At 45.4% G+C, this 72,089-nt stretch overlaps 2 long non-coding RNA genes and 1 pseudogene across 2 annotated transcripts in view; 1 reads left to right on the top strand and 2 right to left on the bottom strand.

Annotated features, from left to right (window-relative positions):
- Positions 1-28,824: 28,824 nt before the first annotated feature.
- Positions 28,825-38,521, bottom strand: LOC135969588 (uncharacterized). The gene is made up of 2 exons (XR_010584852.1): positions 35,917-38,521; positions 28,825-29,328 (listed from the first exon to the last, which is right to left on the bottom strand). It is a non-coding gene; the product is annotated as an uncharacterized lncRNA (long non-coding RNA).
- A 15,730-nt stretch (positions 38,522-54,251) lies between these two features.
- LOC123571928 (small ribosomal subunit protein eS26 pseudogene) lies at positions 54,252-54,788 on the top strand (annotated as a pseudogene).
- Positions 54,789-58,310: 3,522 nt separating this feature from the next.
- Positions 58,311-72,089, bottom strand: part of LOC107128770 (uncharacterized) — a 17,550-nt gene continuing 3,771 nt past the window's right edge. Inside the window, exons 2-3 of the long non-coding RNA XR_006696274.3 lie at positions 69,244-69,358; positions 58,311-59,153 (exon numbers count right to left, since the gene is read on the bottom strand). This is a non-coding gene — a long non-coding RNA (uncharacterized lncRNA). The remainder of the gene's footprint in view (positions 59,154-69,243; positions 69,359-72,089) is intronic.

Below are 72,089 nucleotides of genomic sequence, written 5' to 3'. Positions count from 1 at the left end.
TGGGCGTGAGGTTCACAGCGCTCAGGATTGAAGGGAATTAGAGAAACTTCAAAGTGAGATTCACGGGGTCTGGATGAGGTAAGAACTCTTCGAAGCATAGGGAAAATTAAAGCAATTGACAAGCATGAGGGAGAAGAAAAGATCAACCCTGCAGTCCACGTTCTCTCTCTGGGCCTAAGGCTTAAAGTTTAAAATAATAATAATAATAATAAGCTGGCATCTTGTTTTGATTTAAGTATGAAAAGCCGGTGTCTGCAGGCGGCTGCCGAGCTAAGCGCTTTTCCTGCTGGGGCACCCACGGAGGTGTTGTCAGAGGTGCGGGATAACTCGAAGCAGAGCCAGCCCAGCTGGGGGGCCGGACCCCCGTTTGAGTTTGCAATGCCGGCAGTTAGAAAAAGTGCCTCCAACTTGTAAACACAGCAAATTTGATCTGGAAGTCATTGAGAAAACATAAACACGGAGCCTCACGCAGTCATGTTTACACTGTCCCAGCCCTGGTGAAAGATGAGCTCGCTGTGGAAGGATTTTCTTTTTTTTTAAGGCGCTTCTCTTTTTAAAATAAAAATCCCAAGAAGTATGTATTGCCACCAAGACCAAAACCCCAACAGAGACCACGAGTGCATGAACAAGTGTTGCTTAAGCAGGTGACCGTCATAATGTCACATGTATTCGAGTTGTCTTCTGCAGTTGCAGAAACTCTGCTTTATCAAAAATCCATTGTTTTTGAGGTGGAAATTAACATGACTGGAACAGCGTCTAAAACTATATCCTTAGTTAAGAATATGGTTTCATAACTATTTCCTGTTTCCCAAGTCCATTCTAAATATGTAGTAACATGAACCAGGAATTTAGTCCAGTAGCCCTTCATCCGACCAATAAATAAATGGAAGGCACAGATGGAGGAAGGGACTTACTTAAGGTCACAGAGCTTGTTAGTGTCAAAGACAAAAATAGGACAGCGATTTCCTGGTTTCTACTAGTTCATTCAGGACATGTCTCTTCCAGGAATTGCTACTGACACTTTTGCCCAAGGGCGTTTATTAAACAGTGTGTTCTATGTGGAGCAGGTATGGGCTTTATTTCACAAACTTGGCATGAAAGAAATGCCACATGATTTTTCTTTAAAAAAATTAATTCTGCTGAGGAGTCTCCAGTTCACTGGGGGGGGGGGGGGACGGTGAAGAAATTGACTAATTCAGTCATTAGTGAATAGGGCCTGTCCTGGAAGCAGCATCACCTACCTTGTGTGGTGGAAGGGACCAAGGTGTGGAAGTGGAGCAGCTTTAAGAGAGGCCCTGGTTTTCGGTCGCCGCCGGCACACTGACCTCCTCACCACACCCCAGGGCCTCTGCGGGCCAGCAGCTGCTCTGCTCCTGGCGTGTAGCCTCTGCAGGGATGGGGTCAGCAGCCTCTCCCTCCCCAAATTCTGCCTTCGCCCCTGCAACCCTGGAAGGGAAGAGAGTAAAGCTTGGGATCCCCACACCATTCCTCTCTTAAGTCTGGAAGGACAGCTCCAGCCCACTTTTCCCTCCCTGCACCCAGTTCTCCTTCTGTGCCCCCGCCTCTCTTGCTGCCTCCTTTCCTGGTTAGCGTAATCTTCTCTAAAGTAAGGCCAGCATGTAAGAGAGAAGTGCTTTGAGGAACTCCCGCTTTCAGTCCTATCAAACAATCCTGAGACAAGGAAACCCAAATGCCTAACAATAGAATTCTAAATTAATATCTCAATCAATTATTCTGCCACTTAGCTATGCCACCTTAACCATGCAGAATTCAAATTCAAATCCTTTTACAATGAAAACAATAATGCATTTGCACGTCTGACCATCCACAGGGCACGTTCATTCAACTCACCCACTCCTTTCATCCTCAAACACTGCAAAGTAGGTCTTTGTCACCCCATTTTACAGATGAGGAGACCAAGGATTCATGAAGGGATGAGGTATTTGTAGTGACTTTTTCCTGGTCCTAAGAAGAGGATGGCAAGCCATGTGTGTTACGTATCCCCTGAACTTGGCCAACTCTCAATAAATCCACACTTGATCCCACTCCATGGTACCTTTCCTCTTTCACTGCCAAACGGCCTGATGAACTTAGCTGAAGCTACCAGATACAACTTTCAACATCCTTCTGGGTGGATCCTCCTAGATTTTGTTCACTCAGCTTCAAGGTTAAAAAAACAAGCAAAAAAAAAGACCAAAGATCATAAACAATCTCGCCACTTTTCGTGCCTCCTCAGCGTTTGTAAGTTTTGGGGAAAAATCCAGTGAATGATAAAAAGAATTGTTTACATTCTCGAAGGCAATTTGGTTGAGGTCCTTGTGCCCTGGTGCCAAGACTTCTGAGACTCTCGGTCTCTATTTGTCCCCGTGCCTGATTTCTGGCCTGATTGGCACCTACAGAAAAGGCTCTGACATTCAGTGGTGCCAACTTCCTCATCTCCCTGGAGAAACAGGCTACAAACCCACGAGAGCATCCAGTGCGTCCAGTCACTCAGCAAACATTCATGGAGAAGCTACTGTGTGCCAGGCATTGTTCTAGGCATGGAGGGATACAGTCACAAACAAAACCAAGTCCCTGCCCTACGGAACTCCTGGGGGGAGGGGATGCACACGACAGACATTAAATAACCATAATAAATAATATTTCAGATGACGATATGTGATATGAGGAAATAATATTTCAGATGATGATACGTGGTATGAATAAATACTATTTCAGATGATATGTGGTATGAATAAATAATGTTTCAGATGATGGTATGTGGTATGAATAAATAATGTTTCAGATGACGGTACGTGGTATGAAGAAGATACAGCAGGGGAAGGGGATGCTCTACGGAAAAAAAGCCTTTCCAGGAGTGCTTAGGACAATGGCTGCAAAAATTCACGCACTGCTAACGCCACTTCATCTCCCTTTACCAGTTTTGCAAGCAGGCAGGAAATATGAAATCGTCGGCATAAGCGTGCCCTGAAAGATGTCAAAGACTGGCTCCATCCTCAAAAGCACTGCAACACTGAGGTCACCTGGCCCGGGGCAGGCGAGCGTGGGGGACGCAGCTCTGGGCGGGCAGTCGGCAGCCCTGACCTTTGTTTCCCGATCTGCCACCCAGGCTCAGTATGCCCTTCCCCTCATCGCTTTACCTCGCTGGATCCTCTGTACAATGGAATACAGCAGGTTGAGAGTTTCCTCTTTCCAGCCATCATTTTCTCCTAGCGCCATATTCTCTCAGACTTTTATTCCACATAGTCACTTTATTTTGGGCTTAAGTAGGTTAATTTAGAAAAATGTCCCAAAGGGAGGGTTGATAGACTGCAGGAGTTCGAGGTGGAGATTGTTCCACCACATACCAGTCTGGACAACAGAGCAAGAGCCTCCTTCAAAAAAAAAAAAGAAGAAGAAGAGAAAAAAACAACCTAAAGAGTGGCTCGCAGACCTGGTCAAAGATCTGTCTGAGGAAGAAATGATGATTCCTTCTCCAGCAGAAAATGAGAGTGGCCATCTAGAAATCAGAGCTAAGCCTTTGCACACACTTTATCTGAGAGAGAAAATTTGAAAATATAACCAAGAGAATTTTGGAAAAGAACAATAAAGGGAATCTTGTTTACTTACTTACAGCTTACTACACAGCTATAGGAAGCTGCCTATCATTTTGAATCATATTCGTGTCTTGGTGTGGGAAGAGGCAAATAGATCAATGCATTGAAGTGCTTCCATGACAGCTGGTAAACAGCTACTGCCCCGAACTCTCACAGTGCGTTCTGCTGACCCAGCCACCTTGGTCTCTCCCTTGGGACCCCTGACTCCTCACCCTCCAGCTATTGAAGACTAACACCTGGGAGCTGGGTGCAGTGGCTCACGCCTGTAATCCCAGCACTTTGGGAAGCCGAGGCGGGTGGATCACAAGGTCAGGATATCGAGACCATCCTGGCTAACACGGTGAAACCCCGTCTCTACTAAAAATACAAAAAATTAGCCAGGCGTGGTGGCGGGCACCTGTAGTCCCAGCTACTCGGGAGGCTGAGGCAGGAGAATGGCGTGAACCCAGGAGGCGGAGCTTGCAGTGAGCTGAGATCGTGCCACTGCACTCCAGCCTGGGTGACAGAGTGAGACTCTGTCTCAAAAAAAAGAAAAAAAAGACCACCATCTGGCTCAGCAGGGACCCCCTGGACCCTACTTCAGCACCTCAGGCTGATGGCTGACTCTGCACTGACCTGCAGACACTGCTCAGTCTGTGTGTTATCTCACCGCTGAGCACCCTCAGACTCTCTTAGTGGTGGTTTGTCCTTTGAGAGTATGATTTGGCAGTTTCTATGAAAATAAAACTATGCATACCCTTCAGCCCAGCAATTCCACTTCCCATCAGTTTTTCCACAAATATTTCCATATGCAAAAAAGCTGTACAACAATTTTTATTGCAGTAGTTTAATAACAAAAAAGGAAGCAACAACAGAAACAAGCTTATAGTCCAACAATGAAGGCCCGGTCAAATAATAGTCTATCCACCGAAGGCTGCACGGCTACTTCAGTGAGGCTCCCCACACCATCCTTCAGTGACCCACCAATTCACTGGCTTAGTTAATGGAGAAGTCCAGAATAGAGAGGGTCTCGGGTTCTGTTCCGTCAGTCCTCTGCTGCGTTGGTTATTCTCTTAGCTCTCCTCTTCTCTGTGTGTCATCCTCATCCTTTGTTGGCCTCTCTCATCTATGGTGGTTCCAGGCCTGTCATCAGCACACGGCACAGCTCAGAGTGAGCCGGAGGGATCTTCTCTCCTACAGTTACATCCTGGGCTGCAGTGGGATTGGAGCTGTCCTGGGCTCATTGCTGAGGTTTCCACCTACCAGGGCCCGCCCCTAGAGCTGCTGAGGAGGTCAACCCCACTCAGATTCCAAGGCTGCTCCCCAAGGGGAAAGGGGCAGAGTGGATGGGTTGGGGACGGGGGAACCACCCAGTTTGGCTTGCCGGTTTGGTGACCATGTTCTAGAAAGCTGCCCTAAACTCACTGAGGGAAAAGGATGGATGGGGAACAAGAGTGGATGGAAACAGGAAGACAAGTTAGGAGGCGGTTGCTATGGTGCTGACCAGAAAGGGAGAAGGGCAGAGAGTCACAAGGTGCGATCGGCAGGGCTTAGGGCTGGATCACCAACTAAACTGCATTGGGAGGACTGACAGAGGTTTCAACAAAGCCAAGACCAGGGTGCAAAATTTAAGGGAATGTCGAAAAACTCAGTAATCAAGATACAGAATATTTCAATGCAATATTTTTTACAATAAAAATGAATCCAAGCATTTATGATGTATGAAATATTAAAAATTCACATAAAGACGGAATCTATGACTAGGCGTTTTCCTTTTTGGCCTCAGTCTCCAAAGTGCCTCAGCATGGCACTCACTGGAGGATGACCCCCACGTTACAAAATTGTGGTGCTTAAAAAAAGTTACTGGGATAAAGAATTGGTTTGAGGTAGAAGTTGGTGGGCTTTATTTTAGCTGTTACAGGTATGTTCAGGCCTCTTAAACTGCAGCTGAGATCCATTTAGCGTAGGAATAAAAAACAATTCCTGAGATTGTGTGATCCGAGAGGGAAAAGAGAATTTTAGCTTAACACTGAGACCACCTAATTCACTGTCTTCTCAAAATGCACTGTACCCGTCACTTAGCTTCCCCACATCAGATGGAATGTGGCAGGAGGGAATTCCAGGAAAGAGCCCACTGCATAAGCAATGTAAGTCATGGATTACACCATCCCAGATCTCCAGCCAGGTGCCTGTGACAGTCATATAATCACACTCTTGTATTCGTTAATTCACCAATTGCCCCTCCTCCTTCCACTCTTCCTTCCTCCTCCTCCCCCTGCTCTTCCTCTTCCTCCTGCTCCCCCCTTCTCTTCCTCATCCTCCTCCCATGTGTCAGGATGTGGAGTTAAGAAATGATGATGATGATATCAGTGAGAAGGTGGAGAACAACAACATGCAGGATGAGAAAAAACAAAAAAGCTGAGAAGAAGAAAGGAAAGAAAAGAAAAACAAAGAAGGGAAAAAGAGAAGGGAAGAAGAGAAGAAACAGGAAACACTACTAAGTAGGGTCATTGGTTTTTAAAATTATGAGCAAACTATTTTATGTGAATTTTAGAGTTGAAAACTGTTCTCCTCTCCCACTGCAGACAACGGTGGCAAACCTGAAGAATGATCACAGATTGAGCAACAACTGTTTTCTTTCTTTTTTGTTTGTTTGTTTGAGACAGAATCTCGCGCTGTCGCCCAGGCTGAAGTGCGGTGGCGTGACCTCAGCTCACTGCAACCTCCGCCTCCTGGGTTCAAGCGATTCTCCTGCCTCAGCCTCCCAAGTAGCTGGGATTACAGGCATGCACCTCTACGCCTGGCTAATTTTTGTATTTTTAGTAGAGGCGATGTTTCACTATGTTGGCCAGGCTGGTCTCAAACTCCTGAACTCAAGTGATCCGCCCGCCTTGGCCTCCCAAAGTGCTGAGATTACAGGTATGAGCCACTGTGCCCGGCCTGTTTTCTTTCTTTTGTAGTGAGGAAAGAGCATAAGTCTAAGGCTTATATAGCTGCCCTCAGCTGATGCTCGCAACAGGCACACTAGCTAGAGGAGCAGGAGGTGTTTCCTGTGCAGAGCTGGCATTTGCATCGAGCCCCACAACTCCACAGCTTGGCTCTATAGATGCTCATTAAGTTCCAGGGAATAAAAGTATTATAAAGACCAGTGGCTAGAGGAAATAACTGCTATCTTTTCTTTAAAAGAAAGAAGAAAAAGTCCATCAGTAATGATATCATTGCTACCTTGAATCTCAAATTTAGCTATAACAATGGGTCTTAGACAAAAGACATGGCCTGGAGGACTAAGCCAGATGGAGCAAGCTGGGCAAGGAACAGAGTTTCTTCCAAGTGAGGCTCCTGAACTGCGAATGTGGCCACCAGAAGAGGCAACTTCCCTGTAAATTCAAAGTGTGCTGGCATTTGAATGATCACCAGGGGCCACTCCTGGGCCCTGGAGTCTCAATCACCATGACCAGCAGCCCCTGAGGAGGAACTGCTTTCACCCAGCAGCTAGGAATTGTCCCAGTCCCTCAGTGGGCCAAAGAGGAGGCCTTTTCAGGGGAAAGCCAGTGCATTTGTGTCTGTGCCTTGTTTTGTAAAGAATCATTTCAAGTTGAAATTATTTTTAATTAAAACAATAAAATCCCACTGGTATACTTTTGATGGCACAAGTTTGCACTGACTAGCCTTGAATCTGGAGTCAGGAGGCCCCTTCCGCTAATTTATTGGATGACCTTGGGCAGATTATATCCTCTCTCTGGAACTCAGTTTTCACATCTATAAATTAGGGATAGTATAGATAATAGAATGTAGACCCCCTTTGGTTCCCAGATATAGATGCATCAACGTACTATAAGAGATTTTTCACCAAGCAGGAGAAGGAGGTGGGGACAGTTAAGTACATTTCCTGGGTCAACCCCCAGATTCTGATTCCATAGGTCCAGGAAACTCCGGGCCTCTGCTGACAACCAGCTGTTAAGTAATGTTCAGTAATCCCTGGACTGAAATGGCCTCTGCAGCCCCTTCTGGCCCAGGAAAGCCGGGAACAACCACTAAAAAAAGATAACTATAAATTACATCAAAGTCATTTGGGGATAGAACTTTCTTTTAAATGACGTGTAAAAGGAGGGCAGCACAGCTCACAGATTTCAGAAAGATTTCAAAAAGTACCACTCCTGATAGGAAATGCAATCTACATAAATAAACGAAAGGAAAAAGGCCTTTTTTTCCCCTTTAATTTCCCCTCAACTTTAACACCTTAAGTTTCTGCAGGAAGGGTAGCAGGGGCAGACAGTGAGGGAAGTCTATCTCCCGGACGATTCCTTAAAGTGATTGATTGTAGAGGTCACAATAGTCCCTGTTTGGGCCTGTTACAGTTTGCTAAGCTCCACTAAGCTTAGGCATTAGGAGATCCTTCATTGGAACATTTGTGTTGAAGGGAGGAGGAAGAGGAGGAGGGGAGGAAGAAGCTGCCACTGCTTTGTTTTTAGCTCTAGAGCTGCCTGAGGCCTGGTCTCAATCCTGGGACACGGTTCTGTTTGTCTTCCTTTTCTATTCAAGTTGCTGCTGTTCCAGGCGTTCTCTGCCCCATTGCTCAGTGTTTGTTTATGGCAGCGAAGTAGAAAATTGTAATGTCTGTAATTGTTATTGGTTTGCTGATTGTGTGACCACCTGGTTTGCTGGATTCCGGACAAAGGCAGTAAATCCTCCTTTAAGGCTAAAGCTGTGTACTTTAGGAGGAGGAAGAAGAGAAGGGGAAGTTTGGAGGTCTTGTGTTTGTGTTTGTGCATTGTTTTGTAAAGAATCATTTCAAGTTGAAATTATTTTAATTGAAACAATAAAACCCTGCTAGTACATTTTTGATGGCACAAGTTTGCACTAGAAGGAGGCCTTCTTTTTTTTTTTTTTTTTTGCAATGAAATGCCCTGAAACTGAGGAATTCCTCAATAAACAACTTCATACTTGATTTGCTGTGTATGAAGTTGGATGTGCAGTTTCCAGATGTTTTCCAAAAGGCCCTGTGCTCTGAGGTACACAGACTGCTTCGAGACATCCCTCTGGTCTGCAGAGATCCCACAGCTGTTTTAGTAAAAAATTATTTTCTTTTAATTTCATAAAATGCCACATTCAACACGCACCTTTCATCCAGAGAGCCCCTAAGATGTTCAAAGGATTCAGAATTACCGACCCATCCCCTACCCTCTGGAGTCACACACAGAAAATATTTAACATCTGTCCTGCTGTACCACCCAAAAGTTTTAAATTGAAGGAAGATGTGTTTCTTGCACTAAATTACCAGAGGAATTTTCAAAGTAGAGCTCAGTTACCTGGGTTGGTCAGGACGTCACTGCAGGAAAACTCTTCTTTTCCTCAAAGCACTGAGGCACAATGAATGAGCAGCCAGCCCTTCCCCTGCCTCTTGCCCCAGAGATGGTACTACAAGCAATACTGGTTTCTAGCACTCAGCTGGCTCTGATGTGGTTAATAATAATAATATTGTCCAGGCACAGTGGCTCATGCTGTAATCCCAGCACTTGGGGAGGCCGAAGCGGGCAGATCATCTGAGGTCAGGAGTTCGAGACCAGCCTGGCCAATATGGTGAAACCCCATCACTATTAATAATACAAAAATTAGCTGGGCCTGGTGGTGCATGCCTATAATCCCAGCTATTCGGGAGGCTGAGGCAGGGGAATCTCCTGAACCTGGGAGGTGGAGGTTGCAGTGAGTCAAGATTGTGCCATTGCATTCCAACCTGGTGACAATAGTGAAACTCTATCTCCAGATTAAAAATAATAATAATAATAATAATAATAATACAGTTGGCTCCACTGAGTGCTTACAATCTACCAGACCTTGAGTCCAATGCTTAATGTACATGGTTTCATTTAATCCTAATAAAATAGCAACTTTATTGGGTGAATATTGTTACTATCCTGATTTTATAGACGAAAAAAAAACTTACGAGGCTCAGAGAGTTAGTTCAGTTGTTGAGTCAAAGATCACGAAGCCAGGAAGTTAGAATTTAAACCCCGTTTTGTCTGCCATGCATCCATGCTATTTGTCACCATGCCCCACTCATCCTGATGCTACAAGGTGCTGAGGTATGTCCCCTGATATAGTGCGTCTTACCAAGAACCTGTTATGTATCGAGTTGTGGGTTAGGATCAGAAGTGGGGAGGAGGCTGGGCGCGGTGGCTCATGCCTGTAATCCCAGCACTTTGAGAGGCCGAGGCGGGCGGGTCACCTGAGGTCAGGAGTTCAAGACCAGCCTGGCCCAAATGGTGAAATCCTGTCTCTATTAAAAATACAGAAATTAGCCAGGCATGGTGGTGGGCAGCGGTGAGCCGAGATCACACCACAGCACTCTAGCCTGGGCAACAACAGCGAAACTCTGTCTCAAAAAAGAAAAAAAAAGTGTTTAAGAGAATAACCAAGAATAACCAATCCTACCCTTACAGAGCTCACTAACAAGGTGATCCGTTGCCCCAGTGTGCCTCAGACTGTCCCAGCTTTAGTATCCAGAGTCCTGTATCCCACATATGGGAGGTAGAATTCTAGGATGACTCTCCAAATTCCCTACTGCACATACATTTCTCCGGTTATTGAATCAAACCTTACATCTAGGTGTTGTTATGAAGGAGTCTGCAGATGTAACTAAGCTGACTTTAAGATAGGGAGATTAGCTCGGTGGGTCTGACTTTGTCAGATGAGTCTTTTAAACCTGAGTCTCGAGGTCAGAGACATAAGCAGAGAGATCTGAAGTCTGATTCCGCACGGCGTTGAAAATGAGGGGGTCACACAGCCTGGAATGTGGCTGACCTCATCCAGTCCTCACTGTACCCTGGTCCTATTTGCCCTTCTCAGACATGAGGAAACTGAGGCATGGAATGTTCAGCTTTGGGTCCAACGTCGTATAGCCAGCGTGGAACAGCACTGAGATTGGTGTTCAGACCTTGGAGCCACAAGTCTATGGGAGGCCCCTGCACACAGGTGGAGCTGGGAGTGACCCCCAGCTGACAGTTGGTAAGGAGATGGGGCCCTCTGCCATATAGTGCAAGAAACTGCATCCTGCCACCACCTGCGTGAGCCCGGAAACAGATTTACTCAGCCTGGCAGACACCTGAATTTCGGCTCTTTTGAGACCCCAAGCAGAAAGCCCAACCATGCCTTGCTTGGACTTCTGACTGATCTATAGAACTGTAAACCAATATGGGTGTTGATCTAAGCTGTCAAGTTTGTTATGCAGCAATAGAAATGTAATACACTAAGAAACCCTTCAGCCCCGGGCAGACTGGAACAGTTGGTCACCCCAGATGGGCACAGACCATGTGACCCCTGTGTGTCATGGGAGGCACCTCGAGGGTGGGATAAGACAGGAGGGAAAGGGCTGAAGGCACTTTAGAAGGAGGACACCAAATAAGCAAAGACAGAGAGACAAGAATATGCAGGGACGTCCACCGAGATGCCAGCAAGGTGCCAACTGAGAGGGTTAAGTGCATAGGGACAGAGGCTTTGCAACTTTAGCATTTGCAAAGGGTCTGTTCTGGGGTCATGAAGATGGCAATGACATTAGCAGCCTGTGATTGCAGTTTTTTTTGTTTCTGTCATTCTGGCACAGATCCAGTCCAGCCTCTTCCAGGAGCTCTGAACTCCCTGAAGGCAGGGTTGTGGCTCACCCAGCTGTGCAGCCCCAGCACCTAGCACAGCATCTGGGCATCGTTTCACACTCAGAAATCGCTCAATCGAGACATGGACGAATCACCTATTGTGGACAAAATAATACCACTTTGGGACAAACGTGTGGCTGTGACGTCCCAGGGAATGCTAAGAGGTTGAAGGGCTGACCTACCATGCTGCCCCCGCCCCACCTCCCTCGGGATCTGACCCTCCTCCGCCTGTGTGCAGGGGCCTCCCACGGACTTGTGGCTCCAAGGTCTGACCACCAATCTCAGTGCTGTTCCGCACTGGCTATATGACCTTGGACCCGAAGCTGAACTTTCCGTGCCTCAGTTTCCTCATGTCTAAGAAGGGCATAATAGGACCAGGGTACTGTAAGGACTGGATGAGTCAATACGACATGTCAAGTTCTTAGAATGCAGCCTGGCAAGGGGTGAATTTCAATGTTTAGTTGTTATTATTATTTTTTATTTTATGTATGTATGTATGTATGTATGTATGTATTTATTTATTTATTTATTTTTGAGACACAGTTTCACTCTTGTTGCTCAGGCTGGAGTGCAATGGTGCAATCTTGGCCCACTGCAACCTCCACCTCCTGGGTTCATGCAATTCTCCTTCCTCAACTTCCTGAGTAGCTGGGACTACAGGCATGCACCACCACACCCCACTAATTTTAGTACTTTTAGTAGAGATGGGGTTTCACCATGTCAGTCAAGCTGCTCTTGAACTCCTAACCTCAGGTGATCCACCAGCCTCAGCCTCCCAAAGTGCTGGGATTACACGCATAAGCCACCACGCCCAGCCTGATTTTTATTTTAAATAGTAATGATGGGTCTCCTTCGACCAGAACTTTTGTTGGGCACCTCTGGGTCCTCTGCTTGATTAGGTCCTACCTTGGCTTCCTTCCCTGTCCTTATGGAAGCCAGTCTGAGCAAGAATCCTGCCAAGTCAATTTAGCAAAAATCTCCCACTTTTGCTATCTCATCACCCTGGCCTGCCTTCAGCAAGAATCCTATTAAGTCAGGTCAGCCAGAAACCTCTTATCTGTGATATTGCCTCCTAGTAATTTCCCATCCACGGACCCCCACCCTGCTTCTTGGTTCGGAGTCGCCACCTGTCCTCGTTAGAGTTGGAGTTGAGTCCAACCTCTCTCGTCCACTGCAAGACCCCATTGCCGCAGTCCCCACACCCCTTGTCTCCACGGATCCCCTTGGAGAAAGTCAGCCTGAGCATCCTGAACAAATGCTTGGATACATTTCTTTCTTTAACAATAGTAATGACATATTTGCTGGCAAATTTCAGATGGAGACCCTTCCCGCACCCTGCCCCAGCCCAAGGGCATTTTCATTTTACTCAAAGATTCTGGAAACCAAAAAAAACTTTTAAGACCCAGTGGGTAGACTGCCCAGTGGAGGTGGGATCGACAGAGACCTCCCCAGGATGAGTGAGCCTGGCCCTCTAGCTGGGTGCTCCTCAAGACACACCAGCCTTGCTGCACCTGGAGTTTGTGAGAACTGCAGAATCTCAGTCCTCTTTCAGGCAGCCTGAGTCAGAATCTGTAGGTCCACAGGGCCCCGCGGGAAAGGCACCAGTCTAGACGAATTCCTATCAGCCCTGCATCTGGGCAATGCGGCATCTCTCTGACCTTTACTTACGATTTGCTTTAAAAGTTAAGTGTTTAAGCACATAGGCGAGCCAGACCAGAGAACTCTCAGTTAGCAAGATACAACCTCACTTCCAGGGACAGCTGGCTCTCTACATGTTTGAACAAACTGGCATTATCCAAGAGCTTTAATGGTCTGAAGTCAGGCTTAAAACTCAGCAAAAATAAACTTTCCAGGAAAGTTTTGGCACACCCAGTTTCCAAACCCATCATCTCAGGAATGTTATCCAAGCAGTGGCCTCTTTCCCCACATCTAACTCTATTTCCAGTTGGGACAGTTCTTTCTCTGGCCTTGAACTGACAAAACACACACAAATGAGAGAAAACAGGGAGGCCACGTTTAGTGTGGGGCTTTAGATAAGTCTCCGGGAAAGTCCATAATCTCATTTTGGCACTACTAGTGTTCGGCTTCTTAATGCAAATATTATTTTAAAAGAATGTCTTGAATCTGAGGGACATGTGCTCTTGGTCACTGGGATTCGAAGAGGTACACCTGTGAGTGCAAGAAGTAGGAACCACCGTCTGTCCTTATGCGGCTGATGACGCCGTGTTCTCTGTGGTCTCACTTCTGAAGTGAGCGGAACACCCAAATCTTCCTTGAGGATGAAAACTCAAATTGGCCACATTCATTGAACCTGTTTACAAATCCTTCTGAAAGGACTGATGTGTGATAGCCACTCTAGGAATATGAGAAGGCACCATTCCTTCATTCAGGAAACTCCCAGCCTAGAAGGGACATCTTCTGTTTGATTTATTATTATTATTTTAAGACAGTGTCTCCTTTTGTTGCCCAGGCTGGAGTACAGTGGCGCTATCTCGGCTCACTGCAACGTCTGCCTCCTGGACTCAAACGATCCTCCTGCCTCAGCCTCCTGAGTAGCTGTGATTACAGGCACGCACCACCGCACCTGGCTAATTTTTATATTTTTAGTAGAGACAGGGTTTTGCCATGTTGCCCAGGCTGGTGTCAAACTCCTGAGCTCAGGCAATCTGCCTGCCTCAGCCTCCCAAAGTGCTAGGATTACAGGCGTGAGCCACCACTCCTGGCCTCTGTTTGCCTCTTTAGATGCACATCTCCAGATGTTTGTAACATATCAGTCAGGGTCTATCCTAGAAACCTATTGCTCCATAACAAATCACTCCAATTTCAGCGGTTTAAAATAACAACAATCATGTTAGTATCTTTCATAGTATCTGTGGAAGAGGATTTTAAGAAAGGCTCAGCTGGTAATTCTGGCTCTGGTCTCTCCTGTAGTCACAGTCAGATAGAGACGCTGAAGCAGCTGAGCCTCCCAGGAATCCCTCTCTTCACGTGGTCACTCTGCAGGGGCTCACTGAGCTTTCTCAGAGTATGGCGGTCTCAAGTCCGCTGTTTACATGATAGTTCACCCTTCACTGTCTATGACTAGCTCAGAAGTCACAGTGTTCAGAGTATGGCGGTCTCAAGTCCGCTGTTTACATGATAGTTCACCCTTCACTGTCTATGACTAGCTCAGAAGTCACAGTGTTCAGAGTATGGCGGTCTCAAGTCCACTGTTTACATGATAGTTCACCCTTCACTGTCTATGACTAGCTCAGAAGTCACAGTGTTCAGAGTATGGCGGTCTCAAGTCCGCTGTTTACATGATAGTTCACCCTTCACTGTCTATGACTAGGCCAGAAGTCACAGTGTTCAGAGTATGGCGGTCTCAAGTCCACTGTTTACATGATAGTTCACCCTTCACTGTCTATGACTAGCTCAGAAGTCACAGTGTTCAGAGTATGGCGGTCTCAAGTCCGCTGTTTACATGATAGTTCACCCTTCACTGTCTATGACTAGGCCAGAAGTCACAGTGTTCAGAGTATGGCGGTCTCAAGTCCACTGTTTACATGATAGTTCACCCTTCACTGTCTATGACTAGGTCAGAAGTCACAGTGTTCAGAGTATGGCGGTCTCAAGTCCACTGTTTACATGATAGTTCACTCTTCACCGTCTATGACTAGCTCAGAAGTCACAGTGTTCAGAGTATGGCGGTCTCAAGTCCACTGTTTACATGATAGTTCACCCTTCACTGTCTATGACTAGCTCAGAAGTCACAGTGTTCAGAGTATGGCGGTCTCAAGTCCACTGTTTACATGATAGTTCACCCTTCACTGTCTATGACTAGCTCAGAAGTCACAGTGTTCAGAGTATGGCGGTCTCAAGTCCACTGTTTACATGATAGTTCACCCTTCACTGTCTATGACTAGCTCAGAAGTCACAGTGTTCAGAGTATGGCGGTCTCAAGTCCACTGTTTACATGATAGTTCACCCTTCACTGTCTATGACTAGCTCAGAAGTCACAGTGTTCAGAGTATGGCGGTCTCAAGTCCACTGTTTACATGATAGTTCACTCTTCACCGTCTATGACTAGCTCAGAAGTCAGTGTCCGAACTTTTCTTACTTTATTTATTTTTATTTATTTATTTATTGAGACAGAGTCTGTCGCCCAAGCTGGAGTGCAGTGGCACGATCTCGGCTCACTGCAGCCTCTGCCTCCTGGGTTCAAGCAATCCTCTCACCTCAGCCTCCGGAGTAGCTGGGACTACAGGTGCACGCCACCACGCCTGGCTAATTTTTGTATTTTTAGTAGAGACGGGGTTTCACCTTGTTGGCCATGGCTGATCTCAAACTCCTGAGTGCAAGTGATCCACCTGCCTCAGTCTCCCCCAAGTGTTGGGAATACAAGCGTAAGTCACCGTGCCCAGCCATCACTTCCCCTTGAGGGCGAATTGTCCCAGTCACACTGTAAGAAGAGCTATAGGATGGGGAATATTGTAACCATCATTGGCAAATATAATCTGCAATAGGTTTCCAGCAGAAAACAGAAGTCACATCCAAATTAGGCTATTTCAAGGAGGGGTTAATGAAAGCACTAATTATGAAGATATAAGCAGGGTGGAGAGAAACAAGAGATACAGTTTCTGATATGGTTTGGATTTGTGTCTCTGCCCAAATCTCATGTCAAACTGAAATCCCCCGTGTTGGAGTGGGGGCTGGTGGGAGGTGCTTGGCTCATGGGGGCAGATTTCCCCCTTGTTGTTCTCATGATAGTGAGTGAGTTCTCATGACATCTGGTTGTTTGCAAGTCTGTGGCACCTCTCTGCTCTTCTCTCTTCCTCCTGCTCCAGCCATGTAGGATGTATCTGCTTCCCCTTGGCCTTCTGCCATGATTGTAAGTTTCCTGAGGCCTCCCCAGCCGTGCTTCCTGTACAGCCTGTGGAACTGTGAGTTGATTAAACATCTTGTCTTTATAAACTACCCAATCTCAAGTAGTTCTTTATAGCAATGCAAGAATGGACTGATACAGTATCCCAAGGCTGCTGATAACATAGAAATTGTTACCACCTTTATTTGGAAGGAACAAGATAAGGTTGCAGGAACTCTGAAGGAGAGATGAGTTCGGGGACTGCTCGCTTGAGAGGAACAGTCAGAGGGGACTACCCAGCAAGGAGGCAGCCAGGGAATAAAGGCCCCGAACTCACTCCCACCCCCGTCTCCTGCCAGGGCTTCTCATCGGCTGAACCCAACAGGAGGCCCAAAGCCTAAAGCCCACACTGATAAGACTCTGGGGAAGAGAGCAGAGTGGAGAGTGGAGAGGACATTCAGAGAAGTAAACAGGAAATACACAGCATAAGAAATATCTACAATCTAATGCCAATAGATTACAAAGTGTATGTCTGCAAGAGGGAGATTTTAAACTATTTTCGTGCAAAGTCCCGGAAGTATAAACATGATGTGGGAGAGAAGTTCACATCACCAGTAGTCTTCTGGATGTCTGGTATCCGCTTTATCTTGGGGCTTGAGAGTAGACTCCACAGTAGAGTCCTTGGCTGTTGGAAAGGAAGTTGTCCACTTGAGCAATGCAGAGACGACTCAGCCTTTGGGCACTGACAGGAGTTGTTCCTGATGGCGATGGTCCAACAGGAAGGGTGGTTGCTGTGGTTCCTGGACACCAGTGATGGGGTGGTGGAATGGAGACTTGCTGGGAGGGATCCTGGGGGGCTTATGGGCACCACTCTGGCTGCCAGTGCCAGCCAGTGCCCAGCAGAGCAAAGCCTGCATGATTCCTGGAGGCTGATTCTTCTTCTGTCTGAGTAGTCCCTCCAAGCCTGGTTCTCTCATCCTGAACCCACAAGCCTCTCTCCCTCATCACATTCCCTCCAACTCTCCTTTCCTCCAGTCTGGTTAATCCTTATCTCATCTGGGCTACGAAGGCCTGGTTTTCAATCTATTCTTCCAAATCCATTATTTATTGTATAAAATGTAAACTCAGAAGTCCAGGTTCTTGTAAGTCCACATCCTTGACTTCTGCAACTCAAAAGCCAAGACCTGGTGTGTTTGTTCTCTGCATTCTGCACAGGTGTGCCTTCCTCAAGGTATGTTGTGTGGAATTTGGCCCTAGCAGTTTTGGGGGTCGGAGAAGATCACAAGGCATGTGGTGGGGTGGGTGGAAGGGTGTCCCAGAGGAAAAGTATCATCTGTCTCCACTCAAACAAAGAGGTGTAAGAACACAAAAGATCACTTACGGAGTGTCCAAGAAAGACTTCATCTGATGCTTTGAAAAATCAATAGGCTTTCAACAGAAAGAGATGAAAGAAGCATTCTGAACAGACAGAAGATAATGAACAGGAAAATTAAAGCATATTCAAGAAAAGATGTAGTTTCATTTGTAAGGTGTACGGGAGTATTTGCATGTAGAGGAAAATAATTCTAGAAGAAGTCAGGTCATGAAGGACCTAGACAGAGAGCTTTCTTTATGCATTTAAGAAGCCACAGAGGCTGGGCGCAGTGACTCACGCCTGTAATCCCGCACTTTGGGAGGCAGAGGAGGGCGGATCACGAGGTCGGGAGATGGAGACCATCCTGGCTAACATGGTGCAACCCCGTCTCTACTAAAAATACAAAAAATTAGCTGGGCGTGGTGGTGGGCGCCTGTAGTCCCAGCTACTTAGAAGGCAGGCCGGAGAATCGTTTGAACTCGGGAGGCAGAGGTTGCAGTGAGCCGAGATTGAGCCACTGTACTTCAGCCTGGGTGACAGAGCAAGACTGTCTCAAAAAAAAAAAAAATGAAGCCACAGAACGCTGAGCACTGAAGGTTGCTGGCAGGGTATTCAGGCCTGAGCATCACGTTAGAAAAATGAATGCAGTGTACAGGACACAGAGACTATGGTTAGAATGAGGGACAGTCATTGAGGCCTGAATGAGGAGTCTCCTGCTGCTGGCTTCTCTCACTGTCTGGCCTGCAAGTTCACATGTGCATTTGCAGTCCCTCCCTGACTCCAAACCTGTGTCTCCAACTCCCTGGAAGGTGTGTCCGCTCGCAGGGCCCACAAGCTCCTTAACTCAATGCACCCAAAATGAAACTCTCCAAACCCTCTCCTCCACTGCTCCTATGCTCCCCCCAGACATCTCACCTTCTTGGACTTCCCCTCACCCACTTCCTCCTTCGCAACCTCATGGCCTCCTTCCTCTCTCCACATTCATCATAGCCAGATCCTTTAGAGTCTCCCTTGCATTTTTTCTTTTTCTACTAGACTCATCTCCTTTTTAAGTCCTCTCTGGAATCCCCCAAGGTCAAGGCCTCAGCACCTTACCCTCCGACATTTGCCGCAGCCCGGTAATTGGTCTGCCTACTGCTAAACTCTCTCTGCTGCCCTCCGTTCTCCATAGTTCAACCACAATCTTTTCTAAACACAAAATCTCATCATGCTATTTCCCCCTTTAAAGACTTTTCTGCCCATTTCATGGTCTACAGCACCAAGAAGAACCTCTTTCGTTGACATTTAAAGCTTTCATAAGCTGATACCAGCCGCTTTTCCAGTTTTGTCCATTTGCTCCTCCTGGTGACATTGTGGCAGAAATAGAGGGGATCTTGGCTGCCAGCATTTGGCTGCCACCCCCTTCCAGGAAACAGCCACTGATGGGATTAGGCCCCAGCTGTTTACACTAGAGAGAAAGGGCCTTAAGATAGAAGGAAATCCTGGATGTGTGTCTGTTCAGGACAGAGGTGGGGGGAAAGGGAGAATGAGAATGTATCAGTTAATTCTTCAAAAATTCTGTCTGCCACCCAGTCAAATAAAGGCACCTATGCTACCAAAGAAATGTTTAAATTGTTATATGTTTAAAGACTGAAAAAGGGCCTTCAAAAGAAACAACAGATTTGGATAATATCTTATTCTCCAAGAGGCTGCCCTGGTGAGTGCTCAGGCTGGGGCCTTTACAGGTTCCTCTGTGACACGAAGTGGAGATTCCCGATTCTTCCTCTTGAAAGATGCAAAAAGCTTCAAGGAGAGCTTGGGAGGACAGCTGAGCAGAACCAGTGGGCCAGTGGAATTGGTGGATCATAACTAATTAAACTGTTTTCTTCTCTGACCCCTGGCTCTGTTAAACATAGATGATCTTAGTGAAATCAGTTTTGGTTGACTTGATGGTGTCCTGTCAGCAACAGCAGCACTGGAGTCAGGAGGCCTGGGTTCTAATTCCAGGTGTGTCTCTAACTAGCTCCATGACCTTGAGTAGTCCCGGCCTTTCTCTCAACCTCTGCTTCCCTATTTACCTAACGAGAGGACTGCACTCATGTGCACAGGCCCCTAAATACTCAATTCTATATTTCTTCAATTTCATACCAATACGAATACTTCCCCTCTTCTATATACCTACCTCTGAATTTTACTTTTTGAATGACTTCAGTCCTCCTCTTTATTTTTCCTCTTCGTTCTATCTGCTCAGCCAAGCAAGGCAGAGCACTTGTCCAGCCATTTTCCAGACTCTTGACTTGAGTTTACAGAGTACGTTCTGCCCACTGCATGTGTCCAGGAGTTGAGCCTCCTTGGCTAGGACTCCAGCAGCCAATAGACCTTGGCATCTGTGCTGCCTGGGACCCTTTCCAGGACCAAAAAAGATGAGACCTTCAGAGTCTGATGCATGTGATGTCATCCTGTTACCAAAACTGTAGCATCCTTCAACCATGTTACCTGTTTGGATGACCCTATGTATGAAATTAATTTTTCAAAGGGGAAAGGAAATTCAAAGATAGTGTAAAGCTGCCCTACAGAAAGCAGTGACCAAACTAAGACCATGCCAGTCATCCTGACGGGAAGGAAATCTGAGTCTTTGCAGTCTTGGCCCAGCCTCAACACTTTGTATCCACTTTCGGCATGTTCTTGGATCCCTTGAAGTCAATAAACCTCATCATAAGGGCCTTGAGATATATATACGTACATATGAAACAAAGGTCAGGATTTAACTCCTCAAAGACAAAACATCTGGATGAATGGCTGAGTTTTCCACTTAAGAAATAATGTCTTGGCCGGACGCAGTGGCTCACACCTGAAATCCCAGCACTTTGGGAGCCATAGGCGGGTGGATCACGAAGTCAAAAGTTCAAGACCAGCCTGGCCAAGATGGTGAAACCCCATCTCTACTAAAAATACAAAAATTAGCCAGGTGTGGTGGCAGGTGCCTGTAATCCCAGCTACTCGGGAGGCTGAGGCAGGAGAATTGCTTGAACTCGGAGCGCAGAGGTTGCAGCGAGCCGAGATGGCGCCACTGCACTCCAGCCTGGGTGACAGAGTGAGACTCCGTCTCAAAAAAAAAAAAAAAAAAATGATGTCTCGACTTCTCCTTAGCTCAGATGGAGTGATGAACTACCCAGTCCCAACTTCCCAGGCACCTTGAACAAGTGGCTAGGGGTACATGGCAGCCTAGTCTCTATCAACCTGTGAAGTTGCTGATGGTGTTACAATGTTGCCAGAGATCAAGGATGGCCAGACAAACACCAGTTAAATCTAAAAAGAAGTCAGAAAACTAATACAAGCTTAAAATACCAAGTTCAGCACAGATATGCTTTATATTTTAGGCTTACTTTATTTACCTACCTCATGTGACATGGGGAAGAATTCCTGAAGAACGTTTTCCCACTGATTGTTTAAAATCTTTTCCTCTCAAAAAAGTCCTTTCTAAGTACGCAAGGTTCCGTTTCATTATCTGGCCCATCCTCTTAATCACCTGCCTTCAGTGTCTCTAATTTATTTATTTGACAGTATTTATTGAGCATCTGCTATGGGTCAGGCACCAGGTTAAGATGGCAGGAAGCCAAACCAGACACGGTCCTGACCTGCGAGGGTTCGTGGTTGACTCAGGAAAAACTACACTGAAAGAATGGCAAATAGTGAGATGCGTGCCAGGAAAAGACACGTGGAAAGTAAACTCACTCCTGGAGGAAATCAAGAAAGAGAATGGTTGGGTTTTCTCAATAATCCATAGACTATCAGGGCCAGAAGAGACTTTACAGATGATCTGTTCTAACCCCCTCATTTTATAAATGGAAAACAGAGAAGGGAAGAACCACACAGTTTTAAAGCTGGGACCAACGCGTAATGAATTCTCTCTTTTCCTGGCTGATAAGTTGTTGTATGTCTCTCAAATTGTTTCTGGAGGTAGGTAAAATAGAAATCATAAATATACCACTGAAAGAAATCTATTTTCCAACTAAAAATCTACAAGATATACCTCATCAACATTTATTTGAAAAGATGATTATTCTTTGAAGATCACTATCATAGATTCACTTTCAGTGCCTTGCCTGGATATTTTTAAGTTGTTCCTTATTCCAGCATTCCTATCACTAGTCTCAACTATCACAGTCCTTTATAGAAAACGTCATCATGACTCTTGTTGTTTCTCTACATTCGCACAACACCTTGGAGTCTAAGAAGCATTTTCAGATCCATTGCTTCCATTGGGGGAGTCAAGTTGTTGGCTTGATAGCTTTAGAGGGACATGACAAGTAGAAGAAGATTTGGAAAGGAGCTAAGCACGTGGTGACAGTGCTGGGGAACAAGACCTACAAAGCCGGGTGACAGGAGTAGGATGCCTGGGACTGGGACAGGAGTAGGATTGTGGGGCTGGATCACCAGGGGAGTGCTAGGGAATGGATTTCAAGCCCATGAAGTCTAGTGAGCTGAAAGGAAACATGTCAATAAACATGTACTGAATAATGCCTGTGTGCAGGGCACCATGCTAAGTGGATTCAAAGATGAGTGATTAACATACCCCCTTCAAAGAATGTTTTGGATTTCTGTTCAATCTCCTGAAGCCACAGGGAGTGGAAGGCATGAGTGAGCAGAAGCCACTGGGCAGAGAGAAGTGGATATACCAAGCTCCTGCTTGTGGCCTCAGCTTCTCCAGGACGTTTGGACTTAACCCCCATTAGTGACTCAGGCTAAGTCTCTTACTGGAAGAATGGGTTGCCTCCCTGGGTCTTGCTGGAAGGTGACATGGGTGCATTTAGGCAAAGGCGGAGGGTAATCTGTCATGGAAATGGTAGACCCTGGCCCTTTCCCTTGAACATTTCAGGTTGAGCACTGGGGCAGTGCTTCATTATAAAGCCATTAAGTGGATTCTCATGAGTGAGTTTCTGTTGGCCTTATAGACAATGGGGTTTTAATCATGTTTGTCTAGGCTAAGAGAGGCCAAAAAGACCATTTGTGTATTTTTAAAGAATCAGGGCCCCATGGCTGAGCGCTGCTGGGGACGTAGAGGAGCAGCTAAGAGAACCCAGAGGATGATCACGGAACTGGGACAGGGAGCACCCAAAACCAGGTGAGAGTCCATCAGGAGGGTGACTGAGAAACAAGTTACTAACCACCTTGAAATACATGAAGGGTAAGAAGAAATTCCCATAGAACTCTCAAATCAAAATGTAAAGGTAACGCAGGGAGGGGAGAGGACACAGGAGCTGGAAGAGTAGAGCACTATTACAAAGCAACCATGAAGATGAAGACTTTGGAATGGAGGGACACATCGGAACTAGTCTCACACAGGTGTTAGACTAGTCGTTGGAACTTCGGACCCACTACAGTGCTTCGTCCTTCTGGACAGCAGGTCTCCTTGCTCATTTAAAATAGTCCCTGGCTTTCTCACCAGATTGGCCACAACCTCCCAGCAGACCTCTTGGCCTCCCTGTGCCGGCCCCGCCTACCCTCTCATCCTCCTTTCCCACTGCTCCCACCTCATCTTGCAGATTCCCTCCTCCATAGCCTCTTTCTGGATCTCTCCCACAGATGTCTCGTCCTTCAGGGCTCACCTAACATGCCACCTCGTCCAGGAAGCCTTTCCTAATCCATGCCACCTGATGGTACATGCTCCCTCCAAGAACCTGTGTAGCACATCATGCCTCTTAACGACACTTCCATTTCCTCCTGCATTCTAATAAATTGTGTGCTTGCCTGAGCTCTCGCCCCCACCCCTCCTTAGAAAATGTCAAGGGCAGAGACCTGATTCTTTCATTTGTGTATTCACAGTGCCAGGACAGGAACCAGTGTGCCATAGACACTCAATAAACGTTAAATTGCATTTCAGCCAACGTATACCTTGGACAAAGTTTCTGTGTTCCTTTAGAGGTTATGACCTGCATTCTGGAGTGGTGAGACTCAGGCTCGGACACTTGCCTCTGTCACTAGCCAGGTGATCTAGGGTAACTTAACTCATCTCTGCGCCTAGGTTTTCTCATCTGTAAAATGAGCACAACAGGACCTACCTCCAAGGACATTGTCGTAGTCTTCATAAAGCCCTTAGCAGATTGTCTGGACACACTGTGCACGCTCAGTAGATGTAAGACAGGATTAGCAATGTGCAGTATAAGGGACATAATTTCCTTTCGATTGCCAAGAGTGCAGTGACTCATATGCTCCATTTCTACCTGGCAGTCTTTATCTTCTGTAAAGCACATCTTTGCACGAAGCAGTTTCATTTCATTTCAATGCTGTTAGATATCTGGGAGCCATATACACAGGAATGCTAGCAGGTAGTTTGTTAAATAGGAATCAAATATACCCATCAAAGAGATTTTCCTCAAAATGATTTTCCAATTCATCCATCCATCAAGCCTGTGCCATTAGGAGCTGTGTGAGTCCTCCAAGTCCTGCGAAAATGAAAATGAACAAAACCAAACCCCTGTTCCCATGTTGATCACAGCCTCCCCGGGCAAATATAGCAAAGCCCTAGATAGAACCATGAAAAGAGGCTGCGAACGTCCAAAGAGGAAGTGCCCGCCCCTGTGCACACTGAGGAGAAGCTGGGGAAGTGGGAGCGCCAGCAGGCCTCACGGAAGAGGGGGTGTGCAGCTGGACCCTGCCAGGTGAGTAGGAAGAAGTTTGTCGGAAAGAGGAGGTAGAAGCTTCTCCAAGAACAGGAAGCAGCATGTGCAAAGAGACGGAGTCCTTGAGTCCACATTCGGCACATGCTGAGGTTGGTGGCCCTAAATGGCACTGAAAATCAATCCACATACTTCTAATACTGATGTGGATTTTATTTAAAATAGAAACACTTCCACCAAATTAGTTATGAATCCCAGAAGACGTTATCTTGTTGCTAAAATAAATGTTTTTATCTTATTTCTTCCAAAATGATTTGATGGTTATTTTTCTGAAGCGTATTTCTGATTTCTCTTGAAAACAAGTGCCTTCAGAAAGTCCGTTTCAGCCAAGGAGAAACAACTCAAAAGAAGCTCAGGATCGCAACTATTTAGCCCATCCAAGGATCACATTCTTCATATTCTCTAAACTACCCCCAGCACGTGGAGTGATTTCAGCTCTTCAAAGCCAGCAAAGAGATAAGTTCATTGAAACTCAAGATGAACAGGCACAGAACTCATTATATCTGGTTTCATTTGTTCCTGCAGTTATTCTCTGAGGACAGTGGACGGTGAATGCAGCCAAGGTCTCTTTCAGAAGAGCCCAAATGGAGGAGGAAATTTTGTTCATAACTTCGATGGGAGAATGTTTGGCCAAATGCAATGGCCTGAGGCCGGAAAATGCCAGTTTGCATCTCCAGTGCAGACAGGTAGGGAGGAGGTGCAAGAGATTTAGCAAGATAAAGACTTGGACCCAGAGGAAAAGAAAAACACACACATCCACAGGCACACACGCTCCTTGTGGAAAATTAGACTTCACTTCCACCTCTTGAGGTGGGAATTGTAATCTTACCTAAATTGCAGAGACGAGGCTACAGTCGTATTACACAAAGCTGTCTCTATCAGTGAAGGGTGGTCTCTTGGGAATGAACTATTTTGACAGCCATTGCATGTCCAGAATTCATGATGTGAGCAGTTTTCCTAAAAGAGGCAACTTGGCCTGTTGGGATCAGAACTGTTGCTTATTTGATTGTTTTCCTTTTGGTCTCAGATCCTGGAGTCTCAGTGTCAGCTGGAGACTGAAAACTGCAGCCTGCAGGGAGAGATGGGGCAGGGGTGACCCTGAGGGCCTCTGAGTCCTGGCTCCAGGTGTCCCATTGGTCAGCCCTTCCTGTGCTTGGCTCTGCAAGCCAATCCATTCTCTGTGATTGCTTGAAATTTGTAGAAAAGAAAAAGAATAAGGCTTTGTCATCACGGTGAGCTTGAATAAAATATTTCTCACTTCTGGACCTCGGGTTTCTCACTTGTTAAGAGGATGGGAGTGAGAGACTAAGCAAACCCTCAGGTTCTTAAAATTTCCTGATTTAATTGATCTGGGAAAGGGATCCTTTCCACCATTTTGGTTTAGGAATATTTTATGGGGCCCAGGGTGCAGCGGTTCCTTGAGTTCCTCAGTGAAGGACCACAGTGGCTTCGTGGTTGGGGTGGCAGTTCACCGGAGCAGCGAAGACTGCTGGGTAGAGACTATGGGCTGCTTTTCAGAACCAAAGGCTTCACCTATTTGAAACTTGTATTATGGAGGCATGTTACAGAGGAAAGAGCCCAAGACTTAGAATAATTGTCCTAGATTAGAGTCTAGCCACTAAACTAACTCTCTGAGATTGTGGCCAGGGCACACCCGAATTTGGGGGCTCAGTTTACTTGTGGGTGAAGTGAATAGGGGAGACAGACTCCCAGGAGGCTCCATGGTCCATGCTCCCTGGTGTATCCACCCTTGTGGGATCCCTTCCCTCCAGTGTGGGCAGCACCTGTGACTTGTTTCTAACCAACAGAATATGGCAATGGTGGCGAAGTCCGTGTCATTATATTAATATATTCCAGCAGACCTGAACGCCCGTCTTACCAGCTGACTATTGCTGTCAACTGTCTCCCTTGCTGGTTTTGATGGAGTAAGCTGCCATAGAGAGAGGTCCTGGAGAGGAACTGAGGGTGGCCTCTGGCTGAGGCCCCACAAGGAGCTGAGGCCCTCAGACCAACAACCCTCAAGGAACTGAATTCTGTCAACATCCACATGAATTTGGAAGCAGAGCCTTCCCCGGTCAAGCTGCAGATGAGACCCCCAGCCCTGACTGACTCCTGGATTCAAGCATTGTAAGAGAACCTAAAACAGAGGAATCAATTAAACTGTGCCTGGACTCCCGACCCACAGGAACTGGGAAATAATAAATGTGCTGTTTAAAAGTATTAAGTTTGTGGTAATTTGTTATGCAGCAATAGATAAGAGCATGACAATACTCTTCTTATGATATCAGCATTACACATGTAACAAAACCCACTCCATTATAACATACACAAACACATTGTAAACTGTTACTGTGCTGGGTTGAGAATTATTCATCTTTCTAGAACTCCTAGGGTACTTGTTCTGTATTTAAATTCTCATTTAATCAGGACTCATTTCCAGGCTTCTTCCTGCTGATTGTAAACACCACGTTCACACACACAGATCCACGTTCACACACACAGGTCCACACTCACACATACAGGTCCACGTTCACACACATACAACCACACTCACACACACAGATACACACTCACACACACACAGGCCCACATTCACACACACAGATACACACACACACATATTCACACTCACACACACAGATCCACACTCACACACACACAGGCCCACACTCACACACACAGATACACACACACACACATTCACACACATACAGATCCACACTCACACACACACAGGCCCACACTCACACACACAGATACACACACACACACATTCACACTCACACACACAGATCCACACTCACACACACACAGGCCCACACTCACACACACAGATCCACACACACAGAGCCACACTCACACACACAGATCCACACTCACACGCACCGCCCCCCCCCCCCACACACACAGAGGTCCACGTTCACACACACAGAGCCACACACACACACAGGCCCACACTCACACACAGATCCACACTCACACACACAGGTCCACACTCACAGACACAGATCCACTCTCACACACACACAGATCCACACTCACACACACAAGTCCACACTCACACATAGGTCCACGTTCACACACAGATCCGCACTCACACACACAGGTCCACGTACACAGATCCATGCTCACACACAGGCCCACACTCACACACACAAATCCACACTTACACACACAGGTCCACACTCACACACATGGATCCACACTCACAGACACAGATCCACACTCACACACACAGGTCCATGTTCACACACACAAGTCCACACTCACACAGGTCCACGTTCACACACACACAGGTCCACGCTCACACACACAAGTTGTCGTTCACACACACTGGTCCTGCATCTCGCTGAATTTAATTAAGGATCAGCCTGAAATGAAATGGCTCCAGCAGGGAAGCGGATGCCTCTGAGACAGAATATTCTGAGGACAGGAGGCAAGAGGCTTTGGTGTTATTTGGTACTGTTGGTCCTGATAGTCAGGATCAAGCAGAAGAATATGAATGAATGAAGCCTGAGGAAAAATTAGTCTAGCAAGGGGAGCCCGATTTCTGTGCTGAAACATATGGCCACCTACAACCAGCAAAGATATTGGACTTCTTTTTACATACAGAGGTGCCCAGACCAAGTATAAGGGCCTCAGTGAGCTGCATGTTAACATTTTGTTGCTTTCCAAGTCTGCTTTTCTGGAATCCTGACATCCTACAAATAAAATCAACATTGTGAACTGTCTCATTTTAGACATGAAAGGAAAGGACCTAAAGTCTGGCTAGTGTCTGAGGTGGTGGCTGTGGAAAGTTCCAGAGTGGTGCCAAGGAAATCTGGTTCAGCCGCATCTGCGTGAGGAAGAGTAAGTCCATGCTTCTGCCCACAGGGGTCTTCCGGGCTACTGGTGAGCTGTCACTTCCCCTTACCGGAGAGTTTGATGGGTGCTGGTGCAGCTGCCGATTTTGGAGCCAGAGGCGGCGAAGACACCCGGGAGATCAGAGCAGGGCTGGGGAGTGAGGAGGGCAGCGCCCAGTGCTTTTGAATGATGAATTCCTGCCCTTAGAGACCAAGCAGGTAGTGTCATTTCCCCCGGGCATCCCGTCCCCCCAACACCTGCTTTGTCATTAAAGGACCATCCCCCTCTGCAGAAGAAGAACTTAAAGGACAGGCATGTAAGACGTATTAAATGACAAAATGTCACCCGATAAACAAAGGCAAGGGGGCACACTGGGTTCATTGAGCCGGGGGGATTTGGGTCAACTTCACAGCGAGGGGCATCCCTGGTGACCAGCAAGAGGCGGAGCTGGGCAAGGGTTCACTGGCATTTCTTGATGAAGTGATTTCAGCTCTGAAAGTCCGGTGTGCGCGGCCCCAGCAGGAGGCCCCTGGAGTCCCAGGTTCGGGACACGGCCAAGTGTGGGGCGGTCTCCTGGCCTCAGGGCCGTGAGCAGCGAGGGCGGCAGCGAGGGCGGCCGCGGGGGCGGCGCTGGAGCCGAAGGCCGGGCCGGGAAAGCCCGAGACGCGGCCCGGGCCCGGGGTCTCGGAGGCTCGGGGGCTCCGGCGCGGGCGTGTCTCTGCCCCAGCCGCCCACAGCGGCCGCCCCGGCCCCGGGCGCAGACGAGCGGCTGCGCGGAGCCCCCTGGCCCGGGCCTGCCTTTGTGCCCCCGGCCCGCACGCCCCGCCGCGCGCCGCCTTCTGCAAGGATCACCCCCCGCCGCGGCGCTACCTGGCCCTTTGTCACCAGCTGCCACAGAATTCAGAAAATCAAATTTATTTCCCGATTGCAGCCGGGGCGCCCCTTTGTGCAGAGGGGTCTCTTTAACTGTTGAAATTCCAGCAGACATTGTGCAGCCCTTTATGGCGCCAAATAGAAGCCGCCCCGCTTCTTGCCCCGGCCCCCGCCGCCCCTCCCGGCTCCCCTGACTTCCAAGCCCCGGTGGGAACCTGGGAGGGACGCTCTTCTCTCAACAAAAACGCTCACGAGCCCGAAGACACTGGGGCTGGAGTGTCTTGCCAGCTAAAGGGGATAAATCAATGGGCATCTTGAGTTGGGGAGGGTGTATTTCCCTTCTTTTCTGGGAATGAATAGATGAATGGTGACTCCGTTTCTTACCAGCCCAGCACTGTCCGAAACTCGCCTGGACAAGTCCAATTTCATTCTTTGCAGCACCACTAGCTCCTGCGCGCTGCGGAAGACTCGGGCTGATCTGAAAGCGCCTCTCCTATTCTGGACTCTCAGGTTTTAAGTACGTCTTCCGCACCTGCAGATGAAAAACACGCGTTGCTATTATTTTCCTCGATTACGTTGACATTGCCAGAAAATGAATACAAAACATTGCCTTGCAAAGATTTTTTACCTTTTTTTTCTTTCTTTCTTTCTTTCTTTTTGTGATTGTGCTGGGAAACAAATGTATGCTTTTTATATTTTTGAGAAAAATCTAGAGTGGCCACATGTTCACAGCACGCATTCCCACACTTCTTGTCCACTCATAAAGTAATGAATAAGAGAGACGAATATGCACAAATCTACTAACCCATCAACATCAGCCCAATAATAAATGCTCCCATGAAAACAGTTACAAAGGCCATCATAATTTGTACTCTCATTATAAAATATTTAGCAGTATAACTTGAATTATATAGTCATGGAAGGAAGAAACCTGTATTCAAAGAATTAGGTCCATTAATTATAAATCATACATGCTATAAGGCTTTTGCAAGCTCTTAAGAATAATAATGCATAATACTTAGATATTTAGCACTTAGGATTTTTTTTCACTGTCTCTTTTTTTTTAATCGTGAGAATTTAAAGATGCCACTCAGTTATTCTGTGACTAAAGGAAGTGATTATAAATCAATGCCACATTTGCTGACAGACGGCATTCCTCTCTTTATACACATCTGTGTGTCTCCTCACACACAGATGTGTATAAAGAGAGACACACAGATGTGTATAAAGAGAGGCGTACATGCACACACATATGCGCGCACACACACAAGTGCTTGGCCCACTCAGCCTCCCCATAATTTCACAAAAGAGTGACTCTAATGTTTGCTGCCTTGTGGGGAGCCGGTGGGCATGGCAGTGAATTGGATACCTACACCAGAGAAGGCCTGAGAGGCGTAATCAAATAAGGGAACCACTTGAACTGAACTCCCAGCAGGAGCGGGAGGGAGGCCTTGAGAGGTTACACATAGTTTTTATCCAGCCTCGCAGGAGAGCACCAACTTCCTGCTGCTAGAAATTTGTCTGCAAATTTTTTCCTCATTCAGACAGAGAGCTGGGGTCCAGGAAACACTGGGTTGATATGATAACTTGATTAAGTCTGGGGACAGATGACACGGGAGCACCAAGTCGACTCAAAGGAACCTGTGCTCTCCTCTTTAACCTCTCCTTGGGAGCCTACAAATTATATCTATTAACGCATCAGCCCCCTGGCACTGCACAAAGACGTTGTCTGCCCAAATGTATGTCAGTCATTTGCAGGGGCCTTTGTGGAATTCCCACTACATTTTCATGTCTCTTCACTATTTGAAAAAATAAAATTTAATCTGATGGGCTAGACAAAGGCTCACAGTCTACCTCCTCCGTTTAAAATCGCTTTGAAGGTAGAAGTCAAGTTCATCAGCAAAAGTGTTCAAGAAATCCTTGAAATGGGCCCTGGGCAACTGGAGCATATCCAGGGGAGAGAAACTACAAGGAAGAAGGGTTTGGAAACCACATCCAGTGAAGCCTGGATGGAAAACCCAGGGATTTATCTGGAGAAAAGAAAACACAGAGAGGACTTGGGAGCTGAAGAAGTGCCAACGGGAAGAAGGATGAGAGTTTGCTGTGGGTCCCGGGACAGAGCCCAGGGAGAGACCAGCGTTCACCAAGTGCCAGCAAAGTGCCTGGATGAAAAGTGGGCCACGTGCTGGGGCCGCCCCTGCGGATGTGAGGAAATCAGTAGTGTGGCCACAGGTGCACGAATCACAGCTGCCTCTCCTGGTGTCTGATCCAGGAGACAGCCGGCCATTGAGAGGCTGGTAAACCTCAGCTCCAAATACTGTGGGTTTTTTAAATTTGAGGGTTAATTTAACAAACAATAAGTTTTGTGTCCACCACCCAAGTCAAGATATAGAAAATTTCTGCTACCCTTGAAAGTTCCCTTGTGCCCCCTTCCAGTCAGCCCATCATATCCCACTCAACCTCCTAGGCAATTATTGCTCTTTTTTTTAAGAGACAGATTCTCACTCTGTTCCCCAGGCTGAAGTGCAATATGAGGATCATAGCTCACTGTAACCTGGAATTCCTGGGGTCAAGTGATCCTCCTGCCTCAGCCTCCAAAGTAGCTAGGACTATAGGTGTGTACCACCACACCACCTAGTTTGTTGGTATTTTTTGTAGAGATGGAGTCTCTAACTGTTGGCCTTAAGCAATCCTCCCATCTCAGCCTTCCAAAGTGCTGAGATTCCAGAGATGAGCCACTGGACCTAGCTGGCAGTCGCTGTTCTGATTTCTATCACTCTCAATTAGTTTTGTCTGTTTTTAGAACTACCTTTAAATGGGAGAATGTACTCTTTTGTGTCTGGTTCCTTTTATTTAGATGATGCTTTTGAGATTCATCCACATTGTTTGCTCATTTTTATTGCTGAGTAGCATTCCCTAGGAGAGCTGTAACACAGTTCGTCCACTCATTTTCCTGCTGATGCGTATTTAAGTTGTTTCCAGTTTGAGGATATTAGGAATATAGCTGCTATGAACAGTCTCATAATATTATTCATTTCTGAGTCATAGGATTAGAGTATATTCCAAATGCCTTTTTTTTTTTTTTTTTTTTTTGAGACGGAGTCTTGCTCTGTCACCAGGCTGGAGTGCAGTGGCGCTGTCTCGGCTTACTGCAACCTCCACCTCCTGGATTCAAGCTATTCCCCTGCCTCAGCCTCCCGAGTAGCTGGGACTACAGGCGCCCACCACCATGTCCGGCTAATTTTTTGTATTTTTAGAAGAGACAGGGTTTCATCATGTTGGCCAGGATGGTGTCAATCTCCTGACCTCGTGATCTACCCGCCTCGGCCTCCCAAAGAGCTGGGATTACAGGCGTGAGCCACTGCGCCCGGCCCCAAATGCCATTTTAAAAAGACTGCAAAGCAAGAAAAGCCTGAGGTCATGAAAGGTGTTGCCTTCAGCCAAGACTGAGAAGAGTTTCTGGGACTTGACAGTTTCCAGCTATTGTCGTCGCCTTCCCCAGACAGCACAAGTTGCATCCTTGTTCCTCTCACCGATGGGCAGAGGGCATATACTGAGATTGATCTAGGGCGGCCTCTGGGATTCCTCATGAGCAAGAATACCCATCTTAGCAAAATGGGTATTGGCATCATTCCAGCTTACTCAGAACATGTGTATTCCCATCTATTGAGCTCCCACTATGTGCTGGGCCTTGTCGGTGAACAAGGGGCCATCGACTGAGAGAGATGAATTTGATGAGGGCCCTGTTTTTAAAGTGCTTGCAGCTGGGTGTGGTAGCTCACGCTTGTAATCCCATCGCTGTGGGAGGCTGAGGCAGGTGGATTACCTAAGGTCAGGAGTTCGAGACCAGTCTGGCCAAGAAGGTAAAACCCCATCTCTACTAAAAATACAAAAATTAGCCGGGTGTGGTGGCAAATGCCTGTAATCCCAACTACTCAAGAGGCTAAAGCCAAAGAATCACTTGAACCTGGGAGACAGGTGGCAGGTGAGCTGAGATTGCATCATTGCACTCCAGCCTGGGCGTCAGAGCAAGACTCCCTCTTAAATAAATAAATAAATAAATAAATAAATAAATAAAGTGCTTGCAAGTCTAGAAGGAGAAATTTAAAAAGCAATAAATTATGAAACCACAAGTCAGTCTTCAACAAACACTTGGGAGTCACCTGCTGTGCTGGCTCTGGGCTGGTGCTGACATGGTGGGGAGATGGCTAGACAACCACAGAAAGAAAGTGAAGGTCAGCCCTCTGAACCATGGGGAAACAGGCACAGAGTCTCCCACTCTGGGATAATGAGTCCCCTTTAGCAAAGAGGATATAAGCCCGACAGAGAGGTTGGATTTGGATTTGGAACAGGTATCCCAAACCCCAGATCTGCTATATCACTTTGGGACACAGAACTTGTCTCTGGCAGGTGTGCTCATGTGTCCTTATCACCTGGCTTCAGGTGGCACTAAAGCTTCCAAGTCAAATCAAAGCCATCAGAACAAAGAATGCTGGTGCTGGGAGGCCCTTTGGAGTTCACAGTTCGCTCCATCCCAAGTACAGATGGGGAAACGGAGACCCAAGCTAAGAGAAATTACGTTCTCAAAGTCACAGGGAAAACATGTTTGCCTCCCACTACAATTAATATTCTGCAGTGTCAGTCCATCATTTATTACAGGTTCTTATTATATAATAGAGACCTATTTATTTATGATATTAGCATTGGAGGGATAAGATTAGCACATTCACTGTAGTCTCAGCAGGTTCATCAGCCTTTGCCTGTGAGTAGCTGTTCCATTTGGAGAGATATATTTTTAATCCAGAAGTTACCTAACTTTATGATAAAGACAGTAGGCCGTGTTATGATAGAGCCTTATGTTATTATGGCTCACTCATCTTCTATATCAAGTCGTTTATTTTTCTGTTTGTTAGGCTTTTATTTTATTTTATTTTATTTTATTTTTTTATTTTTTATTTTTTTTTTTGAGACGGAGTCTCGCTCTGTCGCCCAGGCTGGAGTGCAGTGGCCGGATCTCAGCTCACTGCAAGCTCCGCCTCCCGGGTTCGGGCCATTCTCCTGTCTCAGCCTCCTGAGTAGCTGGGACTACAGGCGCCCGCCACCTCGCCCGGCTAGTTTTTTGTATTTTTTAGTAGAGACGGGGTTTCACCGTGTTAGCCAGGATGGTCTCGATCTCCTGACCTAGTGATCCGCCCGTCTCGGCCTCCCAAAGTGCTGGGATTACAGGCTTGAGCCACCGCGCCCGGCCTTATTTTATTTTATTTTTGAGATGGAGTCTCGTTCTGTTGCCCAGACTGGAGTGCAGTGCCACGATCTTGGCTCACTGCAACCTCCACCTCCTGAGTTCAAGTGATTCTCCCACTTCAGCCTCCTGAGTAGCTGGGACTACAGGCGTGCACCAACATGCCAGGCTAATTTTTTTTTTCTTTTTTTTTTTTCGGTAGAGACAGGGTTTCACCATGTTGGCCAAGCTGGTCTTGAACTCCTGACCTCAAGTGATCCACCCACCTCGGCCTCCCAAAGTGCTGGGATTATAGGCGTGAGCCACTGCTCCCAGCCTATCATTTTTTCTATACACAGGTTTGACAACTGTTTAATCATAGAAAACTGCATAAACAACTTTAGAGTAAAACTTCATTACTTTGGACTAACCCCTATAGCCTTTAAAAACACTGATGTGTATTACTGCAAAGTGAGAGAAAGTTGTGAATATATTGAATTTTCATACTACCATCTAAATGGTTGTTGCCAAATTTAATAGAAAAAAAGAATGTAGATTTATGCAAATTTGGCAGGAATTTACAAATCAGAGAAAATAAAGACAGCAATGTTCGTGGTTCCTGCTTTGTAGTTTTTTAATAGTAATAAAAATTATAAAATACTTTATACATGCACAACATTTTATGTTTTCCAAAACACCTTTATGTGCATTCTTTTACAGGAACTCCTGACAAATGACAAGATATATGCTACCTCTCTGTTGCAGATTGAGAAGGCAGAGGCTTGTTCATGATCACATAGCTAATGGGACCACTGTGATCTCCACCCACTACCCTTTGCCAAAGAGCAATATGGCACCATGTGATAGTCCCACACAGAACCCAAGAAAGCTCGAGGAAGGCATTGACACAGTGGCTCTTTTGATTGTAAGATCTGAGATCACATAATGTTTTTCAAACATATGATATTCATTTTTATAGGTCTTCTGCCAGAAACAGGGTTAGCTCCATAGTTTGTGGATTTTATTTGCTATTTAGTGTCATTCTAAGTAAAGAAAAATTCACATTTTAAATTATTAGCATGAGTTTTACAATTCATCTTTAACTTGAATAGTGCCAGTTTTAAATGCAAATATAAGAACATTTAACTCCTATGCAGAATAACCAAAATTGCAGAATTTTTATTTTGTAGTCTATATATGTATGTGTGTGTATATATATATATTTTTTTTCTTACCAGAACAGTGAAAGTGCTGTACAAAACTAACCCTGCTGTTTTTACTTCTGTTGGTAATACACACACATTTCCCTTTGTACCTTTGACTTATGATGAGGCTGAATGAGAGGGCAGGGAGCTATGGATCGTCCTAGCTCTCTCTTTCCTTCTTGTGTCATTTTTAATGGATCTGTTTTGCTAACACAAGGACATAAGGTGAGTAAGAAAGGATGTGATGGGATTCTTTGGTCAATTGTGTTTCTTAGACCTCCACTGTCTTTTTTTGTATTCTTTTTTTTTTTTTTTTGAGACGGAGTTTCGTTCTTGTTGCCCAGGCTGGAGTGCAATGGCATGATCTCGGTTCACTGCAACCTCCACCTCCTAAGTTCAAGCTACTCTCCTGCCTCAGCCTCCCAAGTAGCTGGGATTACAGGCACCCACCACCACACCCAGCTAATTTTTTGTATTTTTAGTAGAGATGGGGGTTCCACTATGTTGGCCAGGCTGGTCTCGAACTCCTGACCTCAGGCGATCCACCCATCTCGCCCTCCCAAAGTGGTGGGATTACAGGCATGAGCCACTGCACCCGGCTCTTTTGTATTCTTTTGCTCTGGTTTGCAAGGAGTGCATGGCTTCTCAGGGCCATCGGTGCCCACTTACTCAGGTGTGGGCAGAGCATGCTTACCTCCCTGAGTGTCGAGGAACTCCTGGGCATCATGGGCCCACTGGACTCCTGGACTCCTGGGCATGGAGAATGCTCTGTATGAATGGCATAGCGAGGAACTGCAGTGGCATGACTCGCCTCTCCTCCACCGTCTCATTGGGCTTCACTTACAAAAAAGAAGTTCAAAGATGAAATTATCAGAATGTCAAGACAGTGACAGAAGGGCACTAAGCCAAGCACATGACCCTTCTCAGCACAGAGTCCTCTATAACAGAACTTCAGGGCCACATGGCAAAGTCAGCGTTGAGTATTCCTAGTCTAGAGGCTATAAGAGTACAGACGTGTCTCTCAGGCCCCAGGCTGGAATTCGAACTTCTAGACGAATTCCAGGGTGGAGCACCTTCCTCACAACATCCGTAGAATGGATGAGGCTCAGTGAAGCATAGTCCCAGAGGGAAGATGGAACTCCCAGTACTGCCCTACCTGAGAGCCATGTGTCTGTAGCTGTGTGACTTGAGGATGAGGAAGGAAAGGGGGGACAGTAGAAATCCGCCGGGCACAGCCAGAGTACAGTGGAAACAGTCTTGTCAAGAAAATGCTATTATGACCAGAAATTAAAGGGGAAATCCAAAATATTATTATAACCTAGCGATGTTCTTCTTTACCCACAGAATGATGCTTTAAAGAAACTCATTACTGAAGACATGTCTCTCGAATACACATTTACACAGTCTATTTAACACAACCCCTGGAACAACTCTCCCTAACAGAGTCAGGGAAATCTAATTTCCAGTCACAGCTCTGATTCATTCTTGATGGGTGACTCTGGGCAGGCCACCTGACTTCTCTGAGCCTCAATTCTCTTCTCTGTAAAATGGGAATAATGATTCCTAATCCAGAGGTAGGGTCGTTGTGAGAGAATGCATGTAAAAGTGAGCTGTAAGCTGTAAATCACTGCGCACACGTGAAGGCATGTAGATTGCATTGGCACGTTGGCATCCTGTGTACAAACGTTATATATCACACACGGATGGCATCAGGAAATTCCACTCCGGGGCAGAGTGATTTACAAAGCCTGCTCAGAAGTGGAGTCAATTAAGGTCAGCTTTCTATGTTGCTAAACAACAGGGGATTCTGGGTTCAGTAACGTTGAAAGGCAGGCCCAACACACCCCTTGAAACTGGGCTTTTGAGAGGGTTCAAAGGAAGGCGAAACAAAAGCCCCTCTTTGTGATGTTTTCACTCTTCCCGCATTGTCCTCTTTCACCCTCCAAGGGCCTTCCTGTAAAGAAAGGGGCTGCTAATGTGGCGAGTGGGAGTTTGAAATTGTCCTGGGCCAACAATGTTGGCACATTCTGCCGGGCCTCATTACAGAATCATCTGAAATGCTTGAGAAGTGTTTCCCACTCATTAGCATAAATAGCAGAAAAACTCTTTCACAAACAAAGCAGGTTCCATCTGCCCCAGTATGTCCTCACCTTGACTTCAAATGGCCAGTCCCTCCCCCAACACAATACAGGGGCGCCGGCCTCCGAGGCCTCAAACACCCCACTTCAGAACAGCATTCAGCGAAATACCAACACGGTAACCTGCATGTTTATTCATTGGCCGGCCCCCTCCTTTTAATGGAGTCCCTTCCCCATTGTGGCCACTTGATTCTTTCACAGACCTAAAAGGGACAGGCAGAGAGAGGCGTCCTTTCGAAGCTGTTGGGATCCGTAGCAACCCACACCTTGTGAGTGGGTCGACTAGGCTAATTAGGTTTGTTCTGCCTTTTTGGCCCAGGCGTATTTTGTCAGGTATTCTGCTGTGAGATTAAAGAGTCATTAATCACCCAGGCCTGACGCTGACAAGGTGGCTTTTACAATGAAGTCCACTTCCCTGGTGCTGGCTGGAGCCGAGGCCGGATCTGTTTTGCATTACATTGCAGAAGAATGTAATGCGGGTTTCTTCCCAGGCGACCTCACAGGATGTCAACCTCCGGCCCGGGCCTTAAGAAGGCCGGTGCCAGGGACAGAGATAGCATCTACTTTGAAGGCAAACTGTGCTCACAGCAGCTGGGTGGAGTCTGTTGGGTTCTGGAAGGGCAACTCACAGAATAAGGGTAGAGCCTGACAGAGTCAGACCTTAGTCCCCAGCCACCCAGCCCCGCATTTTCCCAAAGAAAGCCCAGAGGCTCCGAAAGGAAGGATACTTGCCCGAGGACGCACAGCAAATCACGGTGAGAGTCAAGATTAAACCAGGGCATCTCAAGGCTGTCACACTACCACATCTGAATCCCAAACTAAGCTTTTTATAACCCTTTTCAACATAATCAATAACTGTTACAGTTGGCAATTCAGAGGTCCTTCACTCTTGAGAAAGAAGGGAAGTCAATCCCATTTGTCAAGTGCACTGTGCTATTTTGCATATAATTGATTCTATTTAAATGCCATTTTCATAAGATGACTTGTGAAAGGACTCACTCACCCTTAGTTCTCACCCAGTGCAACAGTTTTCCTGATAAGTAGGCATTACATCCCTATTTTATCTGTTTCTTTTTCTTTCTTTCTTTTTTTTTTTTTTTTTTTTTTTTTTTTGAGACAAGAGTCTCCCTCTGTCACCCAGGCTGGAGTGCAATGGCGCAATCTCAGCTCACTGCAACCTCTGCCTCCGGGTTCAAGCGATTCTCCTGCCTCAGTCTCCTGAGTAGCTGGGATTACAGTTATCCACCACCATGCCCAGAAAATTCTTGCATTTTTAGTAGAGACGGAGTTTCACCATGTTGGCCAGGCTGGTCTCAAACTCCTGACCTTGTGATCTGCCCGCCTTGGCTTCCCAAAGTGCTAGGATTACCGGCATGAGCCACTGTGCCCAGCTAGCATCCCTATTTTTATGGACAAAGACGCCAAGACACAGCAAGTTTAAATAACTCATTCACAGCCGATATTCTTTCTTGTGCCAGACTGCCATTTGAAAAGATAAGTTCTCTAAATCCAGGCGTTCTCATGAACTTTTATTATTACTGATGTCAATCACAAATTAAAAGCTTAGGTCAGTTATCTAAACATCAGATTATCAGAATGCGTTGTTTCCTTTTAATCTCAGTTTGTGATCATGCCATCTATCTCTGCTGATGTTTCCTTATTGTCTTTTCTTCTTTCACTCTTTCATTAATTCAGTAAACATTTATTGAGCATGCCAGGGATGCCCAGATTTTAAAAACAGGGCCACATGCCCCTTTCTGGTGACATTACTGGAAAATGAGCTCCTCACAAATAAGAGAGTAAACCAAGAAGGAGGAAGGCAAGGGCTCTGGGAGACAGGAGCTCCAACACAGAAGGATGGTGAAGGCAATCCCCAGGAGGCTGCAGGGTCGTCCAGAGGAAGGCTGCATGCCCAGTGCACAGGGAGGACAGCTGGCCCACACTGCTACAGGGCACAGCCCTGGGACAGGCTTCAGCAGAAAGACAAATTCGATAGGAGACCTGATCATCTACATCACCACGGAGGAGATTTAGAACTTTGGCAGAGTTTGAACCTTTATTATTAGTTAATACAATGAAAACAAAACAAATGGACTCACACCTATAATCCCAGCACTTTGGGAGGCCAAGGTGGGTGGATCACTTGAGGCCAGCAGTTCAAAATCAGCCTGGCCAACATGGTGAAACCTGTCTCCACTAAAAATACAAAAATTAGCCACACATGGTGGTGGGCACCTGTAATCCCAGTTACTAGGGAGGCTGAGGCAGGAGAATCGCTTGAACCCAGGAGTCAGAGGTTGCAGTGAGCCGAGATCAAACCACTGCACTCCAGCCTGGGCAACAGAGCAAGACTCCATTTCAAAACAAACAAACAAAAACCAACAATAATAAAAAACAAAACAAATGGAAAAATAAGACAGTTACTAACTCTAGGAAAAGAAATGCAATCACACTGCACTTCAGGGCACAGTTATAAATCGAATTTATATTTTCATATGGAAACAAAGAATGATAAAAAAATGATATTAGCATATAATAATAGTGGAAGGATATAGAGTGAAAGAGTGTGTATATGAGGGGAGGTCATGGCACAAGAAGAAAAAGTTAAACTCATCTTTCATGGTGGGAATTCAAGATTTAATGCTTAAAACTAAAAAATCAAAAACAGAAACACAAGCATATTAGGGACAACATTTGTGGATCTATTTGACTCTCCAAATTGTGTGGATATGTAACTTTGGTAAATACAGAAACTCAAATTGGAAAGTCACTGATGAATTTGATTGCTAAAGTAAGACACTGTGCTTGTTGTCAAGGGGTTAACAAACAATGTCCTTGGGAGGCTGTCAGGCCAAGTCATAATTGAAGCATACCTGGGATGCCCTGGCCCTTCTGTGGGTCATTGAGAGGTGCAGCAAGTGGTTAAGGAAGTTCACAGGTGAGGGGAGGGGCAATGTCTTGAGTGGATGCAGCTGTGAAAGGGAGGGAGCGTGAGGAATTGGTCTCATAAACACTGACAGTCTGAAAGCCAGAGAAGGCGCTAGAACGTCGGGGAGATAATCCTGGTCCTGTCTAGCGAGATAGACAAGACTCAAAAGTGAGCCTGAACCAGACCCAGTTTGAATACCAGCTGCTGTACTTACAGACCACATTATTAACTACTCTGAGCCTCACTTTCCACAATCTATAGAAGAGAAAAATAGTATCTCCCACCCAGGATTGTTCTTATACTTGATTCAAACACATTTATAAAGGCTCCACTACGAAACACTTAATGCATCTCAGACACTGAATAAAAACAGCCCTCAAACACACCATCAGTGAAACCAACAAAGTCGGTCGTATTTCTTGTTTCTTGAAAGTATAAATACATGCAGAGATCATCTATTCGAGTCTACAGAGTGACTCAACATTAGAAAAAAATGAGGAAAAAAGTGCATGTAAGGAAAATGGCATTAATGGATGATTTCACTGCATATTCATAACCTACACTCAGACACAGGAAATTTCATTCAGGGATTAGCTGCATAGTAGGATTGATAAGCTGGATATAAGCATTCATTCCTTTCTGACATTGAGTTGCTCTGTAGATTTGAACCTCAGAAACCTACAGGCAACTGGCTTTCTTTAATTTTCTCAGGTCCTCATCCCTGTTTCTCTCTTCTGTCTCTCTCTGCCTCAAGCCCAGAGACAACCCTTCTCTTCTTCCCTTTTTCCCAATGTTGCTTCTTCCCTCTCCTCACTCCTCTTCCATAAAACCCTCACTAAACTCCAAGCCTTGCCTCTCCTTCATCAGTCTGTGCAAAAATAATAGTACACACAGCCAGGTGCAATAGCTCACGCCTGTAAGCCCAGCACTTTGGGAGGCTAAGGCAGGCAGATCACCTGAGGTGAGGAGTTCGAGACCAGCCTGGCCAACATGGTAAAACCCCGCCTCTACTAAAAATACAAAAATTAGCCGGGCGTGGTGGTGAGCACCTATACTCCCAGCTACTAGGGATGCTGAGGCAGGAGAATTGCTTGAATCCAGGAAGTGGAGGTTGCAGTGAGCCAAGATCGTGCCACTGCATTCCAGCCTGGGTGACAGAGCAAGACTCTGTTTCAAATATACATATATATATATATATATATATATATATATGTATGTATATATATATATATATATTTAAAATAGTCCACACCAATATTTGTCCCAAAGACTTAAGACTTCTTTTTTTAAAGATTTAATGTTTCCATAACAAACAAAAATTGGATTCAGGCTTGAGAAACATATAATCAGAGGCTGGCTTCCCAGACTTTCAGGGACTGGCGATGCGTGGGAAGGGAGCTTCACAAAATCAATATAAATGATATTTGCCTGTAGTATTTTGGAGGAGAAGTGGGGGCAGGGCAGTAAAGGAAAGAAAAAGATGTACCTGAGCAAGAGAGGTATAATTTAGAAGCTGCCATGTAGTAAGTAGGAATTTCCAAGGAGGACAGATGATTTTTTACAGGTTTGACAAGAAGCTGATGGAGAGAAGTCGTGACCGGACTTGCACCTGTTCTTTAAGGAGGATGAAAAATGCTACGCGCCTCACCAAGCCCCATTCCCCGTGGGTGGAAGAGGGGAGGGCTCAGCGGCACTCCGGGGGCCACCCTCTGCAAAGCCTGTATACATGATCTCTACGCTGGACAGTAACAATGAATAGTACGTCTCTCTCATACCATCACTAACATGATGTATCTGTGAATCATAGACAATATTTACTGGGCACCTGTCATGTGCCAGACACTGTGTTAAGCATTTTTCAGGGAATCTTATTAAATTCTCATAACAATTCCATGAAGGAATCTCTACAATGTTCTGATTTACAGATGAGAAAAATGAGGCTGAAAGAGGTGGCCACTTGCCCAGGCAAAGCCAGGACTCAGACAAACACAGGTTTCCCTGACTGTGGAGTCCCACTTCTACGGCAGAATAATTTTTTTTTTTTTTTAAGACGGAGTTTTTCTCTGTCTCCCAGGTTGGGGTGCCATGGTGTGATCTCGGCTCACTGCAACCTCCACCTCCGAAGTTTGAGCGATTCTCCTGCCTCAGCTTCCCGAGCAGCTGGGATTACAGGCGTGCGCCACCACACCCGGCTAATTTTTGTATTTTTAGTAGAGATGGGGTTTCACCATGTTGGCCAGGCTGGTCTCGAACTCCTGACCTCAGGTGATCCACCTGTCTTGGCTTCCCACAGTGCTGAGATTATAGACGTGAGCCACCGCGCCCGGCCATGATTTTTTAATAAGTACTGATTTGTGTGTGTTTTTCCTGAATTTTCACAAGCTCTCCACCGAGTTAGACAGTTCTGCATCAGGGGTTTCTATAGGACAGTAAGCAAAATGCTACCTGAAAATTAAATCTCTTGCTGTATTTTGTAGACGCCAAAATGCAGAGATGATGCTGGGTGTCTTAGATGGACCTTTTAAAGTAGCCCAGGACAGAAGAGTGATGAGGAATTTCTCCCAGCCTAGGAGGGGGCCCTGGAGTTTTGTTGGTGGAGGTGGCCAGGCCCTCAAGGCGTGGGGAAGGCCACATGTAGGAAGGCCAGGGGCTCTCAGCCTCCACTGGGACCTGGTGTGGGGAGCAGAGCAGAGGACCTCAGTCGTGACTGGAATTTAATTTCCTCCACCTGGAAGGATGGAAGCATAAAGAAAGATTTAAGATCATTTTAAACAAAAGAAAGTGATATTTCTCATACAAATAAATTCATGTACTAAGATTTATATGCACTACAAAATGGGTTAGTAGGCGGCCCCCCAACTTCTCACTTCTATGTACTCAGCCTACTGATAAGAGTTTGGCTGGGTGAGGTCAGGGGATTGGCATAAAAAGTTGATAACACCCAGTTCCACCTTCATCTGCTACACAGAAGAAAATGGTTCTTCACACTATCAAAAACTTCTCCTTGGCCGGGCGCGGTGGCTCACGCCTGTAATCTCAGCACTTTGGGAGGCCAAGGCAGGCAGATCACGAGGTCAGAAGACCAAGACCATTCTGGCGAACACTGTGAAATCCCGTCTCTACTAAAAATACAAAAAAAAAAAATTAGCCAGGCGAGGTAGCGGGCGCCTGTAGTCCCAGCTACTGGGGAGGCTGAGGCAGGAGAATGGCGTGAACCCGGGAGGCAGAGCTTGCAGTGAGCCGTGACTGCGCCACTGTACTCCAGCCTGGGCAACAGAGCGAGACTCCGTCTCAAAAAACAAAAACAAAAACAAACAAACAAACAAAAACATCTTCTCCCCACCCCACCCCACCCCGGCCAAGGAATAACCTGCTGGGCTCTCTGCCTGACTCCGGGAGGACCCACCATGTCATGTATAAGGAGCCTTAGAATCCATCACTGTGTGGGGGGAAAGCATCTGCTCAAATGCACAGCCCGCTGCCAGAGCCCGGCCAGAAACTCTCCAGAGTTCCCTTAGCTCCTTTCCCCAAAGCTTGAACATTTGTAAAAAGAAGAAAATATCATTTTTTTAAGAATAGACTTATCTGACCCTCCAATCCCCATAAGACACCCCTTTACACACTCTCATTGCACCTTTCACTTCTCCTTCCCATCATCATTTGAACTGACGGAGTTATTTGCGTAATTATTTGCTATTTGTCTCCTGTGTTAGAAGCTCCATGAAGAGAGGGACTAAGCCTTGTCCTCTGCTGCATGCCAGCACGTAGCACCATTTCAGGAACACAGTGCTCAAGTTATACTTTGAGTGATTGAATGAAACATGGGCGAATGAGCATGGAACAATCACAGTTGGCAAAACCTCAGCGATCACACAGCCCAGTGCCCTGAGAAGCCCACACTCAGTGAGGCTAAACAACTGGCCTGAGATTCCAGAGAGAGTTGGTGGTCAAGCCCACGCTAAAAGCCAAGGACTCTACACAGATCTTTGAGTGACTTTCTTCTTCTGACTCTATCATTTGCAGTCTCCAAATTCATCATAGACAGACCAAGACCAAATTCCCACCTGTCCATACAGCCACCCTTGTCCTTCCTTGATGCTCTCAAGCTCACCTGTTTCAGTTTTGTCACAAGCCCCTCTTCTCTAAATTTTTGGTGCCTTCTGTCCCCTAGTGTCTCAGTATTTCCAATGCCCAAGAAAAGATGATTGCTTTCTCTCTTATTGTAAAGAGTTTCATCTTTTAATATGATTGTCGAAGGCTTTAAGATTCATCCCGTTCAGCAGATGTTCACTGAGTCCTCACAGATGTGGACACTGTTTTAGTGCAGAGGGTAAAACAATAAGCAAAATAAGCCCTTGTACCATGTATATACTGTTGCCAGAGACAGATCATAAAGATAAACCAGCAAATACGTTAGTTTCAGATAGTGATAAGTGTCAGGAAGAAAATAAAATATGGTAAGAAGTTAGAGACTGGGGTGCTATTTTTGATCGGGTGTTAGGACTTCTCTGAGAAGGCCTCATGTAAGCTGAGACTGAACTGGAAGGACATGCCAGCCTGCAGAGATCTTGGGGACAACATTCCAGCAGACGGCCCGGAGGAACTGGCCAGTCTGCAAGCAGAGCACATGAAGCTTGGTCAGTGACGTGGGCAAAGGGCAGATCACAGAGGGCTTTGCAGGCTGTGAGGATGACTGGATTTTATTCTATGGGTATCAGGGAGCCGCCATTGGAGGTTTCTAAGTAGAGGAGTGTTGTGATTTTTTCACATTTCAAAATGACCACGCTGGCTGCCGTGTAGAGAATGGCCTAGGAGTGGTGATGCGAGAGCAGGTGGATAAATCAAGAGGCTGCTGCCGTGGTCCAGCCCGGAGAAGAGTGTGTGGGACCAGGCGGGGAGCAGGGAAGCAGTGAGGGGTGCCTGTGGAGTGTGTTGGAGAGGTGAGGCTGGCATGACTTGCTGATGGACTGGATGTGCGCTGTAAAGGACAGAGACGAATCAGATAGGACTTTTTTTGGTTTGTTTGTTTAGTTTTTGTTTTTGTTTGTGTTTTTAGACGGAGTTTCGCTCTTGTTTCCCAGGTTGGAGTGCAGTGGGGCGATCTCGGCTTACCGCAACGTCCGCCTCCCGGGTTCAAGCCATTCTCCCACCTCAGCCCCCCGAGTAGCTGGGATTACAGGAATGCGCCACCACACCCGGCTAATTTTGTATTTTTAGTAGAGACGGGGTTTCTCCATGTTGGTCAGGCTGGTCTCAAACTCTCGACCTCAGGTGATCCTCCTGCCTGGGACTCCCAAAGTGGTAGGATTACAGGCGTGAGCCACCGCGCCCAGCCAAGGACGTTTTCAATCTTGTCTTGAGTGTAGGTGACGGTGGCACATTTGCTAACATGGAGAAGACTGGGAAAGCAGCACATTTGTGGCGGCGCGGTCGCCAAGAGTTTGTTTCGGGTGCGTTAAGCTCGAGAGGCCTCTTAGCCCAGCGGAGATGCCAAGTAAGTGGCCAGAGATGCAGCCCAAGGAACACACAATAACTGAGGGATTTCTGAAGTCTAAGAGGACTTCGGACTTCAGCCAAGGCTGGGCGTAGGGATGAGGAGAGGGCTCCCGTTCTCTTAGGTGGCTGTTACTCTTAGGTGGCTGAGGCCCCAGGACACGGAAGGGCCGTTTGCCGCTTTCACTAAGCTGCCAAGGTTGCTATATCCCGAGTGTCTCTCTGCACCAGCACTGACCACCCAGACCCATCACGCGTGGGTCATTATCAACGCTTTAGAGCGATTCTGCCCCAGCCCCTCAAACAGACAAAACCGAGAAAAAGGGACCCTTTCCCTCTGAGTTTGTCCAGGAATGTCCTTTTATCGATTGCTTTATTTACTTGTTTGTTTGTAAGGTACCTTCAGATTCTGCTTTTTTGGGAATGAGAATTAACGCTGGAAAACAGCATTCAGGTTTTCCCTCGCATGTCTTCCACCGCCCTCCCTGGTGGTTCATCTGCGGACAGGAGAACTGTGTTTGAAAAAGGAAAATCAACTCTAGTGGCCCAGAGTCAGGCAGACCATGATTACCTTGTTTAAAAGTCCATCACAGGCTGGGCACAGTGGTTCATGTCTGTAATCCCAGCACTTTGGGAGGCCGAGGCAGGTGGATCACCTGAGGTCAGGAGTTCGAGACCAGCCTGGCCAACATGGTGAAACCCCGTCTCTACTAAAAATACAAAAATTAGCCAGAGGTGGTGGTGGGCACCTGTAATCCCAGCTACTTGGGAGGCTGAGGCAGGAGAATTATTTGAACCCGGGAGATGGAGGTTGCAGTGAGCTGAGATCGCGCCACAGAACTCCAGCCTGGGCAACAGAGGGAGACTCTGTCTGGAAAAAAAAAAGAAAAAAAAATATATATATCACAGAAAGATTTCAGCTTGTCTTGGCAAAGCATCAACATGGTATAGTGGAGACATTTACAGACAGAACTGGATTCGAATCACGTTTCTTTCACTGAACAATTCTGTGACTTTGGGCATGTTACTTAATCACTCTGAGCCCCCATTTCCCCAGCTGTAAAATGAGGATGATAATATCTACCTTCCAGGAGTGAATAGTGATTAATTGCGAGCCGCAGCTAGCCTGATGTATAGTTGACACTCAGGAAATATTGAGTCTCCTGCTTTCAAGGCATGGCTCTTCAGCTGGGTGATGACACCTTTTGATGCATTCAGACGTGGTTACAGCCAGTGAACCTCACAGAACATTTCAGTTAGGTCTGTAAGCAGCACTCTGACCGTTGGAAATCCATCATTAAGTCAGTGGTGGCTTCAGGCTGCTCAGGCGTGTCAGAAGTTGCACCCAGCTCACCTTCCTTCCTACCTGCCCCATCACAGCAAGTCAGAGAAGTCATGGAGAGCTGTAGTAACAAAAAGTCTTGAACACGTGTAGAATACTGAGCAGTTCCCAAAGTGCTCCTACCCTCAGGGCAACATAGAAGCTGAAATTGTTACTGTTCCCATTACAATGAGGATGAGGAAATTGGGCCTTATAGGAGAAGCGATATACTCAATGTCTCAAAACTAAGTTTCAGAACCAAGCCTCAACGCCAATCATTTTTTTTTTTCCTTTTATTGAGACAGGGTCTCACTTTGTCACCCAGGCTGGAGCATGCAGATCTCAGCTCACTAAAGCCTTGACCTATGGGGCTCCAGCAATCCTCCCGACTCAGCCTCCCGAGTAGCTGGGACTACAGGCAGATGCCACCACACCTGGCTAATTTTGATATTTTTTGTAGAGGCTAGGTCTCACTATGTTGCCCAGGGTCGTTTCAAACTCCTGGACTCAAGAGATCCTCCCACTTTGGCCTCCCGAAGTGCTGGGCTTACAGGAGTACACCACCATGCCCAGCCCCTCAATGCCAACCTCTAAATTCAGTGTTCCTGCCACACCACAGTATCCTGAGCAATCTTGTCTTGGAAAAGTTCATGACTAGTAACCATCCTGACATCTTGGGACTGACTTCTTGTCCAAAGGGACAACTTGGCTCTGACCCTTTAAAAGACTTCCCCACGGCTTCAAAATGTGTGGCAGCAAGCAACAGAAAAACTGTGGATGACTCATTATCAGCAGCAGAAACTTTACTCCAGAATCGCCCTCCCTGCTTCATACCCTCCCCTGCCCAGTTCTGCTGTCTCTTCTAGACGGATGCAGCTGCTCACTGGCTGGTCTCCTGACAGTCTGACTTTACTCTGGGACTGGGACTTGCATTTCTTGTCTCTGGCAATGAGTAGTCACAGGTAACAACAGGTTATCTTTTTATAAAATAATAGAGATGGGATCTCACTATGTTGTCCAGGCTGGTCTCCAACTCCTAGCCTCAAGTGATCCTCCTGCCTCCGCCTCCAAAAGTGCTGGGATTAACAGGCACGAGCCACTGTGCCCAGCCATCAGGCCATTTTGGAACCCTCTCATCCAAACTTGTGACCTTTCCTCAAAGTTAAGTGTGGCAAGAATCTGTCTGACTTTGGTCTAGGTTTGGTTTGGGGTATGGCCTAAGGGTAATGGGCACTGGGTGATATAGCCCATCCAGTTATCCAAGGCTGTCAAAAGGTAAACTAAGTCCCACTCTTCCCTATCTTCAGAAAAGGACCAGTCAGGAAAAATGGAAAATAAGACTCTATCCTTAAAAGCTCAGGAACCACCTCAAGCAAAGCGCTAATGGTTACACAGTTTCTCCTAGGTAGAAACAGAGTGTCTGTTAGAGCCGGCACTCCTAATTCAACAACCTCATTTCACACAATGGGAGACTGGAAAGTAAAGTGGAGAAGTCCACGCAGTTCAGCAGAGGCAGGGTTGGCACCCAGGCCTGGGACTCCCCGTTCATTTTTCTCACTGAGCCATGCAGTTCACTCACGAATCCCAGGCACATTCTGTGTAGATGACCCAGGTGATCCCACCCCACCCCCCACTTCCAGAAGGGTTACACTGTAATGGTTTGTGTCACAAACCTGAATGATATAAACCTATGTCTATGCAGTTCCTATCCAGGCAGAGCTGCTTCCAACAAGGGCTATCCAAAGAGGCCTCGGCTGGGAGTGACCACCCTAAACCTGCCCTGCGATTTCCGGGATAACCTTTTGAGTCTTCCCAGCTTGTGGGATCACTGAGATGGGGTGAAGGAAGCATGGACAGCAGTGTGTTCTGTTTTCAGTAAGTCTGCTTCACCCAGTATCTCCCCCCACCACTATTTTCTCCCTCATCCTCTCCATCCCCTCCTCTAGTTCCTCGTCTACTGCCACCACCACCTCCTCCATCTCCTCCACACCTCCACCACCAGCACCCTTCAACCCCTGCCTCCACTTTCTCCTTCTTCACCTCCCTCAACCCCTCCGAGCCTCCTCTACTTCCTCCTTCACTGCTTCTGCCACCTCCACCACCTTCTTCATGCCTTCCACACCAAGACTACTAATCCCCTCCCCTCCAGCACCCCACCACCCCACCTCTACCTCCTCTGCACAAACACCCACACCAGCTCTGCCCCAGCTCTGCTTCCTCCTCCAGCAACACCCCCAGCTGCTCCTCTCTCCACTCCTCCTCCACTGCCCACCCTTCCACACCACCTCCAGCAGCAGCTCCCCCACCTAACCTGTAGCATTAAGGTAGGTCTTCTGACCAAACATGCCTCTAAGACCTTGGTGCTTCCGAAACAAAACGGGTGATCAGTGTTTTAATCCATAGCCAGAGTCACTGAGATTTAGCAGGCATTTGAAATGAACCAGGATCAATTCCTTCTATTTTTGCTCATTTTGAAATTGCTTATCTAACCACACACACACACACACACGTGCATGCACACGCACACACACACACAGGCTCCACACTCAGGCTCCTGATCTCTCTTTCTCACCAGAAGACCATAGGTACTCTGAAATGAAGCAAACAATGGTGGCCTTGTTACAGGAGCCTGATATTAATAGACTATTCCTTTTGATTTCAGCCTGGAAACATTGGCACCAAACCAATGTTAGAAAGGAGGGACTGCACAGCGGAAGTTTAAAAGAGAGAAGGCGAAGAAAATCCAACCCAGCTTTGATCAGAAGGGTCTGAAGATGAATCGTGGTCATTTCATAGGTCTCTGGGTGGAGGTTAATGCCATTTTGAGACAAGGAAACTGGGAAAAAAAAAAAAAAAAAAAGAAGGAAGCTGAGAAGAGATGAACTTTCTGATGGAACAGGGCCACCTCACCGAGAGGATCAAAGCTGCTCGCCATGCAGAGGCGAATGAAGGATTATTCACTTTCTATTTTTTCACGCCTGCAGCACACATGGGGATCTAATTGGTCGGGATGCGAAATACAGCCAGCCAGCCCCCACAGCAGGGCAGAGCCCACGGGGAAGCTGGTGCTTGCTGCAGCTGCAAACCATTAAAGGCAGGCTCGGCACCCTGCGCTACTTTAACTGCTCCTCTGTGCGTTTCCTCAGCTTACAGCCCCCCAGCGTCTACTTCCAAGCCTTTCTGATCTCAGAGGTGATGAGCTTGACGGCTGCCAGGCACGCCTGCTGGGATTCAGGGAATGCAAGAGAGGAGCCTTAGGGGAGGGTGATGCACAGCCCCCGGAGGGAGGGGCCGCTGGGCTATGAGGAGGCTGGCACTCTGGCCCCTGGGGTGGCACTGCCTCAGTTCTAACCCACACCGCCAGGGGAGATACCAGACAACAGGGAGTAAAACAAAGGGAGGGCCTGAAAACCCACACCACTGCGCATTGTGACCGTAGGCACATTACTCAACCTCTCCAACCCTTCATTTCCTTGCCTTTGAAATGGGGTGTGTGCCTAGCCCACAACACAGCTGTGAGGATTAAATGACATCAGGGATTGTTGACTAATGAGGGGAGTGTCTGTTGGTTACTGTCATGGATCACACCCCTCCTTCAACCTTCTCTGACAACCTCTTGAGCTAGGTCCAGTTTCTTCCAATTTCCCTTCCAACCTTCTCCACCCTTCCTCCCTAGTGAAACCTTCCCTGCTTACTGAGGTCAGCAGGATCATAGGGCCCTTACTTGCCCCACTGAACCCCACTAGTCGTTCATCTCAGGCTCCCATCTTTCTCTCTTAGCTGTCATCCTTGGGCACATCCTCCTAGCTGGCATTGCCACCTCCAGTCCCCCCACACCTCCTCCTCAACCGCCCGTTATCCACATATACGAAGCTGTACAACTCAAGCCAGCCCATCCACAGAGCCCACCCTCTGCTGAGAACCAGGAGTAGCCCCTGTCACTCACAGGATGAATCCTGAGCCCCTCAGCTCTGCTCCCCTGTCCCCAAGCCCCCCCACTGTCCTGTTTGCAGCTGTCCCCTTAGCCAGGAGTGCCATCAGTCTTCTTCCGGTCTGCCTCATCCTGCAAGACACAGCTGAGGTATGATCTGTTCGGGGTAGTTTCCCCCAGTGCCAGACAGTAACCTCGGCTAAGCATCGTACCTGTGTTTCCATACTGTCCTACCTCGACCACATGGAACTGAAATCGTGGGCTTGCCTAAATCTCTCCTCCACGTGAAGGTGAGCTTTTGGGAGACAGGAATGCATTCTAACTCATCTTTGTAGTCTCAGAATGTAGCACGTTTAGCACAGCGCCTGGAATATAACGTGTATTCAATAAGTGTATTGTGAACTAATTCATGGCCATCAGTTGTCATGTGTCTCTCTGCCTAAACTGTCCAATTAAGTTGAAAAAGCATTTGGAGCACCGGGAATGTGTCTGACTCACTTTGTATTCTGCACAATGCCCAGCACATAGCAGAGCCTCAACCCAGAGTTGCTGGTTCTGTGGGGCACCATTATCGATAATGCCCCTGCTGTGTTCTGTGCCGTTTTCTCAGCATCTCAGACCAAGCTCTGCACACAGCAGGGGCTCAATAAACATATTGTAAATGAATAAATAGTGTATCTTTGTAGGAAAAACACCTGTTCTGGTCAGAATATGCAGACTGGTTATGACCTGGGTTGAATGGTTATGACCCCCTGCCCCAATTCATATGTTGAAATCCTAACTCCCAAAGCGATGGTGTTAGGAGGTGGAGTCTCTGCTGGGCGCTTAGGTCACGAGGGGTGGCACCCTCATGAATGGGATTCCTGCTCCTAGGGAAGAAGCCTGAGAGAGCTCCCTCACCCCTTCTACCATGTGAGGTTACAGTAAAAAGAAGCCTGTCTTTGAGGAAGGGGATCCTCACCAGACCCTTAATCTGCTAGTGCCTCGATGTTGGACTTCGCAGCCTCCAGAACTGTGATACATTGCTGTTGTTTATAAGCCACCCAGTCTATGGTATTTTGTTATAGCATCCCCAACAGACTAAGACAGAGGCCTGGGTTCTAGTCAGAGTAACAAATCCAAATTAACAAGGCCAAAAGATAACTTCTAATTTTCTCCAAAACTCCATTTCTCACCCCAAAGCCCCAGCAAAAATTCTCCATGTTGATAAATGTAGTACCAACATCCACCTAGTTGCTCAGACCAAGATCTAGGAGTAATATCTGATTTGCCATAAATCTCACATTCCACGTTCAATTCACTGACAAATTCTACAAGTCCTGCTTCCACAATGTGTCCAACCTCTGACCATCATCACCTTTCGAGCCCCACCCTACTTCAAGGTACCGTGATCTTGACCTTGTAACTGGTCTCCCTGTCCACATGCATGATGTGCTCTTTTCATTTTATCACCTTGATCTTTCTGATAGCCCTCCAAAACCATTCCACTTTACTTAGAATGAAGTGCAAACTTTTTTTTTTTTCCTTTGAGACAGAGTCTCTCTCTGTTGCCCAGGCCGGAGTGCAGTGGCACAATCTTGGCTCACTGCAACCTCCACCTCCCGAGTTCAAGCAATTCTCCTGCCTCAGCCTTCTGAGTAGCTGGGATGACAGGCACATGCCATCACCCCTGGCTAATTTTGTATTTTTAGTTCAGATGGGTTTCACGATGCTGGCCAGGCTTTCGTGAACTCCTGACCTCAAGTGATCTGCCCACCTCAGCCTCCCAAAGTGCTGGGATTACAGGCATGAGCCACCGTGCCTGGCCGAAGTGCGAACTTCTAATCATGGTCTACAAACCTCATGCAATCTGGCCCTGCCACCTTCCTCCTCTACTAATCCTCTCCTTGCTGTTTTCTTCCAAACATGCTGATCTTTTTTTTTTTTTTTTTTTTTTTTTTTTTTTTTTTTGAGACGGAGTCTCGCTCTGCCGCCCAGGCTGGAGTGCAGTGGCCGGATCTCAGCTCACTGCAAGCTCCGCCTCCCGGGTTCACGCCATTCTCCTGCCTCAGCCTCCCGAGTAGTTGGGACTACAGGCGCCCGCCACCGCGCCCGGCTAGTTTTTTGTATTTTTTAGTAGAGACGGGGTTTCACCGTGTTAGCCAGGATGGTCTCGATCTCCTGACCTCGTGATCCGCCCGTCTCGGCCTCCCAAAGTGCTGGGATTACAGGCTTGAGCCACCGCGCCCGGCCTAACATGCTGATCTTTTTGCTGTCCCTAAAATACTCTGGTTTCCTCTCACCTCAGAACTTGCTATTCCCTCTACCTAGAAAGCTCTTCCCCAAATATTCGTGTTTCTTAGTTCAAATGTCACTATTTCAGTGAAGCCTTCAGCAATCCTAGGTGTGATATTAATTGTCTATGTCAATTTGATTAGGCCATAGGGTGCCCAGATATTTGGTCAAATATTTTCTGGGTGTGTCTGGGAGGGTGCTTTGGATGAGATTAAAATTTGAATTGGTTGAGTAGAACAGATTGGTCTGCCTAATGTGAGTGGCTTTCATCCAACCAGTTGAAGACCTGCATAGACCAAAAAGGTTGACTCTCCCTTAAGAAATAATTTCCTTCTGCTTGACTTCCTTGAGCTGAGACATCAGTCTTTTTCTACTTTCAGACTCCAGCAGAAACATCTGCTCTTCCAGGGTCTTAAGCCTGCCAGCTTTTGGACTCCAACTTACACCATCAGCTCTCCTAGTTCTCAGGACTTCAGACTCAGATTGGAGCTACACCGTCTGCCTCCAGCTTGCCGGCTTTGTGAGACTTCTCAGCCTCTTTAATTGTATGAGCCAATGCCTTATAATAAATCTTTCTCTCTCTATCTATACATGCACTATTACTCTGTTTCTCTGGAGAACCCTAATACACTAGGTAAAACTGTGTCCCTCTACCCACCTCATGCAATTCTTTCTTATCTGTTTCTTGACTGTTTGTGCCTGTCTCTTCTCAACCAGAATGGAGGCTCCTTTTTCAATACTATATCTCTGGATGCATGTATGGCACATAGAGGGTCCTCAGTAAATACTGGTTGACTGACTCTTTTCCCTCATTAGCCATGTGACCTTGCACAATTCATTTGACCTCTGGGCCAATTTCTTCACCATTACAACAGGGATGGCATCTTGTTTACGTAACACCAGGGCTGTCTGAGAGGACCCCCAGGCACACAGCTGTGAAAGTGTTCCTTGCTCTCTTCGGTCCGTACGTCCAAGATGACAAAGAGAAGAAGGAACAACGGTCGTGCCAAAAAGGGCCGCGGCCACGTGCAGCCTGTTCGCTGCACTAACTGTGCCCGATGCGTGCCCAAGGACAAGGCCATTAAGAAATTCGTCATTCGAAACATAGTGGAGGCCGCAGCGGTCAGGGACATTTCTGAGGCGAGCGTCTTCGATGCCTACGTGCTTCCCAAGCTGTGTGTGAAGCTGCATTACTGTGTGAGTGTGCAATTCACAGCAAAGTAGTCAGGAATCGATTTTGTGAAGCCCACAAGGACCGAACACCCCCTCCCCGATTTAGACCTGTGGGTGCTGCCCCACGTCCCCCACCAAAGCTCATGTAAGGAGCTGAGTCCTTAAAGGCTGAGACAGACTATTCTCTGGAGAAAAATAAAATGGAAATTGTACTTAAAAAAAAAAAAAAAAAAAGTGTTCCTGACAAACGTAAGTGTTCTCCGTACTAGGGGTTGTGTCTCATTCATCTTTGCACCCCCATCCCCTCTTTCCCTCCCCTCCACCCTTCCCCCCACCCTCTACAGATGCTCAATAGATGTTTATTTTCAACAATGAGTTAAATCATTTTATGGCTACCTCAATTTTAGTCAATTACATCAGTTATGATGACACAAGAAATATCTACTCATCGCTGAATACCTTAATGCCTAAGAAACTTTGGTCAGAAAAGAATGAAAGGTAAAGTTGGGGGATCCATAGCAGTCTAACAAGAGTAATAGGAACCTTAAAAAAGCTTTACAGTATACAATGAAATGGGCTCTCTCATTTGCTAATAAGCATGCAAATTGGTGCAACCACTTTGGAAAGTGATTTGACTATATCAAAATTTTCATACCATTTAAGTCAGCAAAGTCTCCCTGTCCTAGATGTTTCCATGTGATGCAGACTTTGCTCTAAATATAAAATCAAAAATTATCAATCTTTTAGAAGCAAGCAAAGGTGTAGATCTTCGTGACCATGGTCTAGATAATAGATTTGTAGATAGGGCACCAAAAGCTCAAGCAACTAAAGAAAAAAGTAGATAAATCAGACCTCATCAAAATGTAAAACTTTTGTGCATCAAAAGACACCATAAAGAAAGTAAGAAGACAACCCACAGAATGGGAGAAAATGTTTGCATTTTCTCCATATTTCTGATAAGGGATTTTTATCCAGAATGTAGAAAGAATTCTTGTAACTTGACAATAAAAAGAAAAATAACATAATTTTAAGCTGTGCACACAATTTGAATAAACATTTCTCCAAAGAAGATAAATACACAAACATCCAAGAAGCACATGAGAAGATGCTAAACATACTAGTCACCAGGAAAATGAAAATAAAAGCTACAATGAGCTACCACTTCACACCCACTATGATGGATATTTAAAAAATTAAAACGGAAAACAGCAAGTGTTGTGAAAATACTGGAAAGCTCGCACAGTGCTGGTGGAAATGCAAAATGGTGCAGCCGCTTTGGAAAACAGCTGGGCAGTTCCTCAGAAGGCTAAACACAGAGTCACCACACGGCTGGTAATTCCACTCTTAGGTTTATACTCAAGATTGGTGAAAACATGTCCACACAAAACTTGTACATTGGCTAGGTGCAGTGGCTCATGCCTATAACCCCAGCACTTCGGGAGGCTGAGGCAGGCAGATCACTTGAGGTCAGGAGTTTGAGACCAGCCTGACCAGCATGGTGAAACTCCATCTCTACTAAAAATACAAAAATTAGCCAGGTATGTGGTGGGCGCCTATAATCCCAGTTACTTGGGAGGCTGAGGCAGGAGAATTGCGTGAATCAGGGAGGTGGAGGTTGCCGTGAGCCAAGATCATGCTGTTGTACTTTAGCCTAGGTGACAGAGTAAGAACTTGTCTCAAAAAAAAACGACAAAAGCCTCATATGTAAATATTCAGAGCAGCAATGTTCGTAATAGCCAAAAGGTGAAAGAGAAGCTTTAAATGTCCGCTCATTGGTGAATGGGTAAACAAAAGTGGTACATCTACGTGATGGAATATTATTTGGCCATAAAAAGGAATCAAGTACTGACACCTGTGATAACATGAGTGAACCTTGGAAATACTGTGATCAGTGAAAGAGGCCAGACACAAAGGGTCACCTATTTTGTGGTTCCATTTACATGAAATGTTCAGAATAGACAAATCCATAGAAATAGAAAATAGATTAGTTGTTGTCAGGGGCTGGAGAGAGGGAGGAATGGGTATGGGATTTCTTTCTAGGGTGATAAAAATATTCTGGAATGAGATGGTGATGATAGTTGTACAACTGCGAATATGCTAAAATCTACAGCATCGTACTCCATAAAAAGTAAATGTTATGATACCTGAATTACATCTCAAAACGCAGTTATTTAAGAAGTGCTCATTGTAGCATTATTTATACTAGTAAAAAGTAAAATAGTCAAAATATCCTTTCATTAAAAAGAAAATTAACTAATAATCCATGTATTTGATAGAATTACACAGCCATTCAACTGTGTCTATAAAATGTCATCATACCACGTAGAATGATTATAAAATAATATTAAGTAAGACATAGTCATGACTACTTTTTAAAGCATAGCTCTCTGGGTGTTTTTGTTGAAGTCTGGAAGAAAACATACCAAACTTTTAACAAATGTTGGCTATAGGTAGTGAGACATGAATAATATCTTCTTTTTGTTACTTTTCTATATTTTCTAAACTTTCTTCCAACATGTATTACTTTTATTACTTTTTTTTTTTTTTTTTTTTGAGACGGAGTATTGCTCTGTCACCCAGGCTGGAGTGCAGTGGCATGATCTCAGCTCACTGCAACCTCCACCTCCCAGGTTCAAGCGATTCTCCTGCCTCAGCCTTCTAAGAGGTGGGATGACAGGGGTCCGTCACTACGCCTGGCTAATTTTCTTTTGTATTTTTGTAGAGACAGGGTTTCGCCATGTTGGCTAGGCTGTTCTCGAACTCCTGACCTCAGGTGATTCACCTGCCTCAGCCTCCCAAAGGGTATTATTTTTATTTTATTTTGTTATTTAAAATAATCTTTTTAAGTTGTTTACCTGCTATGGATAAAGTGTCAGATTTTCAGCATCTAGTGTTATGAAGATGAGTTCACCTCCCTCAGTTTGGAGCCCGCTGCTGTCTGGCACAGCCACCTGGAGGGCAGCCTCCCAAGAGAAATCAGGCCCAAGGCCCCAGGGGGTGACAAAGCTGCAACACAGATAAGTCCTGAAGAGACTGGCCCCACCCGAAACATCACCTTACAGGTAGGGAGACTCTGCTTTTCCTGTTTTAAATTGCAGTCGGTTTTTAAAATCCCCATTGTCATTTCAAAGGTGGCATGAGGCAGCTGGGTCCCCAGGCCTGTGTCTTTCCTTTGTCTGCCCCACAGACTCCTTATTTCCCTTCTGCCTCCAGTGGCCACCCTTCGGGCAGGGACACAGCGATGTTGTTACAGGTGTTGGCTCACTCTGGCCTCGTTTGCTCTGGAAAGGATTCTGGTCGGATCAAATAGCCCTGTGGAAACTCAAGCTGAATTGTCTTCATTTTCTATCATTTTATTTTAACATCCCAGCAGTCCCAGCCTGTCAGGGTCTCCGCCGGCAGTCAGCCATTCATCAATTTAAAACATAGCCATGAAGTTCTGGAAAGGGTCCAACTCCACAGAAGAAATCAATTCTTTTCTTCTCATTTTTCTTTGAAGGCAGGAAAGAATCTGCTCATGCGGACACAAGGCATGATGACTTTCGCGTCAGTCGGGAGCCTGCTTTTAGAGAGTAATACTCAACATTTCAGCCACAGGCCAAAACATTGCCCTATGGAAGGCACCAGTGCTACTACAAAACCAGTATTACAAGTGATCTTTTTGATTTCACAATTATTGTAGGCCAGGTGTGGTGGCTCATACCTGCAATCCCAGTAATCCCTCGGAGGCCGAGGTGGGAGGACCACTTGAGCCCCAGAGTCCGAGACCAGCCTGGGAAACGTAGCAAGACCCCATCTTATTTAAAAAGAAAAAGAAAAAAAAACCATCATTGTACGTGCTTATTTATTACATTTCTCATTTAATAATAACACTTAGTACTTGACAGAAGGACTTTTCTTATATTAATTCATATGATGCTCTCAATAACCCATTATATTACAGCCCATCTTACAGATGAGAAAATCGAGGCACTGAGAGAAAGTCGTAAATGTAATCTTGCAAATGGAAGGTTCTTAAAAATTAGCCAGATTTAAGGATTATATGAGCATTAAAACTATATTAAATACTTTTTCAGGAAGACCTAGCTTCAGTCTCTGGAGTGGAGGGATTTTGTTCTAATTTGGTCTCATCTGCTCATGGCGATTCACTGGAGAGCTTCGTGGGTTAGCAGAAAAGGGAAAAGAACGCAGAATGACATGCTCACCCTTCTCTTACCAGCCTGTATCCAGTCATAGCAGGAAGACAGGCGATAGAGCAGGGAGTACCCCACTGAAGTCCAGTGGAGGTGCCAGGACCACCTGTGAAAAAGCCATTGTTTTATAGAATGCCAGAGACATCTATCAAACACAGAGAGGGAAAATACTGAGTCACACTACACATCCCCCATTGTAGACCGTGTGAAAGGCACCCTGGAGTACCGTTCCCCAGCAGACTGAAATGTGAATGGTGACCCACGGAGGTGTGCAATGTGAATTTCTGTCCCTTGGTGATCTCAGGGAAGTCCTTCGAGATCCTGCAGAGGTACCTAGAAACAACGGCCTGGTACACAACCCCAAACATTTCTGTCCCCAGCTTTTGCTTACGGCCTGTCTTCATGGTGATCAATGTCTCCTCTGCAAGGGAAGTGGAAGACTGGTCACCAGAAGCTTCCATTCTGCTGTGTGGGGTCTCCTAGAGAAATTTAGGAGCAGAATCCTCCCTTAGAACAAAATCATCTGCATCTGCTATTTCCCATTTCCAGATGTTTTTTACATTGATAAGCATCTCCCAAATGTTTCTCCTTGCATTGCTGTTCTTTTTAAAAAAGTAAACATAAAAAGCTAAGGCACTGTTTCTCACGTTCCTCAGTCTTCTCTAAGCCAACCCTGCACAATGCTTTCTCACCCTACCTTTTCTGCATCTGAATGGGCCAAGAAGACTTTTAGGGGTTTTACTTTCCATGTTTTTGTGATTAAATTAATAAATGTACTTTTTCATACTCTATTTGCCCCTTAACCTCCGCTTCCTCGCCGTGAAGCAGGAATTGCTGTGCTAGGCCATTATTGCCATGATGTGGTCTTCAAAAACCTGGAGACTTTCCCTTAGGACATTCCGTGCTTAGTCCTATTATACCTCTGTCTGGAATATGCCACAGTTCAGAGTTATCTGAGCCACAACGAAAAGTGGCCTCTTATGTCTGGGCACGGTGGCTCACGCCTATAATCCCAACACTTTGGGAGGCCGAGGCAGGTGCATCACCTGAGGTCAGGAGTTCGAGACCAGCCTGGCCAACATGGTGAAACCCCGTCTTTATTAAAAATACAATAATTAGCTAGGTGTGGTGGTGGGTGCCTGTAATCCCAGTTACTTGGGAGGCTGAGGCAGGAGAATCGCTTGAACCCTGGAGGTGGAGGTTGCAGTGAGCTGAGATTATACCATTGCACTCCAGCCTGGGCGACAAGAGCAAAATTCAGTCTCAAAAGAAAAAAAAAAAAAGAAAAAGAAAGAAAAAGAAAATAGCCTCATATACTACGCAGTCGAGCTCCGTCTTGTTTTACAAACATTATATCATTTTTGCAAGTGTTTCAGATGCGTCCCAAAGTGCCAGGAGGGCCCCCTACTGCCAGAGCCGACTCCGTGAGCACATCGCCTGTGTTCACACAAGGCCCGCATTTAGAACGGCTCCATATTTGGATTAATGCCATGTTGATGTTATCTTGAAGTTCTTGATCATTTTTTAACAAGGGGCCCCACATTTCCATTTTGTCCTAGGCCCTGGTCCTGCTCACAGCTTCTGTTGCCACTCTCTACGCCCAGCCCCACACTCCTCCTGCTCCATGATTTGGGAGCAGAGAGGTTTGGTCCCAAAAGAACTTTGAGGTTCAGTTCGTGAAGCCTTTACATAATTTATTACTAGTTCCCTTTTTCCAGAATCTTAGATAAGTGACATCCCTGCAAGGTACAAAGATCATTACCCCAGTTCCCCAGGGCTAGGTAGGAACAGCTCCAACACTAAAACCTGTGGGAGGGGAACTGGGTTTTTTTTGGTTTTTTTTGGTTTTTTTTTGTTTTTGTTTTTGTTTTCAAGAGTGTGAGTGGTGGAGGAGGGGAGTAGATATTTTGTAAAGTGGTAAAACTAAACAGTATCTTACAGATTGCCTTTATAGAACCATATTACTGTGGTCCTCTGGCACTGAAAAAAAGGTAAGCAGCTGTCATTTCCAGAAGGCCAAACGGCTCTAGGTAGATGGGCCATTTTGCCTGAATCTAGCTTTGAAAGTACTGCCTAATGAGAAGGCATAATTCTTATGTCTACAGAGGACCTTGAGACAAGAAGTCTGGAGGTGAGTGGCTGCCCTGGCAGGCAAACACCCGCCAAGATAAAAGAGGAATTTGTAGTTGATGCACTATTTTGAGACCACAAGAGGTCAATCAGGGTGAGAATGCAGCATTTCAAAGTGTGTTGATGATAGAAGCCGAAGAGCCTCTAAGTCAAGGACTCTCCAAGATAGGACTGTTCTCTCTGGCAAGCACAGTGGTGACATTTTAGACAAATGATCTCGTCTTTCCGGGCTTGGTTCCTCATTTCTAAATGGTAATAATATTAGTACCAACCACATGGGGTTGTTGAGAAGAATAAATTAGCTTTTACATTAAAAGCAATTAAAACAGTGGCTGACATATTGTATACACTCCAGAAGTCATGGTTATGATTCTTATTACTATGAAGTGATGACTTCCTCACTAAATAGCAGGTACAGGTAAAGACTGAGTTCTCTAGATGCCATCTTGAGCCACTTCCCTTTTAGCCTTGCCCATCAGATAGACCCCAGGTGTCCCTAGTCCCAGCACACATTCTTTCCAGGTGGCATCCTAGATACTAGGAAGAAGAGAGACTAATGTTTGGGGGGCTGGATGGAGGAAAAGGACAGCACCTATGAAGTGTTCAAGAAGAAGAAGAAGAGGAAGAAGAGGAAGAAGAAGAAGAAGAAGAAGAAGAAGAAGAAGAAGAAGAAGAAGAAGAAGAAGAAGAAGAAGAAGAAGCAGCAGCAGCAGCAGCAGGAGGAGGAGGAGGAGGAGGAGGAGGAGGAGGAGGCGGCAGAAAAGTACTTCCAGTTTCCATCCCAGCAAATAAGAAACTTGGAAGTCGCCACACTATTCTAACAAAAAGTAAAAAGCTGGGCCAGGCATGCTGGCTCACTCCTGTAATCTCAGTACTTTGGGAGGCCAGGGCAGGCAGATCACTTGAGCCCAGGAGTTTGAGACCAGTCTGGGCAACATGGTAAATCCCCGTCTCTACAAAAAACACAAAAATTCCTCAGACATGATGGTGCACGCCAGTGGTCCCAGCTACTCCCAAGGCTGAGGTGGGAGGATTGCTTAAGCCTGGGAGGTAGAAGTGGCAGTGAGCCGAGATCATGCCACTGTACTCCGGCCTGGGTGATAGAGCCAGACTCTGTCTTAAATAAATAAATAAATAAATAAAGTCTGAACAAACTGAAAAAGCAACAGCTCTTCTTAGATCCATAAGAGAAGAGAAGTTACAGGGCAAACCACTGCTCCCAAGTTGAAGGGACAGGCAGGTGAATACAGAGAATCACAACAGACCAGAGCAGAAACTGTGGGAACCAGGGCCAGGGTAGGAAAACTTACACTATAATTGACTAATGCTGGAGGCTCAGTGTGGATAACTCTAAGAGTGAAAACCTCTAAGACTGAGTCATGGGGATGGGAGAGTCCTACACTTTTGTGAGTTTTACCCCCAAGAGCTTGACCTGGTGCTCACATTGAATATTGGAGAAAAATCCCTCATGTTTCCAGCACAGGGAGGGGGAAAGGAGCCATTTTGGAATACATAAAAACATTCTGTTCTTCTTAACAAGGTCTGCCCTCAAGAGAAACTATTTTACCAGTGCCTAAACTACTGGGGTTTTATCAGTGCCTAACTGACCTGGAGGAAGGGAAATACCCAACTGGATCCCACTCAAATCTTCCTGTCCCACCCACAGGAGAGAAGGGGGTACCGAGAAGCAGGTGTGAAGTTCACAGTCCAGAGGCATAGGCTCCCTTAGAGATTGAGACGAAACCATAGGACTGTGGAACACTTTCCAATTGCCTGATGCCTTACCACCACATCACCAAAGGCCCATTTACAACAGTTCCTTTTACCCAAGACACCATGCCAGGCTTTGAAGAAAAAGTTACAAGGCATACTAAAAGACAAAACAACAAATTCCAAACAGACAGAGCAAACATTAAAGCCAGATTCAGGTATGACATGGATGTTGAAATGATCAGACCAGGAATGTAAAACAGCTATGACCAGAATGCTAAGGGCTCTAATGGATAAAGTAAGCAGCATGCAAGAACAGATGGGCAATGTAAGCAGAGAGATGGAAATTCTAAGAACTAAAAAGAAATGCTAGAGATAAAAAACACTGTGACAGACAAAAGAACGCCTTCAATGAGCTTATTGGTAGACTGGATATGGCTAAGAAAATAGTCTCTGAACTTCGGCGTATTTCAATAGAAACCTTCAAAACTGAAAAGAAAACAGAAAAAGGACTGGAATAAATAGAACAGACCATCCAAGAACTGCAAGACAACTACAAACAGTGTAAATGGAAACACAAAAAGGAGAAGAACGAGAGAAAGGAAAAGAAGAAAGACTTGAAAGAATAATGACTGAGAATTTCCCTCAAATTAAGATCAGATACCAAACCACAGATTCCAGAAGCTCCGAGAACACAAAGCAGGATAAATGCCCCAAAAACACACCCAGGCATATCATATTCAAGCTATAGAAAATCAAAGATAAAGAAAATCTTGAAAGAAGCCGGAGGGAAGAAACATCTCACCTACAGAAGAGCAAAGGTAAGAATTATATCTGACTTCTCTTCAGAAACAAAGCAAACAGGAAGAGAATGCACTAAAATACTTAAGGTGTTGAGAGAAAACAACCACAAACCTAGAATTCTGTACCCTGAAAAATTATCCTTCAAACATGAAGAAGTAAAGACTCTCAGAAAAACAAAAATTGAGAAAAAATTTTTTTCCTATACAACTGCCTGGCAAGACATGTTAAAAGAAGTTCTTTAGAAAGAAGAAAAATTATACAAATCAAAAACTGGGATCAACATAAAGAAAGGAAAAGCATCAGAGAAGGAACAAGTGAAGGTGAAACAAAAACCTTTATTTTTCTTATCTGTCTGTTTGTTGGTTTGTTTGTTTTTGAAATGGAGTCTCGCTTTGTTGCCCAGGTTGGAGTGCAGTGCTCTGATCTCTGCCTCCTGGGTTCATGCTATTCTCCTACCTCAGCCTCCTGGGTAACTCGGATTACAGGGGCACACCACCGTGCCCAGCTAATTTTTGTATTTTTATTAGAGTTGGGGTTTCACCATGTTGGCCAGGCTGGTTTTGAACTCCTGACCTCAGGTGATCCACCTGCCTCGGCCTCCCAAAGTGCTGTAATTACAGGCATGAGCCACCGTGCCTGGCCTTATTTTTCTCATTCTTAATTGATCTGATAGATATCAGTCTGTTCAAGATAATGATAGCAGCAATGTACTTAATTGTATATGCTTATGTATAAGTGAAATGAATGACAGCAATGATGCCAAGGATGGAAGGGAGGAATTAAATTATTTTGTTATCTTAGGTTACTTGTACTACCCATAAGCGATACAGTGTTGTTTGGGGTTTGTTTGTTTGTGTGTGTGTTCTTTGGATTTTTTGTTTTATTTGAGATGGGGTCACTCTCAGACTGGAGTGCAGTGGCACCAATATGGCTCACTCCTGGGCTCAAGTGATTCTCCCACCTTGGCCTTCCAAAGCAACGGGAGACTAGGCATGAGCCACTGCACCCAGCTGGTATCGTTATTTGAATTGGACTTGGATTCGTTGTAAACGTATAATGCAAACTCTAGGGCAACTTCTAAAAAAGTAAAGGAATAAAACTGATATGCTTAAAAGGAGAGAAAATGGAATAATCAAATGTTCAATTAAAACACAAAAGGAAGAAAAAGAGCAGAAGACAAAATAAGAACAAAGAACCAGGACAACTAATAGGAAACAACAATAAATATGGTAATATTCATTCAACTACATCAATAATCACTTTGAATATCAATGGCCTAAATGCACCCATTTTAAAAATAATTATTATTATCATTATTTTATTATTATTTTGTGACAGGGTCTCACTCTGTCACCCAGGCTGGAGTGCAGTGGCACAATCATGGCTCACTGCAGCCTTGACCTCCAAAGCTTTAGCAGTCCTCCCACTTCTGCCTCCGGAGTACTTGGGACTGCAGGTGTGCACCACTATGCAGGGCTAATTTTTTATTTTTCATAGAGATGGGGGTCTCACTGTGGTCCCCAGGCTGGTCTCAAACCCCCAGATGCAAGTGTTCCTCCTGCCTTAGCTTCCCAAAGTGCTGGGATCATAGGTGTGAGCCACCATGCCCAGCCTAAATGCACCCACTAAAGGACAGAGATTGTCAAAGTGGATTGAAAAACAAGACCTGACTACATGTTGTCTACAAGAAACAAACTTTAAATATAAGAATCTAGATAGATTTAAAGTAAATGTATAGAGAAAGATATAACACAGTAACACTAATTAGGAAAACAAGGATAGATATATTAGTTTTGGAAAGAGTAGACTTCAGAGCAAGGAAAGTTATCATGGATAAAGAGGGCATTACACAATAATAAAGAGATAAATTGTCCAAAAAGATATAACAATCCTTAATTATGCTCCTAACAGAGCATCAAAATAGGTGAGGCAAAAAGCAACAGAACTGCAAGGAGAAGTAGATGAATCCACTATTTTGGCTGGAGACTTCAATACCCTTTTATCAAAAGTGGACAGATCCAGGAGGCAGAATATAAGTTAAGAATATAGTTGAAGTCAATGACACCATCAATCAACTGGATATAATGGACATCTATAGACTACCTCATCCAACAACAGCAGAATAGACATTCTTCTCAAGGTCACATGGAAAGATCACCTGAGGTCAGGAGTTCGTGACCAACCTGGCCAATGTGGCGAAACCCCATCTCTACTAAAAATACAAAAATTAGCCTGGCATAGTGGCACATGCCTGTAATCCCAGCTACTCAGGAGGCTTGAGGCAGGAGATTGCTTGAACCCAGGAGGCAGAGGTTGCAGTGAGCCAAGACCACGCCATTGCACTCCAGCCTGGGTGACACAGCGAGTCTCTGTCTTAAAAAAAAAAAAAAAGAAAAGAAAAGGAAAAAAATAAAGAAAGTTCACCAAGATAGCATTCTGGGACATAAAGCACATCTTAACAAATTTCAGTGAATAGAAATCACACAATGTCTGCTATCAGACCACAATAGAATTAAACTAGAAATCAACAACAGAAAGATAACTGGAAAATTCCCAAGTACTTGGAAATTAAACAATACACTTCTAAATAACACAAGAATCAGAGAAGAAATTTCAAAAGAAATTTTAAAATATTCCAAACTAAATACAAGTGAAAGTACAGCTTATCAAAATTTGTAGATGCACCAAAATAGTGCTTAGAGGGCAAATTATAGCACTGAATGCAAATATTTAAAAAGAAGAAAGCTCTCAAATCAATCATCTAAACTTCCTCCATAAGAAACTAAAAAAAAAGAAGAGCAAATGAAATCCAAAGTAAGCAGAAGACATAAACATTAGAGCAGAAATTGAGATGCAACTGACAACGGAAAATTAACAGACAAAATCAAGAAAACCTGATTTTGAAGGTTTGAAAAGCCGATATTGTGAAAGCATAAATAAAATAAAAGACAGGCAAACTAAGAATAAAAAAGAGAGGACATAAATTGTTAACATCAGAAATGAAAAAGGGAACATCACTGCAGATCTCATGGCCATTAAAAAAAAACATGAAGGAATACTATGAACAACTCTACACTCACAAATTTGATAACCTAGATGAAAGAGACATTCCTTGAAAGACACAGTCTGCTAAAATTCATGTAAGAAGAAACAAACAATCTAAAGGCTGGGCGCAGTGGCTCACACCTGTAATCCTAGCACTTTGGGAGGCCGAGGCTGGCAGATTGCCTGAGCTCACGAGTTCAAGACCAGCCTGGGCAACATGGCAAAACCCTGCCTCTACTAAAAAACAAAACAAAAAAAAATTAGCCGGGTGTGGTGCCATGTGCCTGTAATCCCAGCTACTCGGGAGGCTGAGGCAGGCGAACCGAACCGCTTGCATCCAGGAAGCAGAGGTGCAGTGAGCCAAGAATAGGCCTATACCTATTAAAGAAATTGAACAATTGAATTCACAATTAATAATCTTCCAAGACAGTAAGCACCAAGTCCAGATGAGTTCACCGAGGAATTCTAACAAGTATTTTAAAAGGAAACTTGACCCATTCTTTACAATCTCTTTCAGAAGATAGAAGCAGAGGGAAAATTTCCTAACTCGTTCTATGAGGCCAGCGTCACCCTAACACCAAAACCAGACAAAGATGTTGCAAGAAAAGAAAACTACAGACCAATATCTCTCATAAACACAGATGTAAAAATGCTTTAAAAATTAGCAAATGAAATCCAACAATGTATAAATTATATGCCATGACCAAGTGTAATTTATCGAAGGCATGCAAGTTGGAGTCAACATTCAAAAATCAGTTAATGTAAATGTAATGTAAAAGTAATGTAAAGTTAATGTAAAACCTATCACATCAACAGACTAAAGAAGAAAAATCACATGGTCATCTCAATAAATGCAGAAAAAGAATTTGACAAAATTCAATGCCCACTTATAGTTAAAAAAACACAAAAAACAAAAAACCACTCAGTGAACTAGGAATAGAGGAGAACTTCCTCAACTTGATAAAGAATATCTGTAAGAAACCTATAGCGAACGTCACACTTACTGGTGAGAGACTCGGAGCTTTTTTACCACTAAGATCAGGAGCAAGTCAAGGATGTTCCCTCTCACCATGCCTTTCAACACTGTACTGAAAGTCTTAGCTAATACAGCAAGACAAGAAGAGGAAATACAAGGTATACAGATGGAAAGGAATAAGTAAAACTGTCTTTGTTCACAGATGACATGATTGTCTATCTAGAAAATCAAAATGAATCAACCAAAAACTGTTGGATCTAACAAGCAATTACAGCAAGGTTGCAGGATTTAAGGTTCATGTATAAAGGTCAATTGCTTTCCTATACACCAGCAATAAACAAGTGGAATTTGAAATTAAAAACACAATATCATTTGTACCAGCACACCCAAAAGATGAAATACTTAAGAGATAAATCTAACAAAATATTTACAAGCATTATTTGAGAAAAACTACAAAATGCTGATGAAAGAAATCAAAGAACTAAATAAATGAAGAATATTCTATGTTCATAGATAGGAAGACTCGATTATTGTCAAGATGTCAGTTCTTCCCAACTGGTTCTATCGATTTCATACAATGTCCATCCCAGCAAGTTACTTTGTGTAAATCATGATACACACTGATTCTAAAATTTATATGCAGAGGCAAAAGACCCATAATAGCCAATCCAGTATTGAAGGAGAAAAACAAAGTTGGGTGACTGACACCACCCAACTTCAAGACTTACTATAAAGTTATCAAGATGATGTGGTATTGGCAAAATAATAGACAAATAGATCAATGGAACAGAATAGAGAGACCAAAAGTAGACCCACATAAGTATAACTGATGGATCTTTGGCAAAGGAGTGAAGTCAATACTATGGAGAAAAGAGAGTCTTTTCAACACATGGTGCTGGAACAACTGGACATGCACATACAACAAAGTGAATCTGGACACACACTTTACACCACCCACAAGAAGTAATACAGTGGACCACAGACCTAAACATAAGATGTGAAACTGGGAAACTCCTAGAAGAACACAGAAGAAAATTGAGATGACTAGGTTTTGCAATGGCTTTTAGATACAAGACCAAAGCCACTATCCATGAAAGAAAGAATTGATAAGCCAGGCTTCATTAAAATTAAGCATTTCTGCTGCGTGAAAGACACTGTCATGAGAATGAGAAGGGAAGCTACACACTGGGAAAAAAACATTTGCAAAAGACATATCTGTTAAGGAATTGGTGTTCCAAATTTACAAAGAACTCTTAAAACTCAACAGTAAGAAAAAGAAACTGGGCTGGCATGGTGGCTCCCACCTGTAATCCCAGCACTTTGGAGGCTGAGGCGGGCAGATCACCTGAGGTCAGGGGTTCGAGACCAGCCTGGCCAACACGGTGAAACCCCATTGCTACGAAAAATACAAAATTAGCCGGCTATGGTGGCGGCTGCCTGTAATCCCAGCTACTCAGGAGGCTGAGGCAGGAGAATCACTTGAACCCAGGAGGCAGAGGTTGCAGTGAGCCGAGATTGCGTCATTGCACTCCAGCCTAGGCGACAAGAGCGAAACTCCATCTCAAAAAAAAAAAAGAAAAAAGAAAAAAAGAAACCCGATTAAAAAATAGACAAAGACCTTAACAGACACCTCAGCAAAGAAGATACACAGATGACAAAGCATATGAAGAAGAGATGCTCCACATCATATCATCATATGTCATCAGGGAAATGCAAATAAAATCAACAACTGGATACCATTACACATCTGTTAGAATGGCCAAAATCCAGAACACTGACTGCACCAAATGCTGGCGAGGGTATGGAGCAGCAGAAGCTCTCACACACTGGTGGTGAGAATGCAAACTGGTACAACCACTTTCAAAGACTTTAGCAGTTTCTTAAAAAACTAAATATCCTCTTACCATATAATCCAGCAGTCATGATCTCTGAAATTTCTCCAAAGGAGTTGAAAACTTATGTCCACACAGAAACTTGTATACAGATGTTTATAGTAGCTTTATTCATAATGGCCAAAACCTAGAAACAACCAAATGTCCTGCAATGAGTAAAAAGACAAGCCGTGGTATTAATTCATTCGGATAATGGAATGTTATTCAGTGCTAAAAAATAAACGCGCTAACAGGAATGAAAAGGCATGGAGGAACTTACATGCATATTATTAAGTAAAAGAAACTAATCTAGGCTGGACGTGGTGGCTCATGTCTGTAATCCCAGCACTTTGGGAGACCAAGGTAGGTAAGTGGGTGGGTCACCTGAGGTCAGGAGTTCGAGACCAGCCTGGCCAACATGGGAAAACCCCACCTGTACTAAAAATACAAAAATTAGCCTGGCATGGTAGCACATGCCTGTAATCCCATCTACCTGGGAGGTTGAGGCAGGAGAATCACTTGAATGGCGGGGGCAGAGGTTGCAGTGAGCCTAAATAGCGCCACTGAACTTCAGCATGGGCAACAGAACAAGACTGTCTCAAAAAAAAAAAAAAAAGAAAAAAGAAAGAAAAGAAAAGAAAAGAAAAGAAAGAAAGAAAGAAAAGAAGCTAACCTTAAGCTACATACTTTATGATTCCAACTATATGACATCTGGAAAAGGCAAAACTATGGAGATAGCAAAAAGACCAGTGGTTGCCAGGAGTTAGTGGGGAGGGAGGTATGAACAGGTGGAGCACAGAGGATTTTTAAGACAGTGAAACTACTCGGTATGATACTATAATAGTGACACATGTCATTAGAAAATGGACAACACCAAAAGTGAACCCTAATGTAAACTATGGACTCTGGGTGATAATGACGTACCAGTGCATGGTTATCAATTGTAATGTAAGTATTAAATGCCACTCTGGTGGGGGATATTGATCGTGAAGAGGCTACGCATGTGTTGAGGCAGGAGGTATATAGGAAATTGCTGTACCTGCTGCTCAATTTTGCTGTGAACCTAAAACTGCTATAAAAATTAGAGGTTTTCTTTTTTTTTTTTTTTTTTTTTTAGCTTGAATCTGGGCAGCCCTCTAAACATAACTACCATTTTACAAAAAATCTAGAGGACAGAGGAATTGTAACCATATAAACAAACCACACAGGCGAGATTCAGCAAAATCTATACTGTGGTTAACTCTGCAGGACAAGTGACCCAGTTTCTTCGAAACAATAATAACAAACAAGCAAACAAAAATGCAAGAAAAAAATTGACAGAGAAACCTGTAGAGAGGTCTTAAGGCACCTGTCCACCGGTTACAATACGGGAACCTCTTTTGGGTCTCAATTCAAGTACAGAAAACTAATTTTTCTTAATGTGTAGGAAAATCTTGGAAATATGAACAGTGACTGAATAGTCAATGGTATTATGGAATTATTGAATTACTGTTAAAATATTTTAAGTGGCCCAATGATCTTATGGTTAATGTTTTCTGGAGACTCTCTGTCTTATGGAAATAAAGAATAAAGGCTGGGCGTGGTGGCCTACACCTATAATCCCAACACTTTGGGAAGCCAAGATAGGAGAATTGCTTGAGGCCAGAAGTTCAAGACCAGCCTGGGCAACATAGCAAGACTTCCTCTCTACAAAAGATTTAAAAAGTTATCCGGGCATGATGGCACATGTCTACAGTCCCAATTACTTGGGAGACTGAGGTGGGAGGGTCGCTTGAGCCCAGGAGTTTGACGCTGCGGTGAGCTATGATGGCGTCACTGCATTCCAACTGGGCATTCAAAAAACAAGTAAATAAATAGAAAATAAAATGTATGTACCTACAATGTCTGGAATTTGCTCTAGAGTAATTCAGGGTGTGAAGGGGATGATGGCGGCTATGAGCTGGTAATTAATAAAGCTAGGTAATGGGAATTCCTGGAAATGTATTCTAACATTCTTTTCACTCTCATGCAATTGAAGCATTCTACAATGGAAGGACAGAAAAAGAAAAAAGAAGAGAAAAGAAAACTCAACAAAGTCTGTGGGTCTGAGAGACGGGTCCCTCAGGAAGGATGCTGTCCAGGTGGGACTGTTGCCAAGGGAAGGTTTGGGGAAAGTTGTTTAGCTCTCTTTGCCTCCATTTTCTCATTTGTAAAATGGGGATCGGATAACAATGCATTCCTCACAGGGCTGCTGGGAATATTGAATGACTATATATATGTAAATCAGATATAACAGGACCTTGCATGTGGTTGTACGTGCCATATAACATTTGCTATTAAAGCATGTTAAGCACCCTGAAGTACCTTGTTGCATCAACCAAAATTAAATCTCTACCGCACCCCACAGCTCACAGACATCACCTCGGCTGAGCCTCATGATAGCCTTTGGAGGTAAACCTTTTTCTTACTCTGATTAGGCAGATAGGGAAACTGAGACACAGTCCATGGACATGCAGCTGGTTAGTGGCCAAACCTGCACCAGGGTTAGGTCTCCTGACTCCATCCCAAGCCCTTTGGAGGCACCAATGCCGCCCTTTAGGGGATGAGTCAGAGGCTGAAATTAGATCTTTAGCTTTGTGTGATCAAAAACTTTATTTTGTCTCTTTGCCTGTTGTGACCAGCACCACCTCCCTGGGTAGGGGATGGTAACCAGACTCAAATGGAGCTAATGGGTGTCTCTTAGTCCCAGTCTGGGCAAGAGGATGGCACGGGGCCTAGGCAACCCTTCGCCCTTCGGTTTGGCCCCAGCCAGACCTCCCCCCTGTGGCCGAGGAGTTTGTCGCAGCTGAACACTGGGTGGGCCTGAGTGTGGGGCTGCTGGTGGGGGCTAAGGAAATAAA

Source organism: Macaca fascicularis, chromosome 2 (assembly GCF_037993035.2).
Source record: "Macaca fascicularis isolate 582-1 chromosome 2, T2T-MFA8v1.1".
Taxonomy (NCBI): Eukaryota; Metazoa; Chordata; class Mammalia; order Primates; family Cercopithecidae; genus Macaca; species Macaca fascicularis.
Note: the sequence above shows the minus strand (reverse complement) of the source record. Positions and strands in the feature narration are given on the sequence as shown.